Below are 72,089 nucleotides of genomic sequence, written 5' to 3'. Positions count from 1 at the left end.
CCAGCTTGTGCTTCTTCCAGTCCAGCGTTTCTCATGATGTACTCTGCATATAAGTTAAATAAGCAGGGTGACAATATACAGCCTTGACGTACTCCTTTTCCTATTTGGAACCAGTCTGTTGTTCCATGTCCAGTTCTAACTGTTGCTTCCTGACCTGCATATAGGTTTCTCAAGAGGCAGGTCAGGTCGTCTGGTATTCCCATCTCTTTCAGAATTTTCCACAGTTTGTTGTGATCCACACAGTCAAAGGCTTTGGCATAGTCAATAAAGCAGAAATAGATGTTTTTCTGGAACTCTCTTGCTTTTTCAGTGATCCAGCGGATGTTGGCAATTTGATCTCTGGTTCCTCTGCCTTTTGTAAAACCAGTTTGAACATCTGGAAGTTCACGGTTCACATATTGCTGAAGCCTGGCTTGGAGAATTTTGAGCATTACTTTACTAGCATGTGAGATGAGTGCAATTGTTCCAGGACACATTAAAGCTTCAGAATAGTACAGTCCAAACCATATGAAATATGATATGAGATAATTCACATGAGAACATTTTGTGTCCCTGTATCTCAAGAGGGTTGGAGAGATAAAGAAAGAGAAAGTGCTCTCAATAGGCACAAGGATACTCCTTGAAATGATGTATGATGATTAACTAGGAGTAGAATGTGAGTAAACCATGCAATGTCATCGAACCAGTCCCTTTCAAAAGTCTCAGTTTCTGTTTTACTATTGTTATTTTGTTTGTTGTCCTACAAAGATCACATGCCATTTAGTGAAACTGATTCGGTGGGTTTTGACATGGGAAGGACTCTGGTACCTACAGCTCCCACTTACCTTACAATTCTGTGTTCCAAGAAGCCCATCACTTCCCCTTCAAATGAGAAGAAAAACATCTGATTTGCCATCTTTAGTAGCAAATATGTACTTAAATTATAGAGAGGGAAAATTAGAGGACATTGTTTTTTCTATTTTAGTTTGTATTCCTAAGAGGGGAAAAAAGTTTAGCAAAGGCCTTTCAGCTCTTTCCACAGAAGAATCTCCATTTTTATGTAAATTACACTTATTTAATGGGATTTGTTCTCCAAAGTCCATTATGGTCTGTACCGTGATTTGTCTCATTTGCAGATACTGCAGAAGATATGAAAAGTATCCCTGAGTGAGACTAAGAGTGCTGTTGGTTTGGTTTTTTTTTTCCTGTTATTGATTATAATAATGATGTAGATGTCAATAACCTATGCAGCGCGGACAATAGGTGTGTGGGTTGAACAAAGAATTAGAAGTAAAAATGGAGACTGAATTATATCCCAGGAATGCTGCTTATTTTTGTAGTGCTTATTCTTTAAGCTTTTTAAGCCACTAGGGACTTATTTCATGTTGGCATTCAGTCAGAAGTTATTGCATTACATACCTGTTTCTATTTCAATCTAACTGAAGGTTATTCCTGATACGTACCCATATTGTTCTAATGTATGAAATGTGATTTATATTGGAATAACACAGGATTTTTTTTTTTTTTGCTACCAGTTTTTACACCCTTGTATCTATGTCACATTCCATCCTCCTTTGATAAAGCAAAGTGCTTTCAGAACAATCTCATTTATTTTCATAAAATTGCTGACGGATAGATTGAGCAGGTTTAAACTATTTTTTTTTTTTTTTCACTATAAATGAAGATGTGTTGCCTTTACAACACATATTATTTTGGGACACAATAAGCTGCCATCATACTTGGTGGCAACCAAAAGTTTAGCAGAAAAAAACTCCAAAGTTTGATTTCTGTGGAGGTCAGAATATAAGCAGAACTCCATGAAAGCCAACTTTACCAGTTCTGTATTTGTCATCATTTTACTTGAGGCTTATTTGAAACTTTTCTTTTCTCTCTTTATGTGAATACACATAAATACACATATTTATATAGGCTACACTGCACAGCTTATGGGATTTTCATTCCCTGACCAGGGGTTGAACCCTTGCCCATAGCACTGAAAGCACAGTCGTAACCTCTGGTCCTCCAGGGAATTCCTTGGATATTATTACACAAACCTCTTTCTGGGGGAGTGTATTGAACTTGCCAGAGAAGAACAATTGAAATGAATTTTGATAATTTCAAATAAACTTGACCTGTTGATTAAAGAAGGCCAAGCACAAACTCCCCTTGAAATTAAATATGAGCAGTGAGTCCTACTATCTGGAGGCTTAGAATATGTTATGAGCAGGGCTTTAATAACTGATTCATGTCAGTGTATGACAAAAACCACTACAATATTGTAAAGTAATTAGCCTCCAACTAATAAAAATAAATGAAAAAAAATAAAATAAAATAGAAAAAAAATATGGTTTTAACTAAAGGAAAATAAAGCAAACAAAAACCAAAATTATTTCTGGGATCTTTGAATATTTTTAACTTCAATTTCCTCTTCCTGTTCCAAGTGGAAGGGAAGGAACAAGTGTCCAGAGTGGCAAAGAACTTTTTGAAAAGTATTGAGAGCTTTGGGAGCCTGAAAAGACTAATGAAAATAAGGACCAAAGACTCAAATTTTAAATGAAGGCTCCATCCTTTGCTACTGATGGCATATATGCAACAGGAAGATAATAAATTTCTCTTACTGGTCTTGGCAGTGAATCACTCAGCTCACTAGGCTTAGGTTCTTCAATTCATGGATGTTCTTCTATGCTTTTGTGTATAATTATGGGCTTTCCTTGTGGCTCAGGTGGTAAAAGAACCTACCTGCAATGTGGAAGACCTGGGTTTGACCCCTGGGTTGGGAAGATCCCTAGGAGAAGGGAAAGACTACCTTCTTCGGTATTCTGGCCTAGAGAATTCCACGGACTGTATAGTCCATGGAGTCACAAAGTAAGTGTAAGTAAGTGTTAGCTGCTCAGTCGTGCCTGACTCTTTGCATCCCCATGGACTGCAGCCCACCAGGTTCCTGTGTGCATGAGATTTTCCAGGCAAGGATACTGGAGTGGGTTGCCATTTCCTTCTCCAGAAGATCTTCCCAACCCAGGGATCAAACCCGGGTCTCCTGAACTACAGGCAGATTCTTTACTGACTGATCTACAAAGGAGTCACAAAAAGTCAGACACAACTGAGTGACTTTCACTTTCAGTTTCATTATAGCTTAGTCAATTGAGCAAGCAGAGAACTGCTTGCTCTTTAAGAAAACTGCTTTACTCTGTAATCAAGACTTTTCTTTCTTTCCTATTTTGTACAAAGTGTTCTTTTCCCTTCTCAGTCGCCAGGGTGGTACTGGCTATGACCACCCTCCTTTGAAGGTACTGAGCTGGCTTGGTCATAGAAGCAGTCAGTGTGGTCTCCATTACTCACATGCTAGGACTGAAAGCAGGGGGATGATTTAAGTTTGTAGAGGTGTAGCATGGTTATCTGAAGAAGTGTCCTTGAAATTGGAATACCAGTGACTCACTAATATTCCCACTTTATTCATATTGAACTCACCCTGACCAAAGTGAGTTTCCTTACAACTTTATTCTGTTTCATGGAATAAATAATGAACATCATCAGCAAGGCATTTCTAGTTATAACTAGCAGCTATGATGCCCATGTGAAGAGAGATTTCAAAGTATCTCTACCCTGATACACCTCTTCTAATACTCTAGAGAAGACTTAAGGCAAGACGTTTCACTCTAAAAAGCAGATGTGTTGTGCAAATTCGAGGACATTCTGGACACATTTTTCCTTTTTCTAGAGCTGGTGTTCTCTAAGTGGATCCCAAGGATGTGTTTTCTTTAATGTGTATGGGCTTAAGAATCTGGACTCAATCAACCCTAGGCATCTCTCACTTTCACTTTTCACACATGTAACCAAGTTTATTCCTACCATATCAGCCTGAAAAACCTAGGGGAGGGGACCCAGTCAATTTTAATGTAAGTTGAGTATTGAGTAATCTGCTCCCTCCTTCCCCTTATCTGCATCTCCAATATCCCTGACCCTATGAGATATCAATTTTCTTTTCACTGGAGTTTTAAGATTCAAGACTGGAGTCTGGGCTTGAGGGGAAGGAAGATCCCCAAGTCTCTGAACCAAAAAAAAAAAAAAAAAGAAAGAAAAGAAATAAGAATTTTCCTATGGTCCAGCCCAATAACCTAGTTCCTGCAATGGATTTTGGGCCCAAAGCTTAAACTAAATAATAAAGTATTTTAGTATTTTTTATCTCCTCCCTCCTTATATACGTAAGTATATTGTTCTCAGGATAAAGGTGAAGGTGGTCAGGATGTATTTTACTCTGACCTGGTAGGGAGAACTAGACAGACTTGGGTCTGCCACTGTAGTAAATGATTCAAATAAGTTATTTCGCTTGAGCCTGAGTTTTCCAACAGTAAACTATTGTAGAACATTTTTCAATTATGAGGATTTATTAAGATTTATAAATTATATAGTACAGTGCCAGTCACAGAACATATGCTAAACTAATGGCAGCTATGATTATGGAAACAAAAATGAAATGAGCACATTCTAGGCTAGGAAAAATGTTTGGCTATCATTACCTTTATTATATAGAAGTATGCTTTCTACATGTTTGTAAGTGTCTATCATTCCACTGACAATATTGCCCAGGGGCAATATTTTTCAGGGCTTCAGGAGCCTGGAGGAATGAGGAGAAAAGCAGAGGTCACAGGACTGTGAAGCTCTCTTGAGGCCAAGCATGCACCAGTGGCTGGTGTGGATGAGTGCTACTGCTTTGTGAAGCCACTGAGGATGAAGGGAGGAAGTTGGGTATATATCACATCCAAAAGATGAGGCAAACTGGAAATGAGAGAGTGAACAGCTTGTGGTAAACCATCATCCTAAGTCATATTTGCCCCATGCTGAGGTGTTTACACCATACAGGACTTGACAGAGTGGGATTCCTGGGGAAGGGTCTGTGTGTTCATCTGTTCATAGAGTTTGTTTTCAGGGCTGCATCCAGCTTTCCTCCAGGGGATATTCTGCCTCTGTAGCTCAGGTCACTTTCCCCCTCTCTGTCTAAAGTCTTCTGACCACCCTCACGCTTATGCTCTTTGACTTTATAAGAGCTGCTGAAATTTAGAAGTCTCTAGCAGGCTGTCTAGCAGGCTGCTGGCCCTGCAGACAAGTCCTCTCTCTTGTGGATCCTGTGAGTCTCTTCAACATCCATTAATATTCTCCCTCATTAACAGTGACTCCATTTCCAGCCTCGATTGGAATAAACCCAGAAGGAAATCCCTTCCTTTTGGTACAGTTCTGGACATTTACAACAAAGCCAGTCTGTGCATGGCATGTTCCCAGCTACAAATGAGTTTGGGGTGGTTTGGTCACTGGAAACATGAGGAATTCTGTCAATGACTGTAGAACTCAGGCTCTGTGTCCTACAGGTGAAGTGAGGAAACATCGGTAGCTTTCCTGTGGCTGAGGTGAGGCTGCTTCATGATGGCCCTGATGGCGAAGGAAGGGCACAACATCCTTATCATCAACTACAAGGCTCATCCAGCCTCTGGACTTGCCAATAGTTGGGCTACTAAGTTCCTTTTGGACATTTATTCTTTAAAAAATTTTTTATTTATTTTCTAATTGAAGGATACTTGCTTTACAGAATTTTGTTGCTGTCAAACCTCAACATGAATCAGCCATAGGAATACATATGTCTCCTCCCTCTGGAACCTCCCTCCCCTTTCCCTCCCCATCCCACCCCTCTAGGTTGATAAAGAGCCCCTGATTGAGTTCCCTGAGACATATAGCAAATTCCTGTTGGCTATCTATTTTACATGTAGTAAGGTAAGTTTCCATGTTACTCTCTCTATACATCTCACCCTCTTCTCCCCTCATCTCAGGTCCATAAGTCTATTCTCTATGTCTGTTTCACCATAGCTGCCCTGCAAATAAATTCTTTGGTATGATCTTTCTAGATTCTGTATATATGCGTTAGCATGCAATATTTATCCTTCTCTTTCTGACTTACTTCACTCTGTATAATAGGCTCTAGGTTCATCCACCTCAATAGAACTGACTCAAATGCATTCATTTTTATGGCTGAGTAATATTCCATTGTGTATATGTACCACAACTTCCTTATCCATTCATCTGTTGATGGACATCTAGGTTGCTTCCATGTTATAGCTATTGTAAATAGTGCTGCAATGAACATTGGGGTACATGTGTCTTTTTCAATTTTTGTTTCCTCAGGGTACATGCCTAGTAGTGGGATTGCTGAGTCATATGGTGGTTTTATTCTTAGTTTTTAAAGGAATCTTCGTATCGTCTTCCATGGTGGCTGTATCAATTTACATTCCCATCAACAGTGCATCACACCTTTTCCATCATTTATTATTGGCAGACTGTTTTTTTGGTGGCCATTCTGACCGGTGTGAAGTGATATCTCATTGTAGTTTTGATTTGCATTTCTCTAGTAATGAGCGATGTTGAGCATTTTTCATGTGTTAGCCATCTCAATGTCTCCTTTGGAGAAATGTCTGTTTAGGTCTTTTCCCCAATTTTGAGTGGGTTGTTTGTTTTACTGTTATTGAGTAGTATGAGCTGCTTATATATTTTGGGAATTAATCCTTTGTCAGTTCTTTCCTTTGCTTTTATTTTCTCCCATTCTGAGTGTTGTCTTTTCATCTTGTTTATAGTTTCCTTTGCTGTGCAAAGGCTTTTAAGTTTAATTATATCTCACTTGTTTACTTTGGCTTTTATTTATTCCTCTAGGAGGTGGGTCATACAGGATGTTGCTTTGATTTATGTCATCGAGTGTTCTGCCCTTGTTTTCCTCTAAGAGTTCTATAGTTTCTGGACTTACATTTATGTCTTTAATCCATTTTGAGTTTATCTTTGTCTATGGTGTTAAGAAGTGTTCTGATTTCATTCTTTTACAGGTAGCTGTCCAATTTTCCCAGCACCACTTATTGAAAAGGCTGTCTTTGCCCCATTGCATATTTTTGCCTCCTCTGTAAAAAATAAGGTACCCATAGCTGCATGGGTTTATTTCTTGGTCTTCTATCTTGTTCCATTGGCCTATATTTCTGTTTTTGTGCCAGTACCATACTGGCTTGATGAATGTAGCTTTGTAGTATAATCTGAAGTCAGGGAAGGTTGATTCCTCCAGGCCCATTCTTCTTTCTCAAGACTGCTTTGGCTATTTGGGGTCTTTTGTGTTTCTATATGAATTGTGAAATTTTTCATTCTAGTTGTGTGAAAAATTCCATTGTTATTCCGATAGGGATTGCGCTGAATCTGTAGATTGCATTTGGTAGTATAGTCATTTTCACAATATTTATTCTTCCTATCCAGGAACATGGAATATCTCTCCATCTGTTTATGTTTTATTTCTTTCATAAGTGTCTTATAATTTTCTGTAGCACTTCCAAATTCATTCTACAAGGTCACCCTCACCCTGATACCAAAGTCAGACAAAGACAACACACAAAAAAAGAAAACTAGAGGCCAATATCACTGATGAACATAAATGCAAAGATCATCAACAAAATTCTAGCAAACAGAATTCAACAACACAGTAAAAATCTCATACACCATGATCAAGTTGGGTTTCTTCCAGGCATGCAAGTATTCTTCAATATGTGCAAACCAATGTAATACACCATATTAACAAATTGAAAGATAAAAAACATATGATAATCTAAATAAGCCTCTGACAAAATTCAGCACCCATTTATGGTTAAAACTCTTCAAAAAATGGGCATAGAAGGAGCCTACCTCAACATAGCAAAGGCCGTATATTATAAACCTATAGCAAACATTATTCTCAATGGTGAAAAACTGCAAGCATTCCCCATAAGATCAGGAACAAGACACGGGTCCACTCTCAGCACTATTATTCAACATAGTTTTGGAAGTCATAGCTGAAGCACAAGCTGGTATCAAGATTGTCGGGAGAAACACCAAAACCTCAGATATGCAGATAACACCACCCTTATGACAGGAAGCAAAGAACTAAAGAGCCTCTTGATTAAAGTGCAAGAGGAGAGTGAAAAAGTTGGCTTAAAACTCAACATTCAAAAAACTAAGATCATGGCATCTGGTCCCATCACTTCATGGCAAATAGATGGGGAAACAGTGGGAACAGTGAGAGACTTGATTTTTTGGGGGGGCTTCAAAATCACTGCAGATGGTGACTGCAGCCATGAAATTAAAAGACACTTGCTCCTTGGAAGAAAAGCTATGAACAACCTAGACAGCATATTAAAAAGCAGAGACATTACTTTGCTGATGGGCTTCCCTGATAGCTCAGTTGGTAAAGAACCCACCTGCAGTACAGGAGACCCTGGTTCAATTCCTGGGTTGGGACGATCCACTGGAGAAGGGAAAGGATGCCCACTCCAGTATTCTGGCCTGGAGAATTCCATGGACTGAATATTCCATGGGATTGCAAAGAGTCAGACATGACTCAGAGACTTTCACTTTCACTTTATTTTGCCAACAATGATCTGTCTAGTCAAAGCTATGGTTTTTCCAGTAGTCATGTATGAATGTGAGAGTTGCACTATAAAGAAAGCTGAGCACCGAAGAATTGATGCTTTTGAACTGTGGTGTTGGAGAAATCTCTTGAGAGACCCTTGAATTGCAAGGAGATCAAACCAGTCAATCCTGAAGGAAATCAACCCTGAAGGTTGGATGGACTGATGCTGAAGCTTAAGCTCCAATACTTTGGCCACCTGATATGAAGAACTGACTCATTGGAAAGACCCCAATGACAGGAAAGATTGAAGGTAGGAGGAGAAGGGGATGACAGAGGATGAGATGGTTGTATAGCATCACCGACTTGACAGACATGAGCTTGAGCAAGCTCCAGGAGTTGGTGATGGACAGGGAAGCCTGGAATCCAGATCAGAAGAGAAGAAGTGAAACTCTCACTGTTTGCAGATGACATACTATACATAGAAAACTCTAAAGATACTGTCAGAAAATTACTACAGCTAATCAGTGAATTTAGCAAAGTCACAGGATACAAAATCAATACACAGAAATCACTTGCATTCCTATATACTAACAACAAAAAATCAGAAAAAAAAATTAAGGAATCAATTCCATTCATCATTGCAAAAAGAATAAAATATCTAGGACATTTATTCTTAATTGCTCTTGTGAAAATCTTAACAGATATAATAATGGGTATTTCCCCATCATGGATCAGAACACTGTTGAGAAGAGGCTTGCATAACTCAGTGAAGCTATGACCTATGTCATGCAAGGAAAACCCACTCTAGTATTCTTGCTTGGAGAACCACATGGACAGTATGAAAAGGCAAAAAGATATGACATTGGAAAATGAGCTCCCCATGTTGGAAAGAGTATAATATGCTACTTGGGAAGAGTGGAGGGCAATTACTCCACTCCAGTAAGAATGAAGAATGAAGTGATTGGGTCAGAGCAGAAATGACGCTCAGCTGTGGATGTGTCTGGTGGTGAAAGTAAAGTTCAATGCTATAAAAAACAATTTGCATAAGAACCTGAATATTAGGTCCATGAGTCAAGGTGAATTGGATGTGGTAAAGCAGGAGATGTTAAGATTGAACATCAGCATCTTAGGAATCAGTGATGGAAATGAGAAATTTTAATTCAGATGACCATTATATCTACTACTGCAGGCAAGAATCCCTTAGAAGACATGGAGTGGCTCTTAGAGTCAACAAGAGTCTAAAATGCAGAATTTGAGTGCAACCTTAAAAATGACAGGATGATCTCAGTTCATTTCCAAGACAAACCATTCAACATCACAGTAGTCCAAGACCATACCTCAACCCTTTTGCTGAAGATGCTGAAGTTGATGGTCTCTGAAGACTTAAACACCATCTAGAACATCACAAAAGGATATCCTTTTTATTATATGGGATTGGAATGCCATATGATGAAATTTAGGAAGCAGGAACTCAAGAGATACCTGGAGTAACAGGCAAGGTTGGCCCTGGAGTACAAAATGAAGCAGGGCAAAGGGTAACAGAATTTTGTCAGGACAACACATTGGTCATAGCAAAAAAACACTCTTTTCCAACCCAAGAGACAGCTCTACACATGGACATCACCAGATGGTCAACACTGAAATCAGATTGATTAGACTGATTATGTTATTTTTGCCAAAGATGGAAAAGCTCTATACAGTCAGCAAAAACAACACCTGGCACTGACTATGGCTCAGATCATCAACTCCTTATTGCAAAATTTAAGCTTAAATTGAACAGAATAGGGAAAACCACTGGGCTTCTCTTACGGCTCAGACAGTCAAGAATCCACCTGCAATGCAGGAGACCTGGGTTTGATTCCTGGGTTGGGAAGATCCCCTGGAGGAGGATGTGGCAACCCACTCCAGTATTCTTGCCTGGAGAATCCCCATGGACAGAGGAGCCTGGTGGGCTGCAGGTCATGGGGTCACAGAGAGTTGAACATGACTGAGCAAGTAAGCACACACAGGAAACACCTCTAGGCCATTCAGGTTTAACAAAAATAAAATCCCTTATGATTTTACAGGATAGGTGATAAATAGATTCAAGGGATAAGATCTAGTAGATAGAGTGCCTAAAGAATTATGGACAGAGGTTTGTAACAGTGTACAGGAGGCATTGACCAAAACAATCCCAAAGAAAAAGAAATGCAAGAAGTCAAAGTGGTTGCAAGGCAAGGAGAGATAAGAAAGCCTTCTTAAATGAACAATGCAAAGAAATAGAGAAAAACAATAGAATGGGAAAGATTAGAGCTCTCTTTAAGAAAATGGGAAATATCAAGTGAATATTTCATTCAAGGATGGCATGATAATGGGCAGAAATAGTTAGGACCTAACAGAAGCAGAAGATATTAAGAAGATGTAGCAAGAATACAGAGATGAACTATGAAAGAAAGGTCTTAATGAAATGGATAACCGCCTAAAGTCAGAATCCTGGAATGTGAAGTCAAGCGGGCCTTAGGAAACATTACTATGAACAAAGCTAGTGGAGGTGATGAAATTCCGATGAGTTATTTAAAATCTTAAATGATGATGCTGTTAAAGTGCTGTACTCAGTAAGTCAGCAAATTTGGAAACCTCAGCAGTGTCCACAGGACTAAAAAAGATCAGTCTTCATTCCAATCTCAAGGAAGAGAAATGCCAAAGAATGTTCAAACTACTGTACAGGTGTGCATATTTCATATGCTAGCAAGGTTATGCTCTAAATCCTTCAAGCTAATCTTCAGTAGTATGTGAACTGAGAACTTCTAGATGTACAAACTGGGCTTTGAGGAGGCAGAAGAGCCAGAGATTAAATTGCCAACACTTGTTGGATCATGGAGAAAGCTAGGGAATTCCAGAAAAAAACACCTACTTCTGCTTTATTGACTACACTAACGCTTTTTGACTGGAGCACAACGAACTGTGGAAAACTCTTAAGGAAATGAGAATACCAGACCACTTTACCTACCTCCTAAGAAACTTGTGCACAGGACAGGAGGCAATGGTCAGAAATGGACATGAAACAACTGACTGGTTCAAAATAGGCAAAGGATACAACAAAGTTATATACTGTCATCCTGCTTCTTTAAATTAGATGTAGAGTACATCATGGGAAATGTTGGGCAGGATGAATCACAAGTTGGAATGTAGACTGCCAGGAGAAATATCAGCAACCTCAGATATGCAGATACCACTCTAATGGCAGAAAGTGAAGAGGAACTAAAGAGCCTCTTGATGACGGTGAAAGAGGAGAGTGAAAAAGCAGGCTTAAAAATCAACATTAAAGAAACTAAGATCATGGCATCTGGTCCCATCATGTTGTGGCAAATGGATGGGGAAAAATTGGAAACAGTGACAGAATTTATTTTCTTGGGCTCCAAAATCACTAGGGATAGTGACTTGCAGCAATGAAATTAAAAGATGCTCCTTGTAAGGAAAGATATGACAGACCTAAACAACATATTAAAAAGCAGAGACATCACTCTGTCTGTCCATATAGGCAAAGTAGTCATGTACAGATGTGAGAATTGAACCATATAGAAGGGTAAACACTGGAGAATTGATGCTTTTGAATTGTGGTGCTGGAGAAGAGTTTTAAGAGTCCCTTGGACAGCAAAGAGATCAAACCAGTCAATCCTAAAGGAGATCAACCCTGAATATGCATTGGAAAGAGTGATACTGAAGCTCCAATACTTTGCCACTTGATGGGAATAGCTGACTCATTGTAAAAGACCTTGATGTTGGGAAAGACTGAGGCAAACGAGAATGGGTTTGAATGAGCATGAGATGATTTAGATAGCATCATTTACTCAGTGGACATGAGTTTGAGCAAAGTCTGGGAGACAGTGTAGGACAGAGAAGGCTTGTGTGTTGAGGTCCACAAGGTAACAAAAGTCGTACATGACTTAGTGACTGAAAAACAACAACAACAAATGATATGTGCCTCTGTGTACACCAGATTTCAGGAATCCCTCATTATGGATAAGAGTTCCAATTTGGACTCACATATCATTGGTAAGGCTGCCAGAAAGAGAAAGGAAGATGTCCCAAAATGTGTATTGCATAAGATTGAAGAAGCTGCATGGAAAAAAACCTCTCCCTATTACGAAACAACAGGTATTTAAAAGGCTCAGAAAGGAATTTATTTTTGGTTAATATACACTACTAAGCAAATATCAACCAAAATATAACTATTTGGAAGAAAAAGAATTATTTGAAGACATGACTTTACAGTTTCAGTTGTAAGCCTCCTTGTCCCATCAAAGCTTTCAGACAATGCTTTAAACACAAAAGTCTTGTGCAAGTGGGTTTTGGTGGCAAAGTAGGAAACAGTTTTCAGTTTTAATGTGGGTTAACATAGTACAGAATAAGATTAAAACAATCCATAAGCTAGAACAGTAGCTGAGTCAGAAGTTGAACTGAATCCCTAAACTTCCATCCCTCTTATTTTATTTGACCAACCAGAGAGGAATTTTTTCTTTTTTTCCTTTTTGTAAAATACTTTGAGTTACATACAAGAGGGGAAAAATTACAATATACATACTTCTAAATTTATATGGTGCCAAATAAAATAATCTAAATCTAACCTGAGATAGATTTAGAGAGGTGCTATTTCCAATAAATATTAGAGTTGGCAGGAAATAAATTATTGTAATTAAAAAGATAAAGTTTGAGTTTAAACATTTTCATTAGTCATATTATTGTTTTAAGCCACCTCTCATGGCACTTTAGGGATGGACACCACTGGCTGCCTTGTTTTGGTTCAAGTTCTAGAAGATGCACATTTGTCTATTTTCTCACATTGGCTGTCAGCCTATTCCTTGTGTTTCAAGTTTGGGAAAGTATTCATCTCTTTGTGAACCTAACACTTTGACCTTGGGTTTACTATGTACCAGAAGTAACTGAATTTATTCTGTAAGTATAAAAAGACTGTGTGTGTGTGTGTGTATGTGCGTTAGTTGCTTTGTCTGGCTCTTTGCAACCCCATAGACTGTAGCCGATAAGGCCCCTCTGTCCATGGGATTCTCTAGGCAAGAACACTGGAGTGGGGTGCCATTTCCTTCTCTGAAAGGAACTATAGAAAGAAAGAAAGTGAAGTTGCTCAGTTGTGTCTGACTCTTTGTGACCCCATGGACTGTAGCCTACCAGGCTCCTCCATCCATGGAATTTTCCATGCAAGAGTACTGGAGTGGGTTGCCATTTCCTTCTCCAATAAAAAGACTAGGTCTTAGCTATAACAAAAACTCAGAATAGGAAAATATCAAAGGTAAGGTGTAACTTTTCAAGTTTATTTTCAGCTTTGATATAGAAAAGAAAATCAGGTATTAACATGTTCTGCATTCCTGGTATCATACAATTCATTTTTTCATAGGAAAATACAAACGAAGTGGAATTTGAAATGAATATTATTTATTAACCAAATTAAATTGAGAACTTGTGGCAGGAATAAGGAAAAATGGAAGGGTGGTCTCCAGCCATACTTAGCCAGGGCTGAGAGTCCTTAATCTCTGCCTCAGTCAGGCTTGTGCCCAGACACTGCTGGGGTGGCATGAGTCATAAACTGACCCTGCGGGTTTACCATCCTGTCACCAAAGCTGGCCTGAAGCTACTTCTGCTTCTCTCATCACCAAAGTTCCTCCTGTCCTCTTCTCCCTGGTTCGCAAACTCCTGGCCTAACTGGGGGAAAGGGGGGGGGGGTAGCTGAGAGAGTGAAAACCAAACAGGGATTGATTAAATGATTACCCATCCACACAATAGATTCCAGGGAGTCACTAAAAGTCACATTGTTGAGTTTGACATGGTGAAGACATGATAAATAAAAAAGGTTGCAGTAATACTATAGGACATATATGTCCATGGCAAATATATTAATTCATTTTTAAAAAGCACAGAAAGAAAAATACCAAAAGATTAGCATCAATTTTCTCTCAAGTGTTGAGATTAGGAGTGATTCTTAAAATCAGATTCTTTCTTTTGGGTTTGTTATTTCTAAAGATTCCTTCACTGAGAAAAAGTGGAATATGGATAGTAGGAAAAATGGGTATATACCATTTTGTTAGAATAAAGTATATTGAAGATAACTATGGAATATCTGAGGACAATTAGCCTTAGGCTCATCTACATTAAAAAATGGAAGTAAATTAAAAATTATGATTAGGGTAGATATGGAAAATGTGAAATTAAGAGGCCAGGTTCCTTGCGGGTCTGGACAACCATGGACTAAAAGCGCATTGCGGAGACAGAGGACTCAGAGCCACAGTGTTTTAGCAGACTCAGGAATACTCAGATACAGCTCATTTTTGTTACCCTCTGCATAAGAAACTTGAAGCAACGATGCCAGTTGATCACATGAAAGAGTAGTGTGTAGGTGTGTGCTCAGTCGTGTCCGACTCTTTACAACCCCATGGACTGTAGCCAGCCAGGCTCCTCTGTCCATGGAATTTTCCAGGGAAAAACACTGAGGTAGGTTGGCATTTCCTTCTCCAGGAGATCTTTCTCACCCAGAGATCAAACCTGTGTCTCCTTGGTTTCCTGCATTGGCAGGCGGATTCTTTACCATTGATCCACCTGGGAATCATGAAAGAGTAGAGGTGGGGCTGATGTGAAGAGCCAACTCATTGGAAAATACCCTGATGCTGGGAAGGATTGAAGGTGGGAGGAGAAGCGGACGACCGAGGATGAGATGGTTGGATGGCAGCACCTACTCAATGGACATGAGTTTGAGCAAACTTTGGGAAGTAGTGAAGGACAGGGAAGCCCTGTGTGCTGCAGTCCAGGTGGTCGCAAAGAGTCAGACGCAACTGAATAAGTGAGCAACAGCCGTAAAGCGGTGGGGCCAAATACAGCTCTGAGCTATGATCAGTTTGATTAGAGTTGTACCAGAAGGTCAAGGTTCAGGGGGATCCTCCCAACTTTGGTGACCATCTTGGTCTTTCTACTCCATTCAAGCCTGGGTTTTATTCATAGAGTGACTAGGCACAAACTTGAATGGGGCTGGAATACTGGGATTTGTGGTTATCTTATATATGGAATAGAATAGAATAGAATATGTCTAATACTTACTATTATATATAATAGAATATGTTTAATACTTACTGAGTTGCAGCTTTGGTAATAGAATGTAAGAAGGCTGCAACCACCACATTTGCAACAAATGGATCATAGGAATAGTGTCATTATTACTATTTGTATTCAATGAATACATTTTTACCTTATTAACATTCTGGAATTTAATAACTGCAGTTATAAGATTAGGTGTTTGGATTTCTTTAAAAAAGACACAGCTGTAATCAAGTATTATTGTGTTAAGAAGAAAGTTCTGAAAATACATTAGAAAATGAAAGTTTAATCAAGAATGAGCAACAAGCTCCATCTTAAACACTTTCCTTATGGCTTTGTTAAATTCCTAAAGATTGTCTCATTACTATGAATCACACAGCAACAATGCCTAGATGTTTCCAGGAGCATTAATGGAAATTATGAGAATCAATGGATTACCTACTTGGTTGATGTGGAAATGAGTTATTGCTCTGAGAGTAGTCACTAGCTGAATTAATGACTATTTAATTCCAGATTTATTGCTTACCTACTATGTGTAAGGCAGGAGATGATAACATAATGAAAAGATAGGGAACCTTGTCTCAAAGACACTTTTGTACTTATTCTTACATGTATTTTTACCTAATTGAGGTCAGTAGGTACATATTTTTGTGTTCTATTAATTTTTTCTTGATTTACTCTTTTATTTGTGGATGAAGCTCAATAGCTATTTTAAAATGGTGCACTGCTTTGGGTGCTTTTGATGGCTCGCCTACTGCCCTTGCATAGCACGCACCCCCAGCTACTGAGCCTTAGCTGCTAACAGTTCACAGCATCTTCCTTCTCCTGATAGTCACCTGTGGCCAAATGGGAGCCGAGTCAACCAGGGCTATCTGCCCACTTTCCCCTCTGCTGTCTTCCCTGCCCAGTGACTGACCGACACAGGGAAGCAGAGGTACAGAAAACTGCCTTTTTGCATGAAGAAGTAGCCATCCCGGGGGTCCCCTGTCAAGGCCTCGTGCTGGCAGAGCCCCTCCACTTCCCTCAGGCTCCTCCTCAGAGCTCCCCCTTTACACATCTTTTTCATAAAAATCCCCACCCCAGTCTCCAACCAGGCACTGTGATATGTATAAATATTATATTAAAAATGCATACATACACAGCTATTTGTTTTCTCAAGTGGAGATTTTTGGGTGTATATTTCAGACATGTTAAAACAGTGCTTTTTTATCCCTGTTGCTTTTGTGTAGCTGAGAATTCAGCCCAAATATTATTTGTGCTGAAAGCATACTCAACTATTGAACAGCAGTTTATCTGCTGTCTGTGAATCTATCCCACAGAGGTAGATTTCGATTAGATTGGAGAATTATTGCAAGATGAGTTTTTTTAATTCTGGAAAGGGTTTATTTTGGCATTGTTGGCTGGAGTTTCAGTCTCCTCTTAGCATGGTAGATGTATGTCTCTAACCTGCTTGAATAGTTTCTTTATCTATTGTCTTGCCTTTCAGGCATTCTCTAGCTGGGAGTCTCAGGCACGATGAAGTAGCTGCTGTCTAAGACAACAGGAATCCATACCCAGAAACCAGAGCCTTCTCTCTGCCCCTGTGGATTATTATGGCTATATTTTGCTGATTTTCTTTACTGTCCTCTATACTTGGAAAAAACTCTCTTCATTATGAGATTTCAGCTACTTCTCTCCTTTATATTCCACTTGCAGAGAGGCAGTAGAATGAAGAATGCCGCTCTGGGGTCTGACTGCCTGAGTTGAATGTTGCTTCCAACACTCTGGCCCTGAGAGCAAGTCCCTGAATCATTCTGAATTGGTTTTCCTTATCTGTAAAAAACATTTGCTGTTGTGAGGATTTGTTGAGTTAATACGTGTAAGGCATTTATAGTGCCTGGCACTTGGCAGTTGCCATAAATGTTAGTCAGCATTTATTCATAGCCTCGTAATTAATCTGACTCTACCCAAGGCATTCTGAGGTCACAAAGGTGGGATTAATTCTTGGTTGCAGGGGGAAGAAAAGACAGCTCCTGGGAAACCCAGAGGCCCCACATTTGGAGGGGACCTCACTTCCCCATCTTCTTCCTTGCCCCCATGTTTCATGCTGTCCTATCCCCACCTTTCTCTGAGAAAGAGTCTCCCAAAACCCACACTTTGACTCCACAGTTCAGGGCTGTGGAGACACAACATGGGGACTCCCAGGTGCTGTGACTGACATGTTCTATGAGGTGTGTTCTTCACAGTGATGACCTCACCTCTCAAGGCCTTGACACTTTGGCTCTCTCCAAATGGAGGCAGAGACCTCTTTAATCTGGACAAATCTTCTTTCCTTGCTTATGGCAACTATGTCAAATGAGTTTTGTCTAAATGAGTGATCTTTACTAAACTCTTTCAGTTCAGTTCAGTTACTCAGTCATGTCCCAATCTTTGTGACCCCATAGATTGCAGCATGCCAGTCTTCCCTGTCCATAACCAGTTTATGAAGCTTGCTCAAATTCATGTCCACTGAGTCGGTGATGCCATCTAACCATCTCATCCTCTGCCTTCCCCTTCTCCTCCTGCCTTCAATCTTTCCCATTATCAGGGTCTTTTCCAATGAGTCAGTTCTTAACATCAGGTGGCTGAAGTATTAGAGTTTCAGCTTCAGCACCAGTCCTTCCAATGAATATTCAGGGTTGACTTCCTTTAGGATTGACTGGTTTATTCTCCTTGTAGTCCAAGGGACTCTCAAGAGTCTTCTTCAACAGCATCTTCAAAAGCATCAATTCTTCGGCCATCAGCTTTCTTTATGGTTCAACTCTCACATGCATACGTGACTACTAGAAAAAACATAGCTTTGACTAGATGGACCTTTGTTGGCAAAGTAATGTCTCTGCTTTTTAATATGCGGTCTAGATTGGTCATTTCTTCCAAGAGCAAGTGTCTTTTAATTTCATGGCTGCAGTCACCATCTGCAGTGATTTTGGAGACCAAAAAAATAAAGTCTCAAAAAAAAAAAAAAAAAAGAAAAAAAAAAAAAAGTCTCACTGTTTCCATTGTTTCCCCATCTATTTTCCATGAAGTGATGGAACTGGATACCATGCTCTTAGTTTTTTGAATGTTGAGTTTTAAGCCAACTTTTTCACTCTCCTCTTTCACTTTCATCAAGAGGCTCTTTAGTTCCTCTTTGCTTTCTGCCATAACGGTGGTGTCCATCTATGTATCTGAGGTTATTGATATTTCTCTGGGCAATCTTGATTCCATTTTGTGCTTCATCCAGCCCAGCGTTTCTCATGATGTACTCTGCATATAAGTTAAATAAGCAGTATGTCAAGATACAACCTTGACATACTCCTCTCCCAATTTTTAACCAGTTTGTTATTTCATGTTTGTTTCTAAATGTTGCTTCTTGACCTGCATACACATTTCTCAGAAGGCAGGTAAGGTATTCTGGTATTACCATCTCTTTAAGAATTTTCTGCAGTTTGCTGTGATCCACACAGTCAAAGGCTTTGGTGTAGTCAATAAAGCAGAAGTAGATGTTTTTCTGGAATTTTCTTGCCTTTTCAATGATTCGATGGATGTTGGTAATTTGATCTCTGGTTCCTCTGCCTTTTCTAAAACCAGCTTGAACATCTGAACATTCTTGGTTTACCTGCTGTTAAAGCCTCACTTGGAGAATTTTGAGATGGGTGCAATTGTGTGGTAGTTTGAACATTCTTTGGTATTGCCTTCCTTTGGGATTGGAATGAAAACTGACCTTTTCCAGTTCTGCTGCCACTGCTGAGTTTTCCAAATTTGCTGGCATATTGAGTGCAGCACTTTCACAGCATCATCTTTTAGGATTTGAAATAGCTCAGCTAGAATTCCATTGTGTCCACTAACTTTGTTCATCGTGATGCTTCTAAGGCCCACTTGACTTTGTATTCCAGGATATCTGGCTTTAGGTGAGTAAACACACCATCGTGGTCACCTGGGGCATGAAGATCTTTTTTCGTATAGTTCTTTTGTGTATTCTTGCCACCTCTTCTTAATATCCTCTGCTTCTGTTAGGTCCATAATATTTCTGTCATTTATTGTGCCCATCTTTGCATGAAATGTTCTCTTGGTATCTCTAATTTTATTGATGAGATCTCTGGTCTCTTTAAATTCTCTAAACTTTTTGGTACCAAATTATTTTCAGGTTGAATATTTCCCTTTATCCTTAATAACAGTCTAAATTTAAGCATGACTTACCTCAATTTTTCTTAACACTGAGAAAGTTGTTTTAAGAAACAGAAAATATCATATAATGGGAAAGAACCAGAATACTTATGCAAATAAGCATTTCAATTAATATAGCCTATATAAAAAAGAATACTTCATAGCCAATAAGTAAAATAGGTTATTTTCCTTTTCCTTTTTTTAATAAACAAACTCATTTTCTTTTTTTTAAATAATATAAGCTATGCATGGATATTGAAGACAATTTAGAAAACAGAATAAAGAAAAAAGCATGAATTACCTACAATCCCATGATGACATATAGTGTAGTACTTTTAATATTTTTGTAACCTCCTTGAATTAGGAAAAAACATTACTGCATTTCTTTTTTGAACTTCTATTGTGTATAATTTAATTCCCATTCTTTTTATTGCTATAAAATATATCCCTTCCACTTAAATCCTAAGTGTGCAAAAAACTTGGAGTTTAAATTTTTTGTGTAGATGGAGATAATTATTAAATACAAACCAAGATGCTTTTAAATAATTTTAAAATCTATGTTCTAGAAGGAAGATAAAAGGAAAGGACAATGGACAACCCCTCTTGTAATCCTTCTGGTCAAAATTATAATTAATTTTGGAGTCAGATTCACTCATATCAATCATTCTATTATTTTAATAATGAGAAAACAGAAGTTCAGGGAGTTTATATGCCTTGTTCAAGGTCACATGCTTTCTTAGTTCTCTCTTTTGCTGACTTTTCCAGTCAATGATACCTGCACTGGCCCCTTCATTTTTTATGAATAATTTACACAGATTCTGACCTTTCTGACAGTGCATGTGAGTAGATTTTCCTTAAAATATGTCTTCTGTCTCTGTAATGTATTTTTTTAGATTAACATTGTCAATATCCATTCTATTGTACTTTGACAATTTCATTTTCTTGGAATTTAGCATTGCCTTGTATGATCTAAAGCTGATGGGTGCATTTAGAATCATAATTTCGAGAACTATTCTGGGGACATTTATATTCAAGCAGTTTATTTGTGAAATGCTTTCCTGGCATTGCTGGCTCTCAGCCAGGATTAGATGGCTTAGATGCATCAATATTTAACAAACAACTCCCAGGCAAAGAGTCAGCATCTAAAATTGCTTCATTTGTTTCTGACTTTTTGCTACCCTATGGGCTGTAGACCCTCAGGCTCCTCTTTCTATGGGATTCAGGCAATAACACAAGAGTGGGTTGCCATGCCCTCCTCCAGGGGATCTTCCCAACCCATGGATCCAACCCACATCTCTTACATCTCCTGCATTGGCAATCAGGTTCTTTACCACTAGTGCCACCTGGATAATTTTTAGGACTTATGAATTAAGGAGAGACATCTAGATTTCAGAATAAAAGGATTATCCCTGAAAATTCAAATCAAAGGTAGGTCAACAGTCCTTGACTCAAAAGTAGTTTGGAGGAATATGAAAGAAGGTGGTTGAGTGAAAGCTGCTGTTGAGTTCCCAGTGAGATTCAGGCATAAGTAGAACCTGAAGATCAGAAGAAGTTAGCTTTCATGAGTAACTAGGAAATTCATTTTGGGGAGCTAAACTTTGAGTGAGAGCAGAGTGGCTTCCAAATGGTAACACAAATTCATTGGGAGCAGAGGAAGAGGAGGATGGGGTGAAGAGAGGTTGCAGTTTTGAGAAGGCCTGAGTAAGATTCTTGCTCCTGGCCAAGGAAATTTGTTTTTGGTTTTCCCTATAATTGTAATGCAAAAACAAAAACAAACTACCCTTAACAATACAGAAAATTAGCAACTATATCATTTTTTCTTCTAAGGCTTTTACCTTTAAATATACTAAAATATAATGAATTTTCTTAGCAAATTATGGATGACACATTTCAAAAATTACAGAATGACAAAAGTTGCAAAGCACACTAAAATTTCAGGTTGTATATTTTCATTTTTTTTCTTAGAAAAACTCTAAGGTTTTGCCTAAAGCATGAAAATATCTAGTGATTTTATATCATTCTACTCTTTGAAATTCTTAGAGCCCAGGAATTTCTCTATTCAAACATCAGTATGCTGGGTGGACTTTTAGATAAGACCTTGCAGACCAAAGCTGGTCAACATAGTCTGTTGAACTAGATACCAGCTAGTTTAGTGGAGACATTGGAAAGCATTGTCAAGTAGACATCTGTTAGTGCCCTATTTTTCTATTGTTCTGGTTCCAACCAGTTCTCCTCCTCAAATTTGACAATACTCTCTTTGGGCACCAGAGAGTCTCTCATCCCAATCTAAATTATGCTCACTCACTATAAAACACAACCATGATAGAGAAGGATTTGCAAACTATGTCATAAAAGGAAACTATAACCTCACTTTATGATGAGGAGCTTTAGGAGACACATGGAATGGGGCTTCAAACAACTGAGGGGATGACATATAGCACAGGGAACAGATGCATTTTCCTTTTGACAGAAGAAAAAACCAAGATCACGTGATTGAAAATTTAGTGACTTAGTGATTTAGACTTTTACCAATTTATATACATTTTGTACAACTTGAGGGAAATTATTTCAGGGAAAATTATTGACCTATTGCAAATGAGTTTAGTCATAAATTGGATTTCTAATGGACATTGTAGAGGAAAATTGTGTTCTAAATGGGAGTATTGAACTGAATATCAGTTCAGTCGCTCAGTTGTGTCTGACTCTGGGACCCCATAATCTGCAGCACTCCAGGCCTCCCTGTCCATCACCAACTCCCGGAGTTTACTCAAACTCATGTCCGTAGTGTTGGTGATGCCATCCAACCATCTCATCCTCTGTCGGCCCCTCCTCCTCCCGCCTTCAATCTTTCCCAGAATCAGCGTCTTTTCCAATGAATGGGTCAGCTCTTCACATGGTGGCCAAAGTATGGGAGTTTCAGCTTCAGCATCAGTCCTTCCAAAGAATATTCAGGACTGATTTCCTTTAGGATAGACTGGTTGGATCTCCTTGCAGTCCAAGGGACTCTCAAGAGTTTCTCCAACACCACAGTTCAAAAATATCAATTCTTTCATGCTCAGCTTTCTTTATAGTCCAACTCTCACGTCCATATATGACTACTGGAAAAAAAACATAGCTTTGACTGGACGGACCTTTTTTGAATAAAGTATTGCCTGTGCTTTTTAGTATGCTGTCTATGTTGGTCATAACTTTTCTTCCAAGGAGCAAGCATCTTTTAATTTCATGGCTGCAGTCACCATCAGAAGTGATTTTGGAGCCCCCCAAAATAAAGTCTCTCACTGTTTCCATTGTTTTCATATCTATTTGCCATGAAGTGATGGGACTGGATGCCATGATCTTAGTTTTCTGAATGTTGAGTTATAAGCCAACTTTTTCACTCTCCTCTTTCACTTTCATCAAGAGGCTCTTTAGTTCCTCTTTGCTTTCTGCCATAAGGGTGGTGTCATCTGCATATTTGAGGTCATTGATATTTCTCCTGACAATCTTGATTCCATCTTGTGCTTCATCCAGCCCAGTGTTTCTCATTATGTACTCTGCATATAAATTAAATAAGCAGGGTGACAATATACAGACTTGAAGTACTCCATTCCTGATTTGGAATCAGTCTGTTGTTCCATGTCCAATTCTAACTGTTGCTTCTTGACCTGCATACAGATTGAGAAATCTGCCTCCTGAGAAGGAGGCAGATCAAGTGGTCTGGTATTCCCATCTCTTTAAGAATTTTCCACAGTTTGTTATGATCCACACAGCCAAAAACTTTGGTGTAAACAATAAAGCAAAAGTAGATGTTTTTCTGGAACTCTCTTGTTTTTTTGATGATCCAGCAGATGTTGGCAATTTGATCTCTGGTTCCTCTACCTTTCCTAAATTCAGCTTGAACATATGGAAGTTCATGGTTCACACATTGTTGAAGTCTGGCTTGGAGGATTTTGTGCATTACTTTGCTAGCATGTGAGATGGGTGCAATTGTGCAGTAGTTTGAACATTCTTTGGCATTACCTTCCTTTGGAATTGGAATGAAAACTGACCTTTTCCAGTCCTGTGACCACTGCTGAGTTTTCCACATTTGCTGGTATATTGAGTGCAGCACTTTCACAGCATCATCTCTTAGGATTTGAAATAGTTCAGTTGGAATTCCATCACCTCCACTAGCTTTGTTCATAGTGATGCTTCCTAAGGTGCACTTGACTTCACATTCCAGGATGTCTGGCTCTAGGTGAGTGATGACACCATCATGGTTATCTGGGTCATGAAGATCTTTGAGTATCACTTAAAGCCTTTCCAATCCTAAGATTCTCTGAGAGCTGAATATCAGAAAGGATTTAGATGAGATTAAGCTGCATTTTCCATGGTCCCAGTAAACAATTTAACATCCCTAGGAGTGAAACTAGAGCAAACTGTTGGTGACACTGGCCTTGGGTGAAAATTGTTGTGACCGAGGAGGGAAGGCAGGGCATTATGTGATGCTACAGTGAGCAGTGGTCAGAGACTGAGCTCAGAGTCTAGGCCCAGTGGAAGGGGTGAAGGCAGAGACTGATGGACTGAAGACTATTTTGAGGATTCTACTTTTTTCAGTTTCAATAACCTTGAGCTTTTTGGAAAAATTTTGTTACTTGTTAAGTTGAAAATTAGTTAAGAATTGCTGTTGGCCAGCAGTGTACTGTGTTTCAAGAGCATTTTTATTACTGTAATGGGTATAATTGCATAGGAGTGTTCAGTGGGGTTTTCTGTAGCCAGAGTAATCTTGATATGAGTATTGAATACTCCTCCCCATGGTCTGGTTAAGGAAGGGTGACTCACCAAAGGATTTCTGTCCTAACTTCCTTCAGTCCACACCAGTGGTTTTCATTCCCACCTCTTTGGATGCAGCCATCCTCTCAAGCTGGTAAAACTCTTTAGAGGAAACCTGCTCAGGTCTCTCCCTAGAAAAGCCTCTGCACTTTCCTCTCTAAGGACTGTGGAAACTTTCTCGCTCCCCTCTTGTGCTCTCTCAAAGCTATAGGATAGCCACATATTCTGCCTGTGTTAGGTATGCTGCACCATAATCCTTAAATTTCCACAGCTATGGCACTTAACATGTTTCACAAACTGTTTAGTACCTCAATGGAGAAGGAGGATATCCCAATAGTTATGAGAATTGACCTAAAATTATTTGGTTGTGTATCACAATTAGGTGTTTGCTAATATGTAATGCAGCTGCCAAAAAAATTTAAAGTGGTACAAGTTGGATACAGTCTATCATATTAAAATAAAATAAACTTTATGCTTCATATACAGCGATACATAAAACTAAGGTTTATTAGCCTAGAACAACTTCAATATTTCCTACAACTTATTCTACAGACTCACTAAAAGTCCCCATTCCTCATTCAGTTAGGTGCTCTGACCATACCTTGAATGAAAAGTTTATAACAACATGACAGAAGTGGGGTTCTTTTATTCTTACAGTTAGCATCACATATTCAGAATTCCCTCCATTATCAATGACTAGGTAAATGGCAGATTGGGGAATCAAGACTCAGGTTTTGTCTCTAGAGGTGAAAGACAGGTAGATTCTTATAACTTTTTCATCCAAGGATGGGGAGTGTATCTCAAATATTCTCATCAACTCATATGTCATAAATGTTGGCCTGTTTCACCAACAAGAGTCAATTTCTAAGACTTACATACTAAATACAAAAGCTGTAAGTTTCAGCTGTGAAGACCCATATCGGATACACAGTATGATAATTGCCAAAGTGTCAATAGTTGATAAACACAGGATACAAGAAGTACTTATAACAGTAACTTCTAGAGTATGCACCTTTTTAATATGCCAGTTGACCATTCTGGACTGTGCAGTCCAATTTGGGCAACTGCCTCTAGACTTTAAGTTTTAACCAACTGCTGGAAATACATTATCACACAGTCTATACTGAAGTATTCAGAAGTCCATTATAGTTACTGCTGTCAACTTCAAACCTTACAAGTGGTTCTCTGGAGACTACTGTTTGAAGTTCAAGGTAGTCTTCCTGTGTTTTTCCTATCAGTGTAAGAGGAAGCAATGAACTCCAGTTTCTGTTCTCACCCAGAAGACCCTGCTGTATTCCTCCATCTAACCACTTATCTATAAATGTTGGAGAGTAAAGGAGTAAAAAGTATTGTCATACAACTTTTGCTGGATTATCACTGACAAATATATTACAGAGGGTAGTTGAAACCCACAGGGAAAATGGAACTTACATAGTAAAGCAATCGTTAATTCTGTACTTGCAGCCATGCTTTCCTAGGACAACTGTCTTCTGGCTCAAAATCTGGGTTTACTCTCAGAATCTTTGTTCTCCATGCAGTTGCACCGTTTGTGTAGTGAAGGCTGCCCTTAGGATAAAGAAAGGAAGGAAAAGAAAAAAAGAGAAACCCTCCACTCACCGCAACACTGTGGGAAATGCAAGAGCCCAGTACCCCATTCCTCTTGCTGGAGTGAAGAATTTCCCCTTAAGATTCTGGGTACCCACTACGTGATTGTCAGCACTGCTGCTGCCCTAGCATCATGGGCATCATGTGCCCATGATGTGCCCTAGCATCATGTCAGCATCATCCTGCTGCCCTCAGCCATTTTGAGGCTGAGGCTGGCCTCAGAGAGGGCCAGGAGATTTAAAAAGAAAGAGAGAGGAAAAGGAGGGGATCTCTGTTTACCCATCAGCATGCAGAGGACCTCATTTCTAGTTGTCTGGCTCGAGATAGTGTTTTTTTTTCTGGGGTTTCCACTGTTCATGCCTGTTGCACAGTTCTAGGACTTGGCCCACTTTTGGGTGAAAACCTAGAGATAAATGAAGATTTATGCTTCTGGTCATTTTTCATGTTTTGATTTTTCTTCTGTTTTTCTACTCTTTAATTTTCAGAGTTTTAAGGTAGTTGATTTTTGTATTTTCTCAAAATGTATGGTTGTAGTCTATTAGGAGAGATAGTCCATACTAGGCTTACTCCATCTTGGTTGGTACTGGAAATAAGCACAATTTCTTCTAAAATGTTAATTGCTACATAGAACTGGTACTGTAAACACTGGGAGTTGTTCCCCTCAACTTTTTATTTTTTTGTAATGTACATGACTGATTGAAGCATCTATTTTAAAGAGACATCCACTTCAAAGACAGATGTCTCTCTCTTCTATCTCTGGAATACAGTAAATGCTGCCAGGCATAAGATGAGTGAAGAGCTGGGCAACCTCCCCCAACTTAGGCTCCTTAGTTTTAAAGATCTTGATTGATTTGGATAACTGACATTTGGGCAACTTTTTTTTTCTCTTACAAATCTTTAAATTCCCACTCTTATTTCTTAAATTTACCACTGAGGAATGAACTCTTGAATTCCTTGGCCCATCCTTCACCCCAGCAAAAGCAGAACCCCAGGCTCCTATGCAGCATTTCAAACTTTCTTTCCATGATTCACAGAAGACTTACAGCAGGTAAAGCAGAATTTAGGGGTAGGCAGGAAGTAAGGGTTTTCTTTCAGTGGTTCTCAGACTTTATGTTGCTGCAGAGAACCTGACTTGGTAAGCCTAGGAATCTACAGCTTTAGCAACTATATCCTCATTATTCTGAAACAAACTGAAACAAACAAACATTATTATAGAAGCAAACTGAATTCCATACTGCTTCTCTGGCAGTGTGATAAAAGTTGACCATATGCTGAATTCTGTTTGAAGTTGACTTATTTTTGTGTTTGTTTGTTTTGTTTTGTGATGTTAATAGCATCACATCATGTCTCAGAGCACAAAAAATGACCCAAACAGCCTCTGCATTTGTGTTAGCCTTTCAAATTAATTCTCTGTAATTTGTTTACTGGGAACCATGTCTCCATAGGAAATGACAACCTTTTAGAGGTCACTCTCTTTGATTTGGGGGCAATATACCGTTTGCTCCTAATGGCATATCCATTGATATTATTAGCAGTTTCTCAGTTCTTGTTGCTTACCCCTGTCACCAGCTTCATTCTACTGTTGCAAGTGTTTGAGATTCTGATGTGACTTATCGTCTCCTTCTATAAATTCACTATTCAGCTTTTGCTCTGGTTTAAAGGACAGAGCATAAATCAGGAGTCAGGAGACCTGTCTGGTGTCTCAGTCATGGTTAAGGTGACTTTTGTTCTTTGAGTCAACTGATACAAGCTGCTGTTTTACAAAATGTAAATTACAAAATAGTAATCATTTCTAGAATTTTATTCTTTTGGTCTAGGGCTTCCCTGGTGGCTCTGACAGTAAGGAATCTGCCTGCAAAGCAAGAGACCTAAGTTTGATCCCTGGATCGGGAAGATCCCCTGGAAAGGGAATGACAACCCATTCCAGTATTCTTGCCTGGAGAATAGGAGCCTGGCGGGCTACAGTCCATGGGGTCTTAAATAGTTGAGTGAGTAACAATTTCACTTTAGTCTTGTCTACTAAATTATTTTCTTTTACTCTAATCTACCCTGGGTGGCGCTAGCGGTCAAGAATCCACCTGCCAATACAGGAGACACAAGAGACTCAAGTTCAATCCCTGGGTCTGGAATATCCCCTGGAGGAGGGAATGGCCATCCACTCCAGTATTCTTGCCTGGAGAATTCCAGGCAGCCCTGGACAGAGGAGCCTGGCCAGCTGTGGTCCCAAGGGTGAAGAGTTGGACATGACTGAAGCAACCTAGCACACCCTATTTTTATTCCTTTTTATCTCTAGCCCTAAAGTTAGTTGTAATAAAAAGATCCTAATTATGATAATAAACCAAAATACTTCCAAGATGTCACTATTTTGATCACATTTGCTACTGGATGGTAAGTGTAGTTTAATTTCTAGATCTCAGAGTTTATCATTATGTTAGGATTATTTTAAGGTTCAACAGCCAGGTGGCAAGATTGTTAGGAATTTTGCCAGGTGAAATTCTATTTTGAGGTCTATTATATTTAGTTTTCATCCTTTGAGGTTAATCAGCCCCCCTCTGAAGCTCTTTTCTAATACCTCCAAATTCTCCTGGCATCACAAATACAGAGGCTAAGACAGCCCACCTAAGCATAGTGTATCATAAACTCCTGGGAGGAGGCACTATCCCCTTTCCCCGGCAACCTTAGCAAACAGTGTGTTCTCTGTGGTACTCACCAAGCACTCGTAGGAAGGTTGAATTGATAAGCAGAATCCTTGTTCCCTATAATCTTTAGTAGACAGTGTGCTCCTATGCCACTTAGGAAGCACTTGGAAGTTTGAGTTTTGCTGAAGGAATTCATTTTGAGAGCAATAAGTATTCCATCCTTATCTCATGAAACAAAGATTCAAAATAGGGAAATGGAAACTTCAATGTCTGCCTTAAGGCAGACAAAAAAAAAGTTAACTACATTTTTCTCCCTTTTTAAATGGTGCATATGAGTTTGAACATTGCAAAAGCAGTTAAGAAAGTGGCTTATAGGAAATCAGAGAAATTGTAATAGCTAGAGGGGAAAGCATTTGTTCTAGTTCATAAATCTCACAAAACATTTTGAGATTTCCTTCATTTCACTTATTGGATTTTTAATATCAACTATTTTTCTTGAAAAATTCTTATATTGAAACTGCTATCAGGATTTAGCTAAGAATTCATTAATAATATGCTTAGGCAGTCCACTTTGGGGTTATTAGTATAGTTATATAACATTGAATTTCAATTCTCTTTTGTGAGTGGTGATTCTTTGGTTTGGATGGTTATTTTTGAACTGCACAACAAGATAAACATTCTAAATTTGAGGAATTGTCAATGCATTAAAAAAATGCATTGGATGGATATTAGCTGATGATTCATTGATTCCAGAAATACCTAAATCTTGAAATATTCAGATATTAATAGAATTTTTTATTGGTCAACTAAACTGTTCATTTGTCTTGCAAAATGAGGGAAATTCATAACTTAGGTGTGAACTAATATTTTAATGAAACAATATTGCCCAAGATTTCTACATATGCAATGTGTTGAAATTCGGATAACTCGATCTGCTATTAATTTAAACAATAATTACCATGTACCATAGCACATGGCACCCTTCAAAAACTGAGTTTTACTATTGACATTTCATCAGTGCAGAGCAACATATTAGGTTTGAAAATGTGGCACAGAACTTCTGGTTTCTAGCCTAGAGTATAATGAGCTTAGAGGCCCTAATCTGTCTTAATTGTTCAGTTTGTCCTCAGCTGAACAAACTGAAAAATCAATATTTATTGTTAGATCCAGAAGATAAGTGAAGTCACAGAGCAAACTACAGTCTCTGGAGAGACAGTCACAACTTACTGGAGCATAAATTTGAGCAAAAACCTTTGTAGAAACAAGTGCTGGGTTAGGAAAACTTGAACTATAATTGTTAAGTTGCTACAGGCACAGTGGGGACAAGTTTGAGAGTTAAAAACTCCAGGGAAACACAGTCATAAGTTTCCTCTATTTTGTGATCTCTACCACCAAGAGTTCAATGTGGTTCTCATAGTAGATTTTGAACAAAAATCTCCTGGTGCTTCTATAAGGAAGAGTGGAAAAGAACTATTCAGAAAAATATCAGAACATTTTGCTTTTCTTTATAAGACCTGCTTTCAGGTGAAACTATTTTATCAGATCAAAAATGGGTAGGGTTTTATCAGAGACTAACTTACCTGGGGAAAAGAAATATCCAATTCCAGCCCCCTCTAGCCTTTCAATTCCACCGTAAGAAGCAACTGTGAAATTCACAACCCAGGGCCAGAGATTCACTAAAAGTCTGAGACAAAATCATAAGACTACAGGGCATTTTCCCTCCCACCTTACCACTACTTTACTAAAGGTCTTTTACCAACCATGTCATGTCTATATTTCAACAGAAACCTATGAGACACACTAACAGAAAAAAATGCAGTTGGAAGAGGCTGAGTGAGCAGCAGAAATAGAGTTTGAGAGGGCTTTGTGGACAAGATTGTGGAGGAGAAGTACCTTGACCTTATCTCCTCTCATGGGCACACCAAAATCACCACTAACTGCTGAACAAACATTGATAAAAATGACTGTAATCTACCAAAGATATATTCTACATCCAAAGAAAGAAAGAAGAAACCAAAACAAGATGATAGAAGGGGTAAATTTATGATATAACCAAATCCCATACACCCTGGGTGGGTGGCCCATAAGCTGGAGAAAATTATGTTACAGAAATTCTCCCATTAAGGAGTAAGAGTTCTGAACCCCATGTCAGGCTCACCAGCCTGGGAGTATGCACTGGGAGGAGGAGCCCCTGGGGCATTTGGTTTTGAAGGCCAGCAGGACTTGATCTTGGTATTCCATAGGACTGGGGGAAACACTCTGCTCTTGGAGGGCACACACAAGGACTCATGCATACCAGGACCCAGGGCAAAAGCAGTGATTTTATAGAAGCCTGGGCCATACCTACCTGTTGACCTTGGAAGGTCTTCTGGGGAAAGGGTTGGATGTGGCTCACTCTGGGGACACAGACACTGGTGGCAGAGATATCAGGGAGAATTCATTGGTATGAATTCTTCTGGAGGCTGACATTTTGGCACCAAGAACTGGATCCACCCAACAGTCTATAGGCTCCAGGACTCAGGCCAAACAACCAATAGAGTGGGAATATAGCCCCATCCATAAGCAGACCTAAAGATTTCCTAAGCCCACAGCCACCACTAGACACAACCCTCAACACAGCTCTGTCCACCAGAGGATCAAGACACGCTCTACCCACCAGTGGACAGGTACCATCCTGTCCTAACAAGAAGCCTGAACAAATTTCTAGTTCAGCCTTACGTGCTTGGGGGTAGACATAGGATGCAAGAAAATTATAATCATGCAGCCTGTGGAACTGAGTCCACAAATGTAAAAATTTAGACAAAATGTGATAGCAGAGGAATGTGTTACAAATTAAAGAACAAGATATTAATAAAACCCCAGAAGAACAACTAAGGGAAGTGGAAATGGCAACCCACCTGAGAAAGAATTCAAAGTAATAATGATGACCCAAGTTGGTTTATAAAGATGAACCAAAAACTTGGGAAAAGAATTGATGTACAGAACAAGAAGCTACAAGAAGCTTTTAATGAACATAAAATATAAAGAATAACCAGAGTTGAAGAATATAAAAACTGAAATGAAAAACACACTTGGAGTAATCAATAACAGATAAATGAAGCTGAAGAACAGAAGAACAGATAAGTGAACTAGAAGACAGAATGGTGGAAATCACTGATATGGAAGAGAATAAATAACAAAAATAAATGAGGACTGTTTAGAGACATCTGGGACAATATCAAACACACCATTTGCTATAAGGTTTTCAGGAGGAAAAGAGAGAGACAAAAGGACTGGGAAAGTATTTGAAGAGATAACATTAGCTGAATACTTTCCTAATACGGGAAGAAAATAGTCATCAAAGTCCAGGAAGCTTGGAGAGCCACACATAGTATTAACCCAAGGAGGAACATGCTGAGATACATAGTACTCAAACTGACAATGATTAAAGATAAAGAGAAAATTCTGAAAGCATCAAGAGAAAAGAAACAAGTAGCATACAACAGAATCTCCATAAGGTAATCAACTGATTTTCAGCAGAAACTCTACAGGCCAGAAGGGAGTGTCACAAGGGATCAATACAAGAAGAAGATATTAATATAACAGCTGTAAATATATATGCATCAGTTATAAGGCAAATGTTAAATGAAATAAAAGGAGACATTGACATTAACACAATAGTGCACCCACTAACATTAACTGAGACAGGAATATCAATAAAAAACCACAGGCTTTGCATGACACATTAGGTCCAATGGATTTAATCAATATTTATAGAGCATTCCATCTGAAAGCAGTTGGGTGCATATTCTTTTTGAGTGCACATGGAACATTTTCCAGGATAGATTACATGGTGAACCACAGAGCAGGCTTTGGTAAACTTAAAGGAAACTGAAATCATATCAAGAATATTTTCAGACCACAAAGCTATGAGATTAGAAATCAATTACAAGAAAAAAGTTGCAAAAAGCCACAAACACATGGAGGCTAAACAATATGCTACTAAACAGTCAACAGAGCTTTGAATAAATCAAGGAAGAAGTTAAAAAATATCTAGAGACAAATGAAAGTGAAAACACTATGGTCCAAAACCTATGAGATGCAGCAAAAGTACTTCTAAGAGGGAAGTTCAAGCAATACAAGCTTACATCAGACAGCAAGGAGAATCTCAAATAAACAACTTAACCTTAAATCTAAAGTAAGCACAGAAAGAAGAACAAACAAAATCCAAAGTTACTAAAAGGAAAGATATAAAAATCAGAACAGAAATAAATGAAATAGAGACTAAGAAAACAACAGAAAACATCGACACTAAATGCTGATTCTTTGAAAATATAAACAAAAGTGATAAAACTTTAGCCAGACTCACCAAGAAAAAAAAAGGAGAGGACTCAAATAAATAAAATTAGAAATGAAAAAGAAGTTACAATGAAATACAATTCATTGAAATACACATGAATACAAAGACCACAGAAATACAACGGACCATAAGAGACTACTCCAAGCAACTATACCAATAAAATGGACAATCTAAAAGAAAGAAATAAATTATTTTAAAAAGTTCATTCTTCTTAGACTGAACCAGGGGGAAATAGAAAATACAAACAGATCAACTACTAATACTGAAATTGAATCTGTGATGAAAAAAACTCTCCACTGGCAAAAGTGCAGGACCAAGTGGCTTAACAGGTAGATTCTACCAAACACTTAGAAGAGAGTTAACACGTACCTCTCAAACTGTTTGAAAAAATTGCAGAGAAAGGAAAACCTTCTGACTGATTCTATTAAACCACCATCAGTTTGAAACCAAAAACAGACAAAGATATCACAAAAAAGAAAATTACAGGCCTATATTACTGATGAACAGAGACACAAAATGCCTCAGCAAAACAGTAGCAAATCAAATCCAGTGATACATTAAAAAGGTCATACACCATGATCAAGTGGGATTTTTTCCAGGAATGCAAGGAATTTTTTGGTAACCACAAAACAGTCAATGTGATGCACCACATTAACAAATTGAAGAATAAAAATTATACGATCATCTTAATAGATGCAGAAAAAGCTTTTGATAAAATTCAACGATCATTCATGATAAAAAGTCTCCAGAAGATACACATACAGAGAACCCACCTCAACACAATAAGAGCCATAGATGACAAAACCACAGCTAGCATCACACTCAATGGTGAAAAACTGAAAGCATTCCTCTAAAATAAAAAATAAAACAAGGATGCCCACTCTAAACATTTCTATTCAACACAGTTTTGGAAGTCCTAGCCACAGCAATCAAAGAAGACAAAGAAATAAAAAATGAATCCAAATTGGAAAAGGAAAACTGAAACTCTCACTGTTTGTAGATGACATGAATAGAAATGACTCTACCTCAGTTCAGTTCAGTTCAGTCCAGTTCAGTTGCTCAGTTGTGTCTGACTCTTTGCGACCCCATGAATCGCAGCACGCCAGGACTCCCTGTCCATCAACAGCTCCCAGAGTTTACTCAAACTCATGCCCATCGAGTCGGTGATGCCATCCAGTCATCTTATTTTCTGTCGTCCCCTTCTCCTCCTGCCCCCAATCCCTTCCAGCATCAGGGTCTTTTCTAATGAGTCAACTCTTCACATGAGGTGGTCTAAGTATTGGAGTATCAGCTTCAGCAACAGTCCTTCCAAGGAACACCCAGGACTGACCTCCTTCAGGATGGACTGGTTGGATCTCCTTGCAGTCCAAGGGACTCTCAAGAGTCTTCTCCAAACCACAGTTCAAAAGCATCAATTTTTCGGTGCTCAGCTTTCTTCACAGTTCAACTCTCACATCCATACATGACCACTGGAAAAACCATAGCCTTGACCAGTCGGACCTTTGTTGGCAAAGTAATGTCTCTGCTTTTTAATATGCTATCTAGGTTGGTCATAACTTTCCTTCCAAGGAGTAAATGTCTCTTAACTTCATGGCTGCAGTCAACATCTGCAGTGATTTTGGAACCCCAAAAAATAAATTCTGACACTGTTTCCACTGTCTCCCCATCTATTTCCCATGAGGTGATGGGACCAGATGCCATGATCTTAGTTTTCTGAATGTTGAGTTTTAAGCCAACTTTTTCACTCTCCTCTTTCACTTTCATCAAGAGGCTTTTTAGTTCCTCTTCACTTTCTGCCATAAGGGTAGTGTCATCTGCATATCTGAGGTTATTGATATTTCTCCCAACAATCTTGATTCCAGCTTGTGCTTCTTCCAGCCCAGCGTTTCTCATGATGTACTCTGCATATAAGTTAAATAAGCAGGGTGACAATATACAACGTTGACGTACTCCTTTTCCTATTTGGAAAAAGAGTTTTTCCAAATTCCGAATTTCCAAATTGTAGGAAATTCCAACAATTTCCTGTTGTTCCACGTCCAGTTCTAACTGTTGCTTCCTGACCTGCATATAGGTTTCTCAAGAGGCAAGTCAGGTGGTCTGGTATTCCCATCTCTTGAAGAATTTTCCACAGCTTATTGTGATCCACACAGTCGAAGGCTTTGGCATAGTCAATAAAGCAGAAATAGATGTTTTTCTGGAACTCTCTTGCTTTTTTGATGATCCAGCGGATATTGGCAATTTGATCTCTGGTTCCTCTGCCTTTTCTAAAACCAGCTTGAACATCTAGAAGTTCTCGGCTCATGTATTGCTGAAGCCCAGCTTGGAGAATTTTGAGCACTAATTTACTAGCGTGTGAGATGAGTGCAATTGTGTGGTAGTTTGAGCATTCTTTGGGATTGCCTTTCTTAGGGATTGGAATGAAAACGGACCTTTTCCAGTCTTGTGGCCACTGCTGAGTTTTCCAAATTTGCTGGCATATTGAGTGAAGCACTTTCACAGCATCATCTTTCAGGATTTGAAGTAGCTCAGCTGGAATTCCATCACATCCACTAGCTTTGTTCATAGTGATGCTTTTTAAGGCCCACCTGACTTCACATTCCAGGATGTCTGGTTCTAGGTGAGTGATCACACCATCATGATTATCTGGGTCATGAAGATCTTTTTTGTACAGTTCTTCTGTGTATTCTTGCCACCTCTTCTTAATATCATCTGCTTCTGTTAGGTGCATACCACTTCTGTCCTTTATCGAGCCCATCTTTGCATGAAATGTTCCCTTGGTAATTTTCTTGAAGAGATCTGTAGTCTTTCCCATTCTGTTGTTTTCTTCTATTTCTTTGCATTGATCACTGAGGAAGGCTTTCTTATCTCTCCTTGCTCTTCTTTGGAACTCTGCATTCAAATGGGAATATCTTTCCTTTTCTCCTTTGCTTTTAGCTTCTCTTCATTTCATAGCTATTTGTAAGGCCTCCTCAGACAACCATTTTGCCTTTTTGCATTTCTTTTCTATGGGGATGGTCTTGATCCCTGTCTCCTGTACAATGTCATGAACCTCCGTCCATAGTTCATCAGGCTCTCTGTCTATCTGATCTAGTCCCTTTAATCTATTTCTCCCTTCCACTGTATATTCATAAGGGATTTGATTTAGGTCATACCTGAATGGTCTAGTGGTTATCCCTACTCTCTTCAGTTTACGTCTGAATTTGGCAATAAGGAATTCATGATCTGAGCCACAGTCAGCTCCCGGTCTTGTTTTTGCATAGAAAATCCTAAAGATGCTATGAGAAAACTACTAGCACTCATTAATGAATTTAGTAAAGTTGCAGAAAACAAAATTAATACCCAGAAATCTGATGAATTCCTATACACTAACGATTAAGTATAGAAAGAAAAATTGAGACAACAATCCCATTCCCCATCATATAAAAAATGATGAAATAACTAGCAATAAGCTACCTAAGGAGCAAAATACCTGTACTCTGAAAACTATAAGATACCAATGAAAAAAATCAGAGATGACAAAAACAGATGGAAGTGTTCTTGGACTAGAAAAATCAATATTGTCAAAATGATTATACTGCCCAAAGCAATTTCCAGGTTTAATGCAATCCTTTTTAAATTACCAATGGCATTTTTCACAGAACTGGAACAACAACAACAAAAAATTAAACTTTGTATTTAAAAAGAAAAACTAAGATCATGGCATCTGGTCCCATCATTTCATGGCAAATACAAAGGGAAAAAAGTGGAAACAGTGACAGATTTTATTTTGGGGGGCTCCAAATTCCCTGTGTGTGGTGACTGCAGCCCTGAAATTAAAAGACACTTGCTCCTTGGAAGGAAAGCTATGAGAAACCTAGAGAGCATATTAAAAAGCAGAGACATTACTTTGCTGACAAAGGTCTATATAGTCAAAGTTATGGTGCCTCCAGTTGTCATGTACAGATGACATGAAGAGTTGTACCTTAAAGAAGGCTGAGCCTTGAAGAATTGCTACTTTTGAATTGTGGTGCTGGAGAAGACTCTTGGTAGTCCCTTGGACTGCAAGGAGATCAAATCAGTCAATCCTAAAGGAAATCAACCCTAAATATTCATTGGAAGGACTGTTGCTGAAACTGAAGCTCCAATATTTTGGCCACTTGATGCGAAGAGCTGACTCATTGGAAAAGATTCTGATGATAAGAAAGACTGAAGGAAAAGGAGAAGGGGCTGACAGAAGTTGAGATGTTTAGATAGCATCACTGACTAAATTGATATGAATCTGAGCAAACTCCAAGAGATAGTAGAGGACAAAGAAGCCTGTTCCTACAGTCCATGTGGTTGTAAAGAGTTGAACAATAACAACAACATTAAACACAAAAGACCCGGAATAGCCAAAACAATCTTGAGAAGGAAGAACAAAGCTGGAGGAATCAGGCTCCTTGACTTCAGAGAATACTGCAAAGCATTAGTAATCAAAACAGTAAGGTACTAGCACAAAAACAGACATAGATCAATAGAATAGGATAGAGAACCCATAAATAAACCTATGCACCTATGGCCAATCAATCTACAACAAAAGAGGTAAGAATATACAATGGAGAAAAGACAGTTTCTTCAGTAGGTAGTGCTGGGAAAACTGGACAGCTTCAGGTGAAAGAATGAAATTGGAACATTCTCCAACATCATATACTAAATAAACTCAAAATGGATTAAAAATCTAAATATAAGATTGAATACTCTAAAACCCTTAGAGGAAAACACAGGTAGAAAATAGTGAAAGTGAAAGCAAGTGAAACCTAACTAATCTTAAAAGCTCTTTACAGCAAAGAAAATTATCAACAAAATGAAAATACACCCTACTAAATGGGAGAAAATCATGTTTGATAAGGGATTAATATCCAAATTATATAAATAACTCATACAACTTTCTGTTTTTGTTTAGCAAAAAACAAAAAGGCTGATTAAAAAATGGTCAGAACATATGAATATACATTTTTCCAAAGAAGACGTAAAAATGGCCAACAGGTACATGGAAAGGTTCTAATGATAAAGGAAATGCAAATCAAAAGCATAATAAGGGCTTCCCTGGTGGCTCAGCTGGCAAAGAATTTCCCTGCAATGCAGGAGACCTGGGTTCGATCTCTGGGTTGGGAAGATCCCATGGGGAAGGGAATGGCTACCCACTCCAGTATTCTGGCCTGGTCCATGGGGTTGCAAAGAGTTGGACACGACTGAGTGGCTTTCACTTTTCACTTTCAAGGTATCATATACCTAGTTAGAATGACTATCATGAGAAAGATGTGGTGAAATTGTTGGTGAGGATGTGGAGAAAAGGTAACATTTGTGCACTACTGATGGGAATGAAGTTGGTGCAGCTACTATGCAAAATAGTATGGAAGCTAGTAAAAAAATTAAAAATAGAACTACTATATGATCTGGCAGTTCCACTTCTGGGCATTTATCTGAAGGAAGTAAAATCACTCTCTTGAAAAAATATTGGCATCCCTGTGTTTACTGCAATATTATTTAAGGAGTCAAGTCATGAAAATAACTTGTGTCCAATGAGGGATGAATGGATAAAGAAAATATGACATGTATATACAAGTGAATATTACTTAGCATTAAAAAGGAAGTAAGTCTTGCCATTTATGACAACATGGATGGAACTTCAGGGCACTATGCTAAGTGAAAAAAGTAGGATGAGAAAGATAAATACTGTATGATTTCACTTACATGTGAAATCTAAACAAAAACAATACAAAAAGCAAACCAAACTAATGGGAAAAAGGACACATGATTGTAGTTGCTGAAGGTGGGGGTTGGGAATAGGTGGGTGAAATGGGTGGCCGTGATGAAACTGCACAAGCTTCCACTTATAAGATCAATGTTTAGAGATGTAATGTATAGCATGGTGACTACAGTTAATAACACTGTACTAAGTATTTAAAGTTGCTAACAGATGAGATCTTAAGTGTTTTTCATAACATGGAAAAAAAATTTGTAGCTATATGTGGTAATGAATGCTAGGTAAACTTACTATAGCAAACATTTCACAAAATATACATAAGTTAAATAATTTTGTTGCATACCTAAAACTAATGCAATATTATATATCAGTTAAAAAATTAGTCGCCTCCATGTGGTTATACATATATAACTTTTGTTATGAGTAAAGTGGATATAAGAACCAAAGGCACGCATATCAGCACATGTTAATGATAATTATTTGCATTTTTCTGATGACATTATGTGGAATATTATTATTGGTATGCTTCCCTGGTGGCTAGGTAGTAAAGAATCTGCTTGCCAATGCAGGAGACACAGGCTTGATCCCTGGGTTGGGAAAACCCCCTGGAGAAAGAAATGGCAACCCACTCCAGTATTCTTGCCTGGGAAATCCCATGGGCAGAGGAAGCTGGTGGGCTACAATCTATGTGGTTGCAAAGAGTTGGACACAACTTAGCGACGGAGCATGATGACATTATGTGGAGTATCATTTCATGTGCTCATCTATTATCTGTATATCGTCTTTGGTGAGGTGCCTGTTAAGGTCTTTTATCCATTTTTCAAATGAATTGTTTATTTTCTTATTGCTGAGTTTTAAGAATTCTTTGTATAGTTTGGATAAGTTCATTTTCAGATATTTATTTTGCAAATATTTTTGCCTTGCCTGTAACTTGTCTTTTAATTCTCTTGCAGAGCCAAAGTTTTAAATTTTAATATAGTTCAGCTTATTAATTATTTCTTTCATGGATTGTGCCTTTGGTGTAATTATTGCATTTTAAATCACAGACTATATATTTGCACCATGCTTTATTATGCTTTTTATGCATATCTTGAAGTATAAATTAAAAAACACAGAATAAAAATTTTATAATATTTCATTTACCCTTAAGAAAAAGGATATTGAATTTGACTGTTTTTTTTTTTTCTGAAATAAGTATTCTTTCAGTTTGACAACATAAACATGTTATTTCATACATCATTCTAATAACAGAAAAATTCTGGAGTGCTGAAGTTGTTATGCATTATTTAACTGTAATGAAAATTACAAAGCAGAACTCAACATGCTAAATATTCTAGGTAATATTCTAGCTTTGTGATAATCACGTATAGAATCTCTTAAAAAAATATAAGTAACCATAAAGATATTTGTCATCTGTGCATTGCAGGCAGACGCTTTAACCTCTGAGCCACCAGGGAAGCCCATATAAATCATATAAGTCATTAGTTTGGTTTCTTGTGTGTTTCCTTGATATAGGCAAAATACTTAATTGAATTGCTTCACATACTTTTAAAATTTGTCATTTTGACAAGTCTTTCTGAAAAGTTATCTTGTAGTTTAAGTATTTATTTCTCTTCCTGTTTTCATGGTTGAGATAATAGTTTTCAGTAATAAATTAGGGAACAGTAGGAAAATAAAATTTGACTGTGCTTTGTAAATTTTTAGCATCTTGTGAGAAGAATTAATACAAAACTGTGGCAGCTTAAAACTGGGTACTTACTGTGATCAAGGCTTGTCTTGTAGAATTTAAATTTTAAATTTTATTTGCCTCCTAAATAAGTATATATATATACATATACTATACACATAGTTTAGAGTACATCATACTCAAGATTATAATTCTCTGTAAAGTTCTGGAATTGCAACCAAAGCAAAGATTAGGGTAATACTTCGGACAAAAACATTTTCTGTATCACTCCAGTATAACTGCTCTGGTTAAGACAACTGATGACCTTCACACTTGTGGGCCCAGTGGTTAGTCTATAGTCTTCGTTTCTCTTGAGCTCTTCACAGTGTTTACATTCTTTACTCTTGAAACACTTTCTTTATGTGATGCACACTATTCTCTGGGTTTATCTTCTGTCACACACACCAGATCTTTTCAGTATTTTCATTTTTTTCTATTTTACTCTATATCCATCTATTAACATCTATCATTTGCTTTATTTGAAATATATTGATTTAAATGATAACCTCATCTGAAAAATATCTTCACAGTGATATTTAGTCTGATATTTGACAAAAATCTGGATTATTTGGTCTAGCCAAGTTGACTTATAACATTAACCATTCAATACACTATATATGATATACTATATTCATTGAAAGTATTGATGATGAAGCTGAAGCCCCAATACTTTGGCCACCTGATGTGAAGAGTGAACTCATTGGAAAAGACCCTGATGCTGGGAAAGATTGAAGGCAAAAGGAGAAAGGGGCGGCAGAGGGGAAAATGGTTAAATAGCATCATCAACTTAATGGACATGAATCTGAGCAGATTCTGGGAGACACTGAGTCTGGTGTGCTACAGTCCACGGGGTTGCAAAGAGTCAGAATGACTTAGAGACTGAACAATAATGAACAACACTACATATCTCTGTACCTACCTCAGAACCCCTATCTGTCTCTGATAGGGGTTTTATTCCATAAATATTGGAGTCTTTTTTGAATCCTGTATTTCTCTCGCACTGAACATTCAGGGAGTACTTTGACTCTACTTTTTTTTTTTTTTTTCAGATCATAATTCATTTATTAATTAAATTTAAAAATGCTTTGAATAAAAACTTAACAGTAACAATCATTTAAAGGTCAATTATTTACTTTCTCCAATAGATGGAAACCAGTTACTTTTCTTGTTTTCTTCTCCAGGACAATGAATCAAGGCCATGGTGCTTAAACACAAGTGTATTTCTTTCATGTCATACTACTCTCCAAATCAGAGTCCATCACTCCACTTCAGTTACTCATCGTTCATCATCCCTTTTGATTCTTTAAATGCATTAAGAGGTTCCTCTACAGCTTTCTTAGGAGGTTGTATAGTCCTATGATTGGAAGCAACACATTTCATATAAACTAATCCAAGTAATTCTGCTAGAGCTATAATACCCAAACCTGAAATCAGAAGAGGACCATGCACTGGGACACATTCTGAGACACAGAGGCTGAATCCGACCACAGATAGCACATAGCCCAGAATCTGAAGGATCAGTATGCTATCATAAACACACAGTAATGAAGTAATATTAATATTACTGTAGGAAGTACAATTAAACCAAGTCCCGAAGCATTCTTCGTTGAATATTCACCTGGGATTAAAAGAAAGGCTCCAACAATGACAAGGACAGTGAGCAGTAGTCCAGCAACTAATAGAAAAATGGCTTTCTCCTTCGTATAATTGGATTTATATTTAAGTGTCACAATACCAAACTGTCCCCAGAACAGAAGTATAGCCAAAACTGGGAAAATAACAATGAGGATATTTTCATTTGGAGAAAACCATGAAACAACACGATATTTTAGTTCTATGATGGTTTCCCCTTCTCTGCTCAATTCTGTTACTTCGCAAGTGTAGTTTCCTGAGACGGCATCACTCTTATCCATCTTCAAAGAGGCAATGCCACGCAGTAATTCCGATGGTGTGATTTTTGCACTAGAAAAGTTACTGCTGGACTTGGACATCCGCTGACTTCCATCAAAGATGAAAATGTTTTCTCCTTTGAATTTCCATCTGACATACAATTCAGTAACGTTCTTCGTCTCCACATTATTAACAAATCATGGGATGACAACGGTTTGATTGCATACGGTATATTCTACAGATTTGATTACATTAAATATTAGTTGAGCTGAACCGGGAGTCCTTTCAACGGGGTGCTGGGCCTTATCGGACAGATCCGTTTGGAATAACTCTATAGCAGCCTGGGCCTCTTGCCAAGACTAGGCTGTTTTTATAGTTTTGTAAGATGTAGAAAACTGATGGTAATGCAACCGATTCATAGCCATAGAGATACAAACAAACTTTGTTCTGCAGTTGATTTGGACCTCGCTCCATTTCCCCCCTGACTCTACTTTTATAGTATATTCTGCACAAAAAGCCTTAAGTACCATCATCTTTTGTCTAGAAACTGTAATATCCTCTTAACTAGTCTCCTTGTTTCCTCTAAAACCCGTTTTGCAAACTGCAGCCACTGTGATTCTAAAGAAATGAAATATTATGTCCTTTTCAACCCTTTAAAACTGAAAATTTTGCCATGGGCACATTCTTGCTAGTCTGATCTCTAATAGCCTCTCTAGCCTTTCAAATTCTCCATCCCTGCAGGCCTCCTTGATATTCCTCATAAACACAAAGATATTCCTTGAAGAAGCAAAAATACACCCTTCCCAGGGACTTTGTACCTGTTATTGCCAGTGGCTTGAACTTTCTTCCCCATGTGCTCCTGTGGTCTATGCCCTCAGCCCCTCAGGTCTTTGATGACCTGACCACCCCATCTAAAGTGGTACTCCTTGATAGTCACTGTCTCTTGACCTTCCTCATCTTTTTGATTTTGTGCCTCTCATCCTTTCATAGTTTACCAACCATCACAGAACTGACTGATCTCTTCAACATCCAAAATGCCTTTTAAAGTGAATGTTATACATAATGAAGTAGCATTAACCCTAAAATCATATGAGATTTTTACATTTTACCCCCCTCAAACTCTTATTTCTATATGACATTATTTGATGTAATTTTGTATTTATTTATTATTGTCTCTCTGCCTCACTAGAATGCAAGCTCAGTGAAGTCAGACTTAATTTGCCTTTAATTCCCAGAGCTTATAATAGTGTCTGCACAGAGTACGTGTTCAGTAGTGGATGAGCAAGTCAAATCTTACAGCAGTCAATAAACATCAACCCACAGCTGACCAGTCCACAGAGTAACAACATCCTTCAAAAAATAAAAACCAAATTTTCTGATGGAAAGAGACACATTAAGATGAAAAATATCTGTAAAAAATCCTTTTTGTTGATTTGTGCAACACATCTGTTCTGTACACTCCTTATTTACAAAGCCCAGTTATGGATGTTGCATAAAAAGGTGAGAAGAGAATTAAGTAAGGAATTTATTATGAATAAAATATCTATGTATATAATTTTGGATAATGAAAAAATTTAGAGCCCCAAATAAACTTAAAAACTTTTATTTTGTTTTTACTAAAGCTTTAAGCCAAGGATTTCTTTTCTAACCAAATATACTCTTTCCACAAACTTCAGCTAATATGGTGTCCATCAACCTGTAATTATGATGGAGGCTCTGTTTCAGAGGGTTTGCTGTCATGGGAAGCTGAGAAATGAGAAGAACAGAGAAGATACAGGATCAAGGCACTAAAAAATATTGTTTTAGCATATTTTCATGCTGGTGGGAATGATAGAGGGGAAACCTACTTTGTGAGCACACTAAAATATCATTTCCTATTTTAGGGATGTGTTCCCTGGTGACTCAGATGGTAAAGAATCCATCTGTAATGCAGGAGACCTGGGTTTGATCCCTGGGTCAGGAACATCCCCTGTAGTAGGGAAAGACAACCCACACCAGCATTCTTGCCTGGAGAATTCCATGGACAGAGGAGTCTGGTGGGCTACAGTCCATGGGGTTGCAAAGAGTCAGACAATACTGAGAAAATTTCACTTTCACTTTTTTCCTGGGCTATAAGACAGCCTTCTCCAACCATAAGGTCTCACTTTGTGTCTGCTCTTATGAAACTGAAAGGATCCTTAGGGATTGTTCTGTCTAGCTCCACATGTTTTACAGATAAGAAAGGCAAGATGCAAAGATGCCCATACTGTCATCACTTTCCTTAGGCTGCCATTGTCGCTTCCTAACTGGCCTCCTCATGACTGTCCCCGAGTCATCCTCCACGCTGAAGCTGCATTTTCACAAATCACAGATCCTGTACTGCTCTGCCCTACCTCCAACCCCCTTGCATCTAGGGGCCCAACACTTTACACTCCAAGTTCCAATGACCATATATTCCATTACTTTTTTAAAAATGTATTTATTTTAGTTGGAAGCTAATTACTTTACAATATTGTAGTGGTTTTTGCCATACATTGATATGAATCAGCCATGTTCCCCATCCTGAAACCCCCTCCCACATCCCTCCCCATCCCATCCCTCAGGGTCATCCCAGTGCACCAGCCCTGATCACCCTGTCTCATGCATTGAACCTGGACTGGCTATCTGTTTCATATATGATAATATACATGTTTCACTGCTATTCTCTCAGATCATCCCACCCTTGCCTTCTCCCACAGAGTCCAAAAGACTGTTCTATACATTTGTGTCTCTTTTGCTGTCTCACATATAGGGTTATCGTTACCATCTTTCTAAATTCCATATATATGTGTTAGTATACTGTATTGGTGTTTTTCTTTCTGGCTTATTTCACTTTGTATAATAGGCTCCAGTTTCATCCACCTCGTTAGAACTGATTCAAATGCATTCTTTTCAATAGCTGAGTAATATTCCATTGTGTATATGTATCACAGCTTTCTTATCCATTCGTCTGCTGATGGCCATCTAGGTTGCTTCCATGCCCTGGCTATTATAAACAGTGCTGAAATGAACATTGGGGTACACGTGTCTCTTTCAATTCTGGTTTCCTCAGTATGTATGCCCAGTAGTGGGATTTCTGGGTCATATGGCAGTTCTATTTCCAGTTTTTAAAGGAATCTCCACACTGTTCTCTGTAGTGGGTGTACTAGTCTGCATTCCCACCAACAGTGTAAGAGGGTTCCCTTTTCTCCATACCCTCTCCAGCATTTATTGTTTGTAGATTTTTGGATAGCATCCATTCTGACTGGCATGAGATGGTACCTCATTGTGCTTTTAATTTGCATTTCTCTGATAATGAGTGATGTTGAGCATCTTTTCATGTGTTTGTTAGTCATCTGTATGTCTTCTTTGAAGAAATGTCTGTTTAGTTCGTTGGCCCATTTTTTGAGTCATTTATTTTTCTGGAATTGATCTTCAGGAGTTGCTTGTATATTTTTGAGATTAATTCTTTGTCAGTTGCTTTGTTTGCTATTATTTTCCTCCATCTGAAGGCTGTCTTTTCACTTTGCTTGTAGTTTCCTTCATTGTGCAAAAGCTTTCAAGTTTAATTAGGTCCCATTTGTTTATTTTTACTTTTATTTCCATTACTCTGGGAGGTGGGTCATAGAGGATCCTGCTGTGGTTTATGTTGGAGAGTGTTTTGCCTGTTTTCCTCTAGAAGTTTTATAGTTTCTGGTCTTACATTTAGAAAACAGAAAGATAAATTAAGGAAACAATTCCATTCACCATTGCAACAAAAAGAATGAAATATTTAGTAATATATCTACCTAAAGAAACAAAAGACCTATAAATAGAAAACCATAAAACTCTGATGAAAGAAATAAAAAATGACACAAATAGATGGAGAAATATACCATGTTCGTGGATTGAAAGAATGAATATAGTGAAAATGAGTGTACTACCCCAAAGCAATCTATAGATTCAATGCAATCCCTATCAAGCTACCAATGATATTTTCCACAGAACTAGAACAAATAATTTCACAGTTTGTATAGAAATACAAAAAAAATTCGAATAGCCAAAGCAATCTTGAGAAAGAAGAATGGAACTGGAGGAATCAACCTGTCTGACCTCAAGCTCTACTACAAAGCTACAGTCATCAAGACAGTATGGTTCTGGCACAAAGACAGATATATAGATCAATGGAACAAATTAGAAAGCCCAGAGATAAATCCATGCATCTACAGAGACCTTATCTTTGACAAAGGAGGAAAAATATACAATGGAGAAAAGACAATCTGTTTAAAAAGTGGTGCTGGGAAAACTGTTCAACCACTTGTAAAAGAATGAAACTAGAACACTTTCTAACACCATACACAAAAATAAACTCAAAATAGATTAAAGATCTAAACATAAGACCAGAAACTATTCCATTACTTTTAATTAATGCATGATTTGTAGGGTTTTTGTTTGTAAAAATAAACTTTTAGATTAGCTTGACACATGCTAACTTGGTTGGAAAAAAAAGTACGATCTAATATCATACGGTTCTCACTGGCTCTAGAAATGTGCTGTGCGTTAGAATCACTCAGGAAGCTCTTAACAGTCCCAATACCTGCTTGATCTCAAAGTCCTCATCTGATCTGGTCTCTGCCCAGTCTCTGTTCCCTCCCTCACCCCAGCTCCCTGCACTTAGTCACTGGGGCCTCATTCTGTTCCTGGAACACACGATGATCCCTCCTGCCTCAGGACCTTTGCATTTTCTGGTTACCTCTGCCAGAATTTTTTCCCTCCTGGATTGTATACTTAGACCCTAGTGGCTCTTCAAAGAGATTTCATCACCTTTAGTTATCTTTCCTTCACCCAAGATTTTACATGAAGACAGTTTGCTATATGCTCTCTTAGGACTGTCTTGGGATTCCCTGGTGGCTCAGTCAGTTCAGATCAGCCGCTCATTCGTGTCCGACTCTTTGCGACCCCATGGACTGCAGCACTGCCAGGTCTCCCTGTCCATCATCAACTCCCGGAGTTTACTCAAGCACATGTCCATTGAGTTGGTGATGCCATCCAACCATCTCATACTCTGTCCCCTTCTCCTCCTGCCTTCAATCTTTCCCAGAATCAGGGTCTTTTCAAATGAGCCCGGTGGCTCAGTGGTAAAGAATTGCCTGCAATGCAGGAAATCTAGCTTTGATCCCTGTGTGGGGAAGACCCCCTGGAGTAGGAAATGGCAACCCACTCCAGTATTCTTGCCTGGAGAATTCCATAGACAGAGGACCCTGGCGGGCAGTCCATATGGTCGCAAAGAGTCGGACATGACTGAAACGACTTAGCACGCACACACGTGGGACTTCTTACTGACTTTCACTGCAGTTATCTCTGAGTATAATTAAGTGTTCACTCTTTGTTGTGATTAATGTTCCTCTTCCCCACCGGACTGCGACGTGCATGAATGTTATTGCTTGCACTTGTAACTTTAGTGCTTACTGAGCAGAATTGCTTTTTAGGCACAGCTAAATTTTTTTTCAGGTGAATGAATGAATAATAAATTGCTGTGAAGAAGTCTGAGTGGTTTCTGTGAGACAGATTAGACATAAGGGAAATAACGCATTAACCTGATGATTGTTTCCCATTGGACCCTTTCTCTACCAGTCTACAAGTTTTGCCAGTTTCCTACAAGATTCACAAGGGGTTGATTATTTATTATTAGACAGAAATGTTTAATGATGGTGGTAGACACTTAACATGAGCTTCAGCATGAAAAAAATATCTATTATTTTACTTTGCTTTGTTAAAAACCCTTTATACTCAGGTCTTAGACCAAATATTTTGGTTTGGGTTTCCTTTGGGAGCAATGCTGCATCCAATATATATAATGAAAATATTATAACTGTTTATTATTATACTCAGATAATTCCTATGAACTCCTATTTTCTAGCCATCTTTCTAATACAATGTTTCTCTTACATTAATTGGTTTTATATCAATATTTCAGAAAATATAAAATTACAAAATTCTCATTGATGGTTAAGTTTTGCATATTAGTGACTCTCACTAGATTTTTACCTTGGGTATCTTTCAGAGTTGCTATCTCTTATTTCTTTTTACCTGGGTTTTGCTATTAATTTGTTTGGTGGTTTTACCTGCTGAGTCACATTCTGTGACTGGAGTCCCATGCGTTTTAAAGCTGTTGGCTATGAGGAGATGTCAAACACCATTAAGAAGAATTTGTTTTGGTAGTGTCTATCACCTATTTCTTTTTGAAAATGAATACAATATACCACTGCTTTATTTTAACCCAATATGGTACATTCCTTGAGCAAGTGGTAGTTTTGATAATATTTGTAGCTATTAGTCCTACAGAATTTTAAAACTCTTGGGTCCTCTTGAGAACATTAAGATATTAGTGAGATAAACCAGATTGTCCCACCTGAGGCCAGCAAGGCCAGGTTTTCACACAGGCCCTCTTTTCACACACAGTAGTTAATTTGAGCTCGGACAGTGTCTAAGTATTCTGAGTTCTGGTCTTCTAATCTATAATAAACAGTAAATAGTCACAAACCTGAGTATAGGTTAAATGAGACAATACCTCACAATGCTGGGAGAGTTTGCTTGTGAATCTTCTTTTTGTCTTACAGCTGATGAAGTCCAAGTCCAGACAAATATGGGGGCTTTAAGCCTGCGTAAATATAAAGACAGAGCTGTGGGCCCAGGTCTTCTACAGTGCATGCTCCCATTCCACTATATTTAATTGATAAGTAATTTTAATTTTTGCTTTTAATGAAAATATAACTAGGAATGTGTTGGTAAGTGCTGTGTTGGTTGAATAGAAACAAAACCCTGTATGATCTAATACAGTGATTTCCACAGGTGCTTGAACCTCACTGCATGTTAGAATCATTTGGGAAACTTTTAAAACATCATAATGCTCAGGCTATACCCCATTCCAATCCGATCACAATATCTGGGTCTGGCTGGGACCTAGGCATGAATTTTTTTATGACTTCTTATACAATTTCATATATAGAATTTGTAAAACTTTGCTAAGATACTCCAAACCATCTCTAGGACTGTTTTTAAAGGTCTGTTCTTCTGTTAACAGATCACATATACTAGGAACTGTGTTAAGTACCTCTTTCTGGGTTTGTTTTCTGATATATTTCCCTTCTCCCTATTGAAGCACACCCCAGACCTCACCTCTTGAGGTGACTTCATCCCTGTCACTAAGCTGAATGCTGCTGCATCCCAAAGAGGTCGATACCTTATCTGTGTGCATCTCCAGATGCCTCTTAACAACGCATCCTGAAAAGATAACAGACAAGGGCTCTTCCTTCAATAAGGACTCATTATCCACATTTAATTCAACAGGGCTTAATGACCTTTATTATAATCCCTTAATTAACTTTGTGCCTCTGGTATAAATCTAGGCTTTCTGGATCAACAGGTGGAAGTCTCCTTGGAAACAACACTGCCCCTGCAGACTTAGCCAGAGATTGTGTGGTGACACGCCTGATAGTTTAGCAATGATAGGACGATGGTCTGGCGAGTCCACTTCAGCCTTCTTTGTTATTAAGTATAGGAACCGGGCCATTGATTTTGCAGTTGTTTTCCTTTCCTATCTCAGAATTTCCTGTAAGGAAGGGGTCCCTGACCTCTGGGATCTAATTTAGCCTGATGATATGAGGTGGAGCTGATGTAATAATAGGAATAAAGTGCACAATAAATGTAATGCTCTTCAATCATTGAGAAACCATCCCAATACCCCAGTCCATGAAAAATTGTCTTCCACAAAACCCATCCCTGGTGACAAAAAGATTGGGGACTGCTACTATAAGGGATTAAAGGATTCTGGAGTTGTTTATGTCACTATTTCATCTCTGACATTTTCTATTTCTTACAGAGGATCAGAACAGGATCTGGAAATAGCTAGCATTATTTTTATTACCTACGATAAAGTAAGAAGGCTATATAAATGTGCAGACAGTGTTTATCAGTTGCAGTCATAAGGGAATGATCCTTATATTTTCTTGTATGTGAGGAATGTCACAGTTTATTCTTCATGTATTTCTACCCAAAGTCAGTACCCAGACTATAGCCATCCTAAGCTTCCTTCTATCCCAAATCCCAAAAGTCCCCAAATCCTTCTATTTTGTAAAGCTTCTTAATTTCTTTAATAGAAGTCTTCAATCTGACAGTAACTGTAAAGGCAGAAATAAATGTAATTACATTCTTTCTATGGGAGCCTAGAACAGTAAAACTTTGGTGCTTGAGGCAGGGAAAATTCCTATTAATTTTTTGCAAACAAGAAACCTCTTTGATAACCTGTTATTTAAAGTATCTTAAAAGAATAAATGAGGCTTCCCAGGCAGCTCAGAGGTGAAGAATCTGCCTGCCAATGTAGGAGATATGGATTCAGTTCTTCAGTTGGGGAGATCCCCTGGAGAAAGAAATGGCAACCCACTCCAGTATTATAGCCTGGAGAATCCCATGGACAGAGAGCCTGGAGGGCTACAGTCCATGGGGTTGCAAAACAGCTGGACATGACTGAGCATGCATGTACCTGTATACACAAAAGAATAAACAACAAGATCCTGCTGTATCAACTGGATATAGAACTGCCATATGACCCCACTTCTGAGCAATCCCACTTCTGAGCATACACACTGAGGAAACCAGATCTGAAAGAGACACATGCACCCCAATGTTCATCGCAGCACTGTTTATAATAGCCAGGACATGGAAGCAACCTAGATGCCCATCAGCAGATGAATGGATAAGGAAGCTGTGGTACATATACACCATGGAATATTACTCAGCCATTAAAAAGAATTCATTTGAATCAGTTCTAATGAGATGGATGACACTGGAGCCCATTATACAGAGTGAAGTAAGCCAGAAAGATAAAAAACATTACAGCATACTAACACATATATATGGAATTTAGAAAGATGGTAATGATCACCCTATATGCAAAACAGAAAAAGAGACACAGATGTACAGAACAGACTTTTGAACTCTGTGGGAGAAGGTGAGGGTGGGATGTTTTGAAACAACAGCATGTATATTATCTATAGTGAAACAGATCACCAGCCCAGGTGGGATGCATGAGACAAGTGCTCGGGCCTGGTGCACTGGGAAGACCCAGAGGAATCGGGTGGAGAGGGAGGTGGGAGGGGGGATCAGGATGGGGAATACATGTAACTCCGTGGCTGATTCATGTCAATGTATGACATCACCCACTGAAATGTTGTGAAGTAATTAGCCTCCAACTAATAAAAAAACTAAAAAAAAAAAAAAAAAGATCCTGCTGTATAGCACAGGGAATTATATTCAATATTCTGTGATAAACCATAATGAAAAAGAATATATATGTATATATTTGTATGCATAACTGAATAATTTTTCTGTACAGCAGAAATTAACACAACATTGTAAATCAACTATACCTTAATAAAATTTTTTAAAGTATCTCAAAAAGTATTTTCCTACTTCAAGCACACATCATTAAATAAAACTTGTAAACCAGATAAGCCCCAATGAACAATCAAAATCTGAATAATCCTAGTAGACAAAAATAAGCCTGTTATGTTCATTAACTGTTTTCTACTGCATGCACATACTTATATTTACAAAAACAATTTCCTGCTTATTGTTTTACAGGTTTTCCTGTTTATGATTGATATCCTATACTGTGAATATTTTTCACCTAGTTCTAAAACATCAGTTTTAATAACTATGTAATATTCCAGTGTATGGGTATACTTATTTAAGTATCACTTTTAGTAGATATTTAGTAGGCTCCTGACATTTTTTGTATTATTAATAACCCTCTGATAAACATTCTTATTGACAAATATTTAACTGTGGACTTTTTTTTAGAACAAATACCTCTGTTTGATGATCTTGGAGTGCCTTAGCATTGAAACATGCATTTCAGTTTACAGCCCTACATGAAATTAATACTGGCCATAACTGCTAGTGAGGACTAGTACTGAATCATATAGGAACTTGTTTCATTATCATATGCCTTATTTTTTTCCTATCAGTTGAATTCAGTTCATTTGCTCAGTCATGTCTGACTCCTTGTGACCACATGGACTGCAGGACCCCAGACCTCTCCGTCCATTACAAACTCCTGGAGTTTACTCACATCCATTGAATCGGTGATGCCATCCAATCATCTCATCCTCTATCGTCCCTGTCTCCTTCTGCCCTCAATCTTTCCCAGCATCAGAGTCTTTTCAACTGAGTCAGTTCTTCGCATCAGATAGCCAAAGTATTGGAGTTTCAGCCTCAACACCAGTCCTTCCAATGAATATTCAGGACTGATCTCCTTTAGGATGGACTGGTTGGATCTCCTTGCAGTCCAAGGGACTCTCAAGAGTCTTCTCCAACACCACAGTTCAAAAGCATCAGTTCTTTGGCGCTCAGTTTTCTTTATAGTCCAACTCTCACATCCATACATGACCCCTGGAAAAACCACAGCCTTGACTAGATATATCTTTGTTGGAAAAGTAATGTCTCTGCTTTTTAATATGCTGTCTAGGTTGGTCATAACTTTCCTTCCAAGGAGTAAGCGCCTTTTAATTTCATGGCTGCAGTCACTGTCTACAGTGATTTGGGAGCCCAAAAAAATCAAGTCTGTCACTGTTTCCACTGTTTCTCCATCTATTTGCCATAAAGTAATGGGACCAGATGCCATGATCTTAGTTTTCTGAATGTTGAGCTTTAAGCCAACTTTTTCACTTGTCTCTTTCACTTTCATCAAGAGGCTCTTTAGTTCTTCAGTTTCTGCCATAAGGGTGGTGTCACCTGCATATCTGAGGTTATTAATATTTCTCCCGGCAATCTTGATTCTAACTTGTGCTTCTTCCAGCCAAGCGTTTCTCATGATGTACTCTGCATATAAGTTAAATAAGCAGGGTGACAATATACAGCCTTGACGTACTCCTTTCCCAATTTGGAACCAGTCTGTTGTTCCATGTCCAGTTCTAACTGTTGCTTCCTGACCTGCATACAGGTTTCTCAAGAGGTGGATCAGGTGGTCTGGTATTCCCAGCTCTTTCAGAATTTTCTACAGTTTGTGGTGATCCATACAGTCAAAGGCTTTGGCATAGTCAATAAAGCAGAGAGAAATGTTTTTCTGGACCTCTCTTGCTGTTTTGATAATCCAACGGATGTTGGCAATTAGATCTCCTCTTCCTCTGCTTTTTTTTCTATAAAATATATAATAACAGGAAAGCTCAGTAGTTACAATTTTATGTGTATAACAGCTGCTGTACAAATGTTGTACAGCAGAGCAAGATCACATAATTTATTGTCTTTTATCACTATGGCAGCATTAGGTAGAAGCCAGGTCTGTCTCCTTGATGATGAAACAGTTCCTAAGATTAGTTAGACTGATTTTTAAGAATTATTCTTAGCATAATGGCTGAACTCATCTTGAAGATGTTATTAATATATTTTTGTTGATACTATCTTTAATATGTTTTATAGAATATATGATCCTGAGATTTTCCCATCTTAAGGTAACCCTCTGACCCTATTTTTCTCTTTAGCTACCACCTGTTGTTCAGTGGCTAAGTTGTGTCCAACTCATTATGACCCTATGGACTGTAGCATGCCAGGCTTCTCTGTCCTTCACCATCTCCCGGAGATTGCACAAACTCATGTCCATTGAGTCAGTGATGCCATCCAACCATCTCATCCGCTGTCATCCCCTTTTCCTCCTCTCTTCAATCTTTCCAGCATCAGAGTCTTTAGTAATGAGTCAGTTGCTCCCATCAGGTGGGCAAAGCATTCGAGTTTCAGCTTCAGTGTTGGTCCTTCCAATGAATATTAAGCATTGATTACCTTTAGGATTGAATGATTTGATCTCCTTGCAGTCCAAGGGACTCTCAAGAGTCTTCTCCAGCACCACAGTTCAAAAGCATCAAATCTTTGGTGCTCAACCTTCTTTTTGGTCAAACTTTCACATCCATACATGACTACTGGATAAACCAAAGCTTTGACTATATAGACTTCTGTTGGCAAAGTAATGTTTCTGCTTTTTAATATGCTTTCTAGGTTTGTCATAGTTTTTCTTCCAAGGAGCATGTGCCTCTTAATTTTATGGCTGCAGTCACCATCTGCAGTGATTGTGGAGCCCAAGAAAATAAAGTCTGTCACTGTTTCCATTGTTTCCCCATCTATTTGCCATGAAGTGATGGGACCAAATTCCATGATCTTAGTTTTTTTGAATGTTGAGTTTTAAGCCAACATTTTCACTCTTGTCTTCACTTTCATCAAGAAGCTCTTCACTTCCTCTTCACTTTCTGTCACAAGGGTGGTGTCATCTGCATATCTGAGGTTACTGATATTTTTTACTGGCAATCTTAATTCCAACTTGTGCTTCTTCCAGTCTGACATCTTCCATGATGTATTCTGCATATAAATTAAATAAGCAGGGTGACAATACACAGCTTTGACATACTCTTTCATAATTCTGAACCAGTCTGTTGTTCCATGTTCAGTTCTAACTATTGCTTCTTGACCTGCTAACAGATTTCTCAAGAGGCAGGTAAGGTATTTGGTATTCCCATCTCTTGAAGAATTTTCCACAGTTTGTTGTGATCCATACTGTCAAAGGCTTTAGCATGGTCAAAGAAGCAGAAGTAGATGTTTTTCTGCAAGTCTCTTGCTTTTTCTTTGATCCATCAGATGTTGGCAATTTGATCTCTGGTTCCTCTGCCTCTTCTCAATCCAGCTTGAACATCTGGAAGTTCATGATTCACGTACTGTTGAAGCTTAACATGGAGAATTTTGAGCATTACTTTGCTAGCGTGTGAGATGAATGCAGGTGTGCAGTAATTTGAACATTCTTTGGCACTTCTTTTCTTTGGAATTGAAAGAAAGCTGACCTTTTTCAGTCCTGTGGCCACAGCTGAGTTTTCCAAATTTGCTGGCATATTGAGTGCACCACTTTAACACCATTATCTTTTAGAATTTGAAATAACAACTGGAATTCCATCAGCTCCACTAGTTTTATTCGTAGTGATGCTTCCTAAGCCCCATGACTTCGCACTCCAGCATGTCTGGCTCTATTTGAGTAATCACATCATCATGGTTATCTAGATTATGAAAATCTTTTTTGTATCATTCTTCTGTGTATTCTTGCCACCTCTTATTAATATATTCTACTTCTGTTAGGTCCATACCATTTCTGTCCTTTATTGTGCCCATCGTTGCATGAAATATTCCCTTGGTATCTCTGATTTTCTTGAAGATTTCTCTAGTTTTTCCCATTCTATTAATTTCCTCTCTTTCTTTGCATTGATTACTTAGGAAGGCTTTCTTATCTCTCCTTGCTGTTCTTTGGAACTCTGAATTCAGATGGGTTTATATTTCCTTTTCTCCTTTGCCTTTCACTTCTCTTCTTTTCTCAGCTATTTGTAAGGACTCCTCAGACAACTGTTTGCCTTTACCTTTCTTTCTCATGGGGATGATTTTGATGACTGCCTCCTGTACAATGTTACAAACCTCTGTCCATAGTTCTTCAGGCACTCTGTCTATCAGATTTAATTTCTTGACTCTCTTTTTCACTTCCCCTGTATAATTGTAAGGGATTTGGCTTAGATCATACTTGAATGGCCTAGTGATTTTCCCTACTCTTCAATTTAAGTCTGACTTTGGCAATAAGGAGTTCATTTTCTGAGCTACAGTCAGCTCCTGGTCTTGTTTTTGCTGACTGTATAGAGCTTCTCCATCTTTGGCTGCAAAGAATGTAATCAATCTTTTCAGTTTTGACTGTCTAGTGATGTTCATGTGTAGAGTCTTGTGTTTTTGGATGAGAGTGTTCAGTATGACCAGTACATTCTCTTGACAAAACTGTTAGCCTTTTCCCTGCTTTGTTTTCACTGGAAGGCCAAGCTACCACCTTGTTTCCTTTACTTTCCACATTTTTTAAAGTTCCTTTATACTTTCTACAGTTCCATTTACTTTTCAGCTCACAGCTCCCCGACAGGACCTCTTGCCTCTCAACTGAAATTGTTTCTTTGAGGCCAAGGTGCCTGCTCAGGATCACCACATCCAGGTGAATAGGTCTGTTCTACATAATTTCAGAGGTGATTTGCAACCTTAGGGTTGTGTGAAGCAAGGTTTATACAACTGGACCTAGTGGGACAGTCTACCTAATTGACCTTGGGCTTGATCACTATTAGCCACATCTATTACCATTCCCATGGCCTCATTATTTCACCCTTTTCTCTATGCTTTCCTCATTATTGCTATTTTCTGGGATTGGTCACTGGCCCACCCCTCGTCTTATTCTACCTGTCCTCCTTGTAATATCTCACTTATATACTACCTACACCTTTAGATATCCTCGTCTTTAGCTACTCCCATCTTTAGGTATATAGAGGAGCAATCAGATAGGATGTCCCAGGGGCATAGCTAGAGTGAGAGGAGAAGGGTGTTAATCTGCTCTGGCTATAACAAAATGCAATAGACTGGATGGCTTAGTAAACAGAAACTCATTTCTCACATTCTAAAGCTGGGAAATCTGAGATCAAGGTGCTGGCCAATTCAGTTCCTGATGAGAGTTCTCTCCCTGGCTTGCAGATAGCCACTTTCTTGGTGTGTCCTCACGGGTGGAGAGGGAGTGAATTTTCTGGTGTTTATTCTTGTAAGCACACTAATGCTATCATATTCCAGAGCTTACCTTACAATCTTATTTAACCTTAAATATCTCTATCTCCAAATATGGTCACATTGGGCATAAGGCTTCAACATATGGGTTTGGGGAAGGCACAATTAAGTATATAGCATGGGACAATGATCAAATTCTGGCTTCTGAAGCATCTGGATCTTCCCAATGTTTCAGTTTTAACTCAACTACCTGCTTGTTGGGCTTCCCAGGTGGCACTACTGGTAAAGAACTTGCCTGCCAATGCAGGAGACATGAGACATGGGTTCGATCCCTGGGTCAATAAGCTCCCCTGGAGGAGGTCATGGAAACTCATGGCAGAATTCTTGCCTAGAGAATCCTATGGACAGAGGAGTCTGGTTAGGCTACAGTTCATAGGGTCGAAAAAAGTCAGACATGACTGAAGTGACTTGGCACTTGAGCACACACCTGCTGTTTACCTATACCTGGAAACACCCCAGGCATTTCATGCTCATCTATCTGAACTGAAAATAGCAATTATTATTCTCCCAAGATCAACCTTGGCAGTTTTCTCTGACCCATTTCTCTCTTTTGATTCTATATTAAGTCCTACTGATTCTATGTCCTACATGGTCTTTAAATGTCTTCTGTTCTAGTGTTATTACCACTGTCCTTGTTGATGCCCTCATCATTTCTCCCCTCACCCAATGTAGCAGTTACTTTACTGGTTTTGCATCCCCATCTCACCCCTGCCAGACTGATATGAAATGGTAGTTTCCCATCACTTATACTCTGAAGCTCAAGCTCTGTCATGTAGAATAAAAGGCTCCCATTACCTTGTACCTCCACCCTCTCTAGTACAGTGGTTCACTTGTGTGTAAAATAATAATCTTTTTGGAGCTGGTTAAAATGTAGACTCTCACTACCAATCTCCCAGGTCCTGATTTGATGGGGCTAGATCAGGACCTGAAGAGTCTGTAATTTTTTCAAGCTCCCCAGGCAATTGATGTATGTGGTTCCTCCACATTTTGAAAAAACTATCTCAGACTCATAGATCACTTCTTTCTTTGTCACACTTTTGGCTCTAGAAACACATTCATCCTTGCATTTACCATCTTGCTGTTACCATTTATATGGCTGCAGTCACAATCTGCAGTGAATTTAGAGCCCAGGAAGAGGACATCTTTCATTGCTTCCACCTTTTCCACTTCTATTTGCCATGAAATTATAGGACTGGTTGCCATGATCTTAGTTTTTTTCTTAATATTGAGTTTTAAGCTGGCTTTTTCACTCTCCTTCTTCAGCCTCATCAAGAGGCTCTTTAGTTCCTCTTCACTTCCTGCCATTAGAGTGGTACCATCTGCATATCTGTTGCTGATGTTTCTCCTGGCAATCTCCTAGGCTACCTCTAGGAGATGGTGAGGGACAGGGAAGCCTGGAATGCTGCAGTCCATGGGGTCACAGAGTCAGATACAAACTGGTGACTGAACAACAATAACAATTACCATTTATGTAGCAGTCTTCCTTCAGTGGGCTATGATTAGACATGATTAGACATGATTTGGGCCCAAAGTCAAAGCCAGAAATACAATGCAGTGGTCCTTGACTGTGGCCCAGCAAGTATAGCCTTCCATGGGGGTGGGCACACCTTTGGTTCCTTCTCAGGTATCATGGCATAAAAGATATTGTGCTTATCAGAGGACAGTCAGAAAAACAGAAAGAACACTGGGTGTTCCAAAATAGAGGGGATGCTGTACAGAGGATGGGTTACATAGATGTTGAAGGATAGAGAGTGGAAAAAACCCACCTAGGTAACCCCGACATTGGTGAAAGCAGGATGCAGCTACCTCTCTAAGTTGAAGCAACAGAAAATAACAACTGCAAAAGTTACTACAAATGTGGTTGGCAAACCCAAGCCCATATCACAAGTGTGGAACAGAACAGGAAGGTGGGAGTGGGAGCTGAGGGCAACAGATACAACCCAGTGCAGTCAGCTCCCCATGAGCACTTTGCCACCTGGCCTGGACATTCTTGGTGACAACCAGTTTTAGGACACCTCCCTGAGACTCGTGGGAGGCCCTGGGGAGCCATGGCCACACTCAGGCATCCTGAAGAGCACATGGATTTTGCACTATTGGTTTACTGACCTAGTGGTTCAAAAATAAAAACCACCTTAAGCCTCACCCTGTGACAGTTTGGCCAGCCTTTGCATACTGGTCAGTTGGTCTAAGCAGCTGATTCTATCAGGCTCTGAGAGCGGAGTGCGTTCTTATGATCTGTGTGTCCTCAGAACTGAGCACAGTACTGGTGAACAGTAATCCCTTAACAACTTTTAATGAATGGAGTACACCGTACAGAGAAGCAAAGTAGGTACATGTGATTTTATATCAGCTTTATAATTTCTGACTCTGGGAAAATCATTTGCCTGACTGAAAGATTGATGGGTCCAGGTGGTACTGGATGAAACTGCCTGTTATCTTCATGGCAGATAAGAGTCAGCAACAAAGAGAAACAAGGTCAAGGAATGGGGAGAGGAAGACTTGGGAAGCAGACACAGCTAGAATGAGGGTGGGAGCTGCCCACCTGGCACAAAAAACAGAGGACTGAGAGTCAGGATTCTCTCACTGTAGAAACTCTCCTGCACACCCCTCCAACTTCATGCTCAAGAGCATTTCTGTGCATTGCTGCTTCCCTTCTTTGAAATCCTTTCATTGACATGTCTGGTTGTATTCCCATGCCAGGGTTGAAGATGGACAGGTGAGTGGGCTGTAGGGAAAGGGGAGCCACCTTTGGCTATTTTTTTTTTTTTTAACCAGTTTCCTCCTCTCATATTCTTTCTCTGGTAACAGAAACAGAAACCATATACGCTATCTAACACATATGTCTGTGTGTGCTCAGTTGTGTGTGTGCTCAGTTGTGTGCCTATTCCGTTGCTTCAGCCATGTCTGATTCTTTGCAGCCCTACGGACTGTAGCCCACCAGGCTTCTTTGATCATGGGACTTTCCAGGCAAGAATATTGGAGTGGGTTGCCATGCCCTCCTCATGGGGATCTTCCTGACCCAGGGATGTAACCCATATCTTCTGCATCTCCTGCATTGCAGGTGGATTCTTTACCCCCTGAACCACCTGGGATCAGCCAAATCACCCCCAGCATCAATGAGGAGACAGCTCTTGAAGCCAGATCACCCTCATATCCTTGGTGCATGTTTTCTGTGGAAACTTTCCGTGACTTCTCTGCTCTTCATTTATGACCATATTTTCCAAATGTATAGTGTCTACAAAAGGTATGAAAACTTTATGACTTATGATAATAATATTCAGTATTTATTGTTCAGTCCTGACAATAAACAGTTAGCACATTTAGCTAGGATTTTTAAAGTCATTCTTAATAAAGGAACTATTTTAATAGTTTAATAATATTTTAATAAAGGAACAGAGGATTGGGGGGAATAAAGGGAACCAAGAAGGGTGAATCTGGTACATTGCTGGACTTGAATACAGAAAGCCATCAGCCCCTGACATAAAGGGGAGTGGAGGCACAGTATTCCTGGGTGACCCACATCCAGAGATGTTGCTCAGTCTGAGCTGTAGTCAAGGAAGCTTCCTATGAAGAGACTCCCCTGGCATTCTCGCTCTTCTTTCATTGTCATCTCCTAACTGTGCTTCCCATTGGCCAGAACACAGGTTTGGGAACCTTGGTGATAACAGTCTTTACAGGTCAGCAGAGAAATGGGACAGAGAAGTACAGAGAAAGAGTTAGTGCAAATGGAAACCATGTTAGACATTATGTGAAATGGGTGTTACCCATCACCAACTTACAGATGAGGAAATGGAGGCACAGGGGGCTGCAGGTCACAGGTAGTAGGTCAGTGACATGGGTCTACAAGCCCCAGGAGGCCAAGCTCTTCTAGCTCAGTCAGCTGCTTCATGTGACACCTGCCCCATCCCCCTCCCCCCCCGCCCCCGCACCACTTAACCAGAGTGTGCTTTCCTGTGAGTAGCATTCAGAGACACATATAGTGGAGTTCAATGAAATGTCATTGATTTCATGTCATAATTTCAAAGAACAGTCTTCTTTTTCTTTTTCTTTTTTTTTTTTTACTGTTTAAGTCATTATCTTAAAAATTTTATTGAGGTATAATTGATATAAAACATTATATTAGTTTCAGGTGTACAATACAATGATACAATATCTATATATACTTTGAAATGATTGCCATAATAAGTCTAGTCAACATCTGTCACCACAAATATTAATAATTATATATTTTTATTCTTGAGACAAAGACTATTAAGATCTGCTCTCTTAGCAATCTTCAAATATACTACTCAGGATTATTATTTTTTATATTATAGGGGTCTATAGTCTCTTATAACATTGTGGTTTGTTTAATTTTATTTTTTTATTGAAATGTAGTTGATTTACAATGTTGTGCTTCAGGTGTACAATACAGCAATTCAGTAATATATACATATATATGTATGTATGTATATGTATATCTTTTTCTGATTCCTTAAGATTATGTTATTACAAGATTTTGAATATAATTTCCTGTGCTATACAGTAAGTCCTTGTTGCTTATCTATTTTGTATATAGCAGTGTGTATATGTTCATCCCAAATTCTAATTTATCTTCCCTCACCCCACCATTGATGGCATCACCAACTCAAAGAACATGAGTTTGAGCAAACTCTGGGAGTTGGTGAAGGACAGGGAAGCCTGGTGTACTGCAGTCCATGGAGTAGCAAAGTCGGACACAACTGAGCGACTGAACAATATGAACAATATACCCCACTGCTATACTCTTCAGTAACCATGTTTGTTTTCTATGTTTGTGAGTCTATTTCTGTTTTTTAAGTAAGTTCATCTGTACCATTTTTAAGATTCTACTTGTAAGTGTTAATAATATCACATGATATTTGTCTTTGACTTACTTCACTTAATGTGATACTATCTGTGTTCATCTGTGTTGCTGTAAGTGGCATTATTTCATTCATTTTTATGGCTTGGTAATTATACACACACACACACACACACATACATACCACATCTTTATCCAGTCATCTTTTGGTGGGCATTTAGGTTTCTTCTGTGTGTTGGCTATTGTAAGTATTGTTGTTATGAACATTGGGGTGCATGGATCTTTTCAAATTAGAGCTTTCTCCAGACATATGCCCAGGAGTGGGATTGCTGGATCATATGAAACCTCTATTTTTAGTTTTTAAGGGACCTCCATACTGTTCTCCATAGTGGCTGCACCACTTCACATTCCCACTAACACTGCAGGAGGCTTCTTTTTCCTCCACATGCTCTGCAGCATTTATTATTTGTAGACTTTTTGATAATGACCATTCTGACTGGAGTGAGGTGATATCTCATTTCAGTTTTGATGTGTATTTTTCTAATAATTATCGAGGTTGAGCATTCTTTCCTGTGAATGTCAGCCAATGTACGTCTTATTTGGTATCTTTATTTTGTAAGGGGAAATCCATACTTTTGACCCCCTTGAGGGAGGCTCAAAGGGAGGGAACACATATATGTATATATACACATACACACACACACAATTGGCGAACTCATGCTGCTGTACAGCAGTAACCAACACAGCACTGTAAAGCAATTATCCTCCAATTTAAAAATATTCCTAAAATTGCTATGAGAATCAGAAAATATTATGAGGTTGTTTTAGTAATTTGGAGATTCTCTTCTAGCTCTCAGAGTATGTAACTTGGATCTAAAAGTGCTTTATATTCTGCAAAGAACTAATCAAATGTAAAGCCTTATGGGATAAAATGAGACACTGCAGTATGTAAACAATTACAATGTTCTGTCTGATATTTTTAATGAGAAAGAAGCTTTATTTTAATTTCAAGATAGAAGTACAGGAGTTAAACGTATGAGAACAAGTATTTAGAAGGATGTTAGAGTTTATTCAACAGGGACTTTTGTCATAGCTTGTTTCCCACACACCCCTCCCCCTGTATTAACTTCATATGAAGTTACTCTTTGGATTTTGTACACTTGACACATTTAAGAATCCGAGAAAGGCAGAAGGGGTGCCTTGCACCTTGCAGGCAGGCAATGATGAACTATTACACTGTGTTCTGGGGAAGCTACATGTAGTGCTGCAGTCACAGTCCATACTCCTCTCAAGAGGTGGGAAAGTGGTTCTTCAGTTGCCAGAGCAAGCAAAAAAGCTGTCAATGCTGCTGTGTTAGGAAGCAAAACAAAGGAAAAAGAAGCACTTCAAAAAACTGATTTCTAACGTTGTAGTCTTATTTTGAAAAATGATTTTGGGGGCGATAGGTTTACCTAGAGTATGAGAACTGAAGAGTCTGAATGATTCTGGCAAATGAGAGAGGGGAGGATTCAGGCACCTACTCTGTATCGTCTGGCGATTTTGCTATCAGGGAGAAAGCTGGAGATGGAAAGCAAACAGTGGGGATGTGACCCTCCAGAAAACTCGCATGTAAAGAGAAGCCTAAAAAATAATCTCTTATAGATTGGAAACCTGTCTTACGAACGTGTTCACTGCTTGCCTTCATTCAATATATCAAGTGAACTTAGTCCAAAACCTTTCATTCAATATATCAAGTGAACTTAGTCCAAAACCCTTTACAGCTTTTTCGCTTCCTCTGAAGTAGGAATCCACTTCAGCAGACATGAACAGGTTGTTGTGTGTGGAGGAGAGATTAAAATTAAAAGAATCACAATGTGTACAAAGAAATGGTGGGAAATAGTGGGACCTGTGAGAGAAAGGGTTATAGAACAACTGGGGACGGGAAGATTACAATTTCAAATATTTGTTGGGCTTTAATCAGAAAGAAGAAGCCCATGCTAGAGAGAGAAGCAGGGGCAACAGCGTTGAACTCAGACTTACAGGAGTTTATATCCAGCATGAAGTGGCTGTGCAGTCCTGGCAAAGTTACTTCCTTTCTTATGTTCAACATCCCTTTGTGTAAATGGGAATCATTATGGATGAAGTGATTTAATGAAATAACATATGTACAGTTTTCATAGATAACTCTCATTAAAAAGTAAAATAGTTTCATTTATTGCTTTTTTTTTCCTCAATGGAAGATAGAGTTAAGTGGGCAGATGGAATTTACAGGGATTTTTGGTTCAATATAAAGAACAATGTGGAGAACAAGACGGTGGAGGAGTAGGTGGGCATGGAGTACATCCCTCTCCGCGGATACATCAGGAACACACCTTCAGACACAGAAGTGCATGCAGAACTCCAGCTGAGAGTGGACAGGAGGACCTGACCAGTGGAAAAGAATATATAGACCCACACAAAACTCGGTAGGATGTTTTAATACTCCTATAAAAGAGGAGCATTAGTAGGACTGGACCTACTCTCAGCAGGTGGAGGAACTGAAGCAGGGGTCTGATCCCCACATCTGGGCAATTGTCTGAGTCAGAGGAGAAACATTTGAGGCTGAGAGTAACTGATCTGTGGCAACATAAATAGAATGAGAGTCAGACAGTCCTTGCTGCAGCCATACATACCCTGGACAGGGATGCAGGTTCCCTAGAAGGCTCAGTGGCTGGGAACTGGAGTGTAGGGATTGTGGAACAATCCCAGTGCAAGGGCTGCTGTTGACTGTAGAGACTGATTGAGGGGACATGAGAGAGGAGATTGTGGTGGGAAACGCCTGTGGAGGAAAGCCAGGCAGCCATGGAAGCCAGGTGATACTGCTGAGTCATACCATATGGGGGTGGAGCCATCACCACGGCCTCTATCTCCCTACATGCCAGCATCCGCAGCTCAACAGTGGACAGTCTGGCCCATTAAGGGCCTGATGCATGGAGCAACAGAGTAAGACCCCACTCAAGGTGCCCCTTTAAGTGCATGATGCACCATCTACAGAGTAGGACTGCAGGCAGGGGGGGGGTCCCTCTATGTGCCTGATGCACGGAACAACAGAGAAGGACCCCAAATAAGGGAGCCCTCTAAGTGCTTGAACGGGCAGAGCTGCAGAGGAAAATGAGCCAAAGAGCCTTCTGATCACCAGCTACCAGAGGATCAAAAAAAGACTCTGATAGGGCCATAACTCTTGTGGCTGAGGCAGCCCATGTCCCTGCACACTTGGGGGCGTCAGGGTCCCCACGACCCCAGCAGCTGTGCCACCGTCACTGTCAACCTTCCTGAAGCAGGGCTGCTACAGGAAAAAGAAGTCTTGCATTAATGCAAAACAGGGCTTCTTCATCATGTTCAACTCTCTGTGACCCTGTCAACTGCGGCTGGCCAGGCATCTCTGTCAGTGGTGTTCTCCAGGCAAGAATACCGGAGTGGGTTGCCATACCCTTCTGCTGCTGCTGCTAAGTCACTTCAGTCCTGTCCGACTCTGTGCGACCCCATAGACGGCAGCCCACCAGGCTCCCCCAATCCTGGGATTTTCCAGGCAAGACCATACCCTTCTAGAGCACTATATTTCCTGCTGCCATAGCTGCCAACTCCCCTGACTACCTATGACCAGAACCCCTACGACCCAGGTAGCTTTACCACCTCCACACCTGGCTCTCACTGGGGAAGACCCAAGGCCTCCAGGGCAGCCTCAGGAGCAAACGCCAGTGGACGACACACAAGCAGGTGTGGAAATAAAACCACAGTTGAAACCCAGTGGTAGGGTGGCTAAGGAAGAAGACCTAAAACCTTCCCACCAGCTGTACAAGCAGCCAATTAAATCCACAAGATCAACTAGGCAGATTCTGAGTCTATGGAATATATTAAAGGACATTGAGAGCTGCCACAAAAGAAAATGCACTAGCTCTGACAGCTGTGGACATTGGAGGCAAGGACACACAGGAGTAGAACCAGATTAGAGTCTGAGCAGCCCCCACAGCAGGTCTAGAGATCAGTACAGTGTTGGAGGGCATCCTAGGGAAGTGAGGAGGACTGACTCCCAGTGAGGGAAAGCACTCTGACAGCAGAGACTCAAGAGAAACATTTATTATTCTTATTTTTTGACTTGTTTTGTAGATACTTTTGGATTTTTTCCCCCTTTTTACCCCCCATGTTGTAGTTGTCGATTTTATTGGCACTAAGGAATCCAATTAAGATTTTGAGCTTTTTTTTTTCTTGTTCCTCAGTCACATTTTTTATTGTTGTCATAAACCTCTGCCTCTATGTTGGGCTTTTGCAGTTCTTTGGAACTTCCCCCCCCCCTCCCCCGCCCTGCTTTTTTTTGTTTTCTCTTTTTTTAATTTTAATTTTTAAAATCTATTATTATTTTTTCTACATTTATTCCTTCATTTGCTTTTCCTACTGTTCTTTTTCCCTTTCAGTTAATCTTTAATGTATATAAATCTTCTTAATTTACCTCTATTTAACTTTGCATATCTATTTTTCTTTCCTTTCTTTCTTTTCCTCTCAACATATTTGTTAGTTTTGTTTTCTTTGCTTTATTCCCCACTTGGCACCTTGCTTTAGTTTTGTTTTCCAGTTTGTGCTTAAGTTAGTTTTGTTCTTAACTGGTAAGAATAAATTTTGATTTCCTTTGTTAACCAGATCAATCTGCTGTAATTTATTTTTGTTGGACTGTTTTCACTTTGCTCATGGGTGTGTATGCATATGTGTATATTCCATTATTTTAACTATTATTTGTCTGATCTTGTAACTGCCATTTGTTTGGGGTGCATCTTTGGTTTCTCGTTTTTGGGTATTTGTTTGACTCTCCCTTGGTGCCATAACAAACCACTTGTGGAATCTTTGTTCCTGGCCAGAGAGCAAGCCCTGAACCTTTGGAGTGGGAGCACTGACTCCAAGACCCTAGACTACCAGAGAGCTAATCCTAGAGGGTGTCAAGTAGTAAGAACTCACACAAAGGAAACCACTTGAATACAAGACCCAGCATCACCCAACCACCAGTAGCACCCTGTGCAGGACGCCTCATCTAAACAACAAACAAGACAGAAATACAAACTCAGTCATCAGCAGACAGGATTCCCGCCTCACTCAGCTTTGCCCATCAGAGGAAAAACAAACAAACAAAAACTCAGCACAAATATAACCTTATATAAAGCTCACACAAACCTATGGACCAACCTTAGGAGGGCAGAAACCTAAAGGAAGAAAGAATTCAACTTTCTTCAGGGAAAGAACTCAACTTTCCTTGAATCCTGAGAATTGGAGACCTCAAACACAGTAACTTAAAAAAAAAAAAAAAAAAGAAAGAAAGAAAGGAAGAAAAGGCAGAGAAATACTGCACAAATGAAGGAAGATACTAGAAACACAGAAGTCCAAACCCATGGCTGATTCATGTCAATGTATGGCAAAAACCACTACAATATTGTAAAGTAATTAGCCTCCAACTAATAAAAATAAATGGAAAAAAAAACAACAAGCAAATAAATGAAGAGGAAATAAGAAAATTACCTGAAAAGTTCAGAACAATGATAGTAAAGATGATAAAAACCTTGAAAACAAAATGGAGAAAATGCAAGAATCAGTTAACAAAGACCTAGAAGAATTAAAGAATAAGCATACAGAGACAGACAACACAATTACTGAAATTAAAAATACTCTAGAAGGAATAAATAACTGAATATCTGAAGCAGAAGAACGAATCAGTGAACTGGAAGATAAAATGGTGGAAATAACTTCTGAAGAGCAGCAGAAAGTAAAAAAGAATGAAAAGAGCTGAGAACAGTCTCAGAGACCTCTGGGAACATATCAAACACATCAATATTCGAATTATAGGGGTCCCAGAAGAAGAAGAGAAAAAGAAAGTATATGAGAAAATTTTTGAAGAGATTATAGTTGAAACTTTCCCCAACATGGAACAGGAAATAGCCAATCAAGTCCAAGAGGCATAAAGAGTCTCATACAGGATAAGCCCAAGGAGAAACATGCCAAGACACATACTAATCAAACTAACAAAGACTAAACACAAAGAAAGAATATTCAAAGCAGCAAGGGAGATGCAACAAGTAACATAAAAGTGAAACCCCACACACTTAACAGCTGATCTCTTAGCAGAAACTGCAGGCCAGAAGGGAATGGCAGGATGTATATTTAAAGTACTCAAAGGGAAAAGTCTACAAGCAAGATTACTGTATTCAGCAAGGATCTCATTCAAAATTGATGGAGAAATAAAAAGTTTTTCAGACAGACAAAAATTAAGAGAATTAAATACCACCAAACCAGCTTTACAACAAATGTTAGATGGAGTTATATAGTCAAGAAATACAACAGAAGAAAAAAGATCTACAAAATCAACCCCAATTAGAAAATGGCAATAGGAACATATATATCAAAAATTACTTTAAATGTAAATGGATTAAATACTCCAACCAAAAGACACAGACTAGCTGAATGGATACAAAAACAAGACCCACATATATACTGTCTACAAGAAACCCACTTCAGACCTCAAGGCACATATAGACTGAAGGTGAGAGGATGGAAAAAATATTCCATGCAAATGGGAAGCAAAGGGAAGCTGGAGTAGCAGTCCTCATATCAGACAAAATAGACCTTAAAATAAAGGAGATTATAAGAGATAGGGAAAGACACTGCATAATGATCAAGGGATCAATCCAAGAGGAAGACATAAAAATTGTAAATATCTATGCACCCAACATAAGAGCACCTCAATACAAAAGACAAACACTAACAGACATAAAAGGAGAAATTGAGAGTAACACAATAATAATAGAGACTTTAACACCCCACTCTCACCAATGGACAGATCATCAAAACATAAAACTAATAAGGAAATACGTCTTTTTTTAAAAACACTTTTATATTTCTTTTTTTTTTTAATTTTTTAAAATTTATTTTTATTAGCTGGAGGCAAATTACTTTACAATATTGTAGTGGTTTTTGCCATACATTGACATGAACCAGCCATGGATTTACATGTGTTCCCCATCCTGATCCCCCCTCCCACCTCCCTCCCCATTCCATCCCTCTGGGTCTTCCCAGTGCACCAGCCCTGAGCACTTGTCTCATGCATCCAACCTGGGCTGGCAATCTGTTTCACACTTGATAATATACATGTTTCAATGCTATTCTCTCAGATCATCCCACCCTCGCCTTCTCCCACAGAGTCCAAAAGTCTGTTCTATACATCTGTGTCTCTTTTTCTGTCCTGCATATAGGGTTATCATTGCCATCTTTTAAAATTCCGTATATATGCATTAGTATACTGTATTGGTCTTTATCTTTCTGGCTTACTTCACTCTATATAATGGGCTCCAGTTTCATCCATCTCATTAGAACTGATTCAAATGTATTCTTTTTAATGGCTGAGTAATATTCCTTTGTGTATATGTACCAAAGTTTTCTTATCCATTCGTCTTCTGATGGGCATCTAGGTTGCTTCCATGTCCTGGCTATTATAAACAGTGCTGCGATGAACATTGGGGTACATGTGTCTCTTTCAGATCTGGTTTCCTCAGTGTGTATGCCCAGAAGTGGGATTGCTGGGTCATATGGCAGTTCTATTTCCAGTTTTTTAAGGAATCTCCACACTGTTTTCCATAGTGGCTATGCTAGTTTGCATTCCCACCAACAGTGTAAGAGGGTTCCCTTTTCTCCACACCCTCTCCAGCATTTATTGCTTATAGACTTTTGGATAGCAGCCATTCTGACTGGCATGTAGTGGTACCTCGTTGTGGTTTTGATTTGCATTGCTCTGATAATGAGTGGTGTTGAGCATCTTTTCATGTGTTTGTTAGCCATCTGTATGTCTTCTTTGGGGAAATGTCTGTTTAGTTCTTTGGCCCATTTTTGATTGGGTCATTTATTTTTCTGGAATTGAGCTGCAAGAGTTACTTGTATATTTTTGAGATTAATCCTTTGTCTGTTTCTTCATTTGCTATTATTTTCTCCCATTCTGAAGGATGTCTTTTCACCTTGCTTATAGTTTCCTTTGTTGTGCAAAAGCTTTTAAGTTTAATTAGATCCCATTTGTTTTTTATTTTTGTTTTTCCATTTGTCTATTTTTTCTTTTATTTCCAATATTCTGGGAGGTGGGTCATAGAGGATCCTGCTGTGATTTATGTCAGAGAGTGTTTTGCCTATGTTCTCCTGTAGGAGTTTTATAGTTTCTGGTCTTGCATTTAGATCTTTAATCCATTTTGAGTTTATTTTTGTGTATGGTGTTAGAAAGTGTTCTAGTTTCATTCTTTTACAAGTGGTTGACCAGTTTTCCAGCACCACTTGCTAAAGAGGTTGTCTTTTTTCCATTGTAAATTCTTGCCTCCTTTGTCAAAGAAAGGTACCCATAGGTGCATGGGTTTATCTCTGGGCTTTCTATTTTGTTCCACTGATCTATATTTCCCTCTTTGTGCCAGAACCAACTGTCTTGATGACTGTGACTTTGTAGTATAGCCAGAAGTCAGGCAGGTTGATTCCTCCAGTTCCATTCTTCTTTCTCAAGATTGCTTTGGTTATTCGAGGTTTTTTGTATTTCCATACAAATTGTGAAATTCTTTGGTCTAGTTCTGTGAAAAATACCGTTGGTAGCTTGATAGGGATTGCATTGAATCTATAGATTGCTTTGGGTAGTATACTCATTTTCACAATATCGATTCTTCCAATCCATGAACATGGTATAATTCTCTATCTATTTGTGTCCTCTTTGATTTATTTCATCAGTGTTTTATAGTTTTCTATATGTAGGTCTTTTGTTTCTTTAGGTAGATATACTCCTAAGTATTTTATTCTTTTTGTTGCAATGGTGAATGGTATTGTTTCCTTAATTTCTCTTTCTGTTTTCTCATTGTTAGTGTATAGGAATGCTAGGCATTTCTCTGTGTTAATTTTATATCCTGAAACTTTACTATATTCATTGATTAGCTCTAGTAATTTTCTGGAAGAGTCTTTAGGGTTTTCTATGTAGGGGATCATGTTGTCTGCAAACAGTGAGAGTTTGACTTCTTCTTTTCCTATCTGGATTCCTTTTTTTTTTTCTTTTCTGCTCTGATTGCTGTGGCCAACACTTCCAAAACTATGTTGAATAGTAGTGGTGAGAGTGGACACCCTTGTCTTGTTCCTGACTTTAAGGGAAATGCTTTCAATTTTTCACCATTGAGGATAATGTTTGCTGTGGGTTTGTCATGTATAGCTTTTATTATGTTGAGGTATGTTCCATTTATTCCTGCTTTCTGGAGAGTTTTTATCATAAATGGATGTTGAATTTTGTCAAAGGCTTTTTCTGCATCTATTGAGATAATTATATGGTTTTTATCTTTCAATTTGTTTATGTGGTGTATTACTTTGATTGATTTGCGGATATTAAAGAATCCTTGCATTCCTGGGATTAAGCCCACTTGGTCATGATGTATGATCTTTTAATATGTTGTTTGATTCTGTTTGCTAGAATTTTGATAAGGATTTTTGCATCTATGTTCATCAGTGATATTGGCCTGTAGTTTTCTTTTTTTGTGGCATCTTTGTCTGGTTTTGGAATTAGGGTGATGGTGGCCTCATAGAATGAGTTTGGAAGTTTACCTTCATCTGCAATTTTCTGGAAGAGTTTGAGTAAGGTAGGTGTTAGCTCTTCTCTAAATTTTTGGTAGAATTCAACTGTGAAGCCATCTGGTCCTGGGCTTTTGTTTGCTGGAAGATTTCTGATTACAGTTTTGATTTCTGTGCTTGTGATGGGTTTGTTAAGATCTTCTATTTCTTCCTGGTTCAGTTTTGGAAAGATACTTTTGTAGGAATTTGTCCATTTCTTCCAAGTTGTCCATTTTATTGGCATAGAGCTGCTGATAGTCGTCTCTTATGATCCTTTGTATTTCAGTGTTGTCTGTTGTGATCGCTCCATTTACATTTCTAATTTTGTTGATTTGGTTCTTCTCCCTTTGTTTCTTGATGAGTCTGGCTAACAGTTTGTCAATTTTGTTTATTTTTTCAAAAAAACCAGCTTTTAGCTTTGTTGATTTTTGCTACGGTCTCTTTAGTTTCTTTTGCATTTATTTCTGCCTTAATTTTTAAAATTTCTTTCCTTCTACTAACCCTGGTGTTCTTCATTTCTTCCTTCTCTAGTTTCTTTAGGGGTAGAGTTAGGTTCTTTATTTGACTTTTTTCTTGTTTCTTGATGTAAGCCTGTAATGCTATCAACCTTCCCCTTAGTACTGCTTTTACAGTGTCCCATAGGTTTTGGGTTGTTGTGTTTTCATTTTCATTCATT

General features: G+C 38.7%; 1 pseudogene; it reads right to left on the bottom strand.

The window, feature by feature from the left end:
* Positions 1 to 41,591: 41,591 nt before the first annotated feature.
* Positions 41,592 to 65,202, bottom strand: LOC122438501 (annotated as a pseudogene).
* Between the last annotated feature and the right edge of the window lie 6,887 nt (positions 65,203 to 72,089).

Source organism: Cervus canadensis, chromosome 1 (assembly GCF_019320065.1).
Source record: "Cervus canadensis isolate Bull #8, Minnesota chromosome 1, ASM1932006v1, whole genome shotgun sequence".
NCBI classification, from domain to species: Eukaryota; Metazoa; Chordata; class Mammalia; order Artiodactyla; family Cervidae; genus Cervus; species Cervus canadensis.
Note: the sequence above shows the minus strand (reverse complement) of the source record. Positions and strands in the feature narration are given on the sequence as shown.